At 47.4% G+C, this 72,089-nt stretch overlaps 1 protein-coding gene across 1 annotated transcript; it reads right to left on the reverse strand.

Moving 5' to 3' along the window:
• Positions 1-1,758: 1,758 nt before the first annotated feature.
• LOC141133733 (cornifelin homolog A-like) lies at positions 1,759-25,994 on the reverse strand. Its single transcript, XM_073623259.1, has 4 exons — positions 25,865-25,994; positions 9,736-9,856; positions 8,820-8,989; positions 1,759-2,226 (listed from the first exon to the last, which is right to left on the reverse strand). Exons 2-4 carry the CDS (start codon positions 9,851-9,853, stop codon positions 2,005-2,007), a joined length of 510 nt encoding a protein of 169 aa, XP_073479360.1. The 5' UTR covers positions 9,854-9,856; positions 25,865-25,994; the 3' UTR covers positions 1,759-2,004.
• Between the last annotated feature and the right edge of the window lie 46,095 nt (positions 25,995-72,089).

Here is a 72,089-nt window from a genome sequence, read left to right on the forward strand (position 1 = left end):
CATTTTCTGAGCACAGTTAGCTGCATATGATGGGCACAGTGGCTGCATATGATGGGCACAGTTGGCTGCATATGATGGGCATAGTTGGTTGCATTTTCTGGGCACAGTTAGCTGCATATAATGGGCACAGTGGCTGCATATGATGGGCACAGTTGGCTGCATATGATGGGCACAGTTGGCTGCTTATGATGGGCACAGTAGCTACATATGATGGGCACAGTGGCTGCAATTGATGGCACAGTGGCTGCATATGATGGGCACAGTTAGCTGCATATGATGGGCACAGTTGGCTGCATATGATGGGCATAGTTGGTTGCATTTTCTGGGCACAGTTATCTGCATATGATGGGCACAGTTGGCTGCATATGATGGGCACAGTGGCTGCATATGATGGGCACAGTTAGCTGCATATGATGGGCACAGTTAGCTGCATATGATGGGCACAGTTAGCTGCATATGATGGGCATAGTTGGTTGCATTTTCTGGGCACAGTTATCTGCATATGATGGGCACAGTTGGCTGCATATGATGGGCACAGTGGCTGCATATGATGGGCAGTTAGCTGCATATGATGGGCACAGTGGCTGCATATGATGGGCACAGTTTGCTGCATTTGCTGGGCACAGTTAGCTGCATATGATGGGCACAGTTGGCTACATATGATGGACATAGTTGGCTGCATTTGCTGGACACAGTAAGCTGAATATGATGAGCACAGTTGGCTGCATATGATGAGCACAGTGGCTGCATATGATGGGCATGGTTGGCTGCATATGATGGGCACAGTGGTTGCATTTGATGGGCACAGGGGCTGCAATTGATGGCACAGTGGCTGCATATGATGGGCACAGTTAGCTGCATATGATGGGCACAGTTAGCTGCATGTGATGGGCATAGTTGGTTGCATTTTCTGGGCACAGTTAGCTGCATATGATGGGCACAGTTGGCTGCATATGATGGGCACAGTGGTTGCATTGGATGGGCACAGTGGCTGAAATTGATGGCACCTTGGCTGCATATGATGGGCACAGTGGCTGCATATGATGGGCACAGTTGGCTGCATATGATGGGCACAGTTGGCTGCATATGATGGGCACAGTTAGCTGCATATGATGGTCACAGTTAGCTGCATATGATGGGCACAGTTGGCTGCATATGATGGGAATAGTTAGTTGCATTTTCTAGGCACAGTGGCTGCATATGATGGGCACAGTTGGCTGCATATGATGGGCACAGTTAGTTGCTTTTTCTAGGCACAGTTAGCTGCATATGATGGGCACAGTTGGTTGCATATAATGGGCACAATGGCTGCATATGATGGGCACAGTTAGCTGCATATGATTGGCACAGTGGCTGCATATGATGGGCACAGTGGCTGCATATGATGGGCACAGTTGGCTGCATTTGCTGGGCAAAGTTAGTTGAATATGATGGGCACAGTTGGCTGCATATGATGGGCACAGTGTCTGGTTGCATTTGATGGACACAGTGGCTGCAATTGCATGATTTGGTGATGTATGAAAGAAAACACAAGTGGACTGACGAAGACATTCGCTGTATTGTTCATTGAAGCACAAGACCGTGCATTTTGCACAACGGTTCTCCAACGTCCAGTTTACACAGATTGAACATTCACTCGAACGTTTCACTGATGTTGGAGATATATGGAATGTGAAATTATTCCATTTGCTGGTTTTTAATAACCTCTCACACCAACCTTCCTCTTATCTTTAGTATAAATGAAAATATAATAATACATTTCGAGAAGAAAAGATACTTTAATTGTAGGCTGTTCCCGCTTACACATAGGTCATTTTTATTTCAACCAGAAAAAAATTGAAAACAAGTACTTAAATGTGATTTAAAGATTTGTCTAAAATGATTTTTAATCATATTGATCATGTGTTACATCAAACAGTGACAACCCCCTATCCCCCCGTGTCTGTCTCAGTGTCTTCTCGTTGGGTGGTGGACCTTCTCTGAGAAGGTCAGCTTTGTCCCTCACTAGTGCCCTGTGTTCACATTGTTCACATTTATAATGTTTGTTGGTTGGGGTTGGTATGAGGGGACGGGGTACATGATGGTCTGCCCTGGCATCGTCACTGTGGTGGTCTGAGCTGTCACGATGGAAGTCGGTCGCTTGTATTTCTTGATCTCTCGAGCCATCTGGCACCAGGAACAGCAAAAACACCAATACAACATACAGCAGTCATCGCAGATCGATCCCTGGGGGGAGAGAGAGAGAACACAGGGGGAAAGGAGAGGGGGTGAGAGAGAGAGCACAGGGGGAAAGGAGGGGGGGTGAGAAAGAACACAGGGGAAAGGAGAGGGGTGAGAGAGAGCACAGGGGGAAAGAAGAGGGGGTGAGAGAGAGCACAGGGGGAAAGGAGGGGGGGTGAGAAAGAACACAGGGGGAAAGGAGAGGGGTGAGAGAGAGCACAGGGGGAAAGAAGAGGGGGTGAGAGAGAGCACAGGGGGAAAGGAGGGGGGGTGAGAAAGAACACAGGGGGAAAGGAGAGGGGTGAGAGAGAGCACAGGGGGAAAGAAGAGGGGGTGAGAGAGAGCACAGGGGGAAAGGAGAGGGGGTGAGAGAGAGCACAGGGGGAAAGGAGGGGGGGTGAGAAAGAACACAGGGGAAAGGAGAGGGGTGAGAGAGAGCACAGGGGGAAAGGAGAGGGGGTGAGAAAGAGCACAAGGGGAAAGGAGAAAGGGTAAGAGAGAGCACAGGGGGAAAGGAGGGGGGTGAGAGAGAGCACAGGGGGAAAGGAGGGGGGGTGAGAAAGAGCACAGGGGGGAAAGGAGAAAGGGTGAGAGAGAGCACAGGGGGAAAGGAGGGGGGGTGAGAGAGAGCACAGGGGGAAAGGAGGGGGTGAGAAAGAAAACAGGGGGAAAGGAGGGGGTGAGAAAGAACACAGGGGCAAAGGAGAGGGGGTGAGAAAGAACACAGGGGCAAAGGAGAGGGGGTGAGAAAGAACACAGGGGGAAAGGAGGGGGGTGAGAGAGAGCACAGGGGGAAAGGAGGGGGGGTGAGAGAGAGCACAGGGGGAAAGGAGGGGGATGAGAAAGAACACAGGGGCAAAGGAGAGGGGGTGAGAGAGAGCACAGGGGGAAAGGAGAGGGGGGTGAGAAAGAGCACAGGGGTAAAGGAGAGGGGTGAGAGAGAGCACAGGGGGAAAGGAGGGGGGGTGAGAGAGAGCACAGGGGGAAAGGAGGGGGGGTGAGAAAGAACACAGGGGGAAAAGAGGGGGTGAGAAAGAACACAGGGGCAAAGGAGAGGGAGTGAGAAAGAACACAGGGGGAAAGGAGGGGGGTGAGAGAGAGCACAGGGGGAAAGGAGGGGGGTGAGAAAGAACACGGGGCAAATGAGAGGGGGTGAGAAAGAACACAGGGGGAAAGGAGGGTGGTGCGAGAGAGCACAGGGGGAAAGGAGGGGGGGTGAGAGAGAGCACAGGGGGAAAGGAGGGGGGTGAGAAAGAACACAGGGGCAAAGGAGAGGGGGTGAGAGAGAGCACAGGGGGAAGGGAGAGGGGGTGAGAAAGAGCACAGGGGTAAAGGAGAGGGGGTGAGAGAGAGCACAGGGGGAAAGGAGGGGGGGTGAGAGAGAGCACAGGGGGAAAGGAGGGGGGGTGAGAAAGAACACAGGGGGAAAAGAGGGGGGTGAGAAAGAACACAGGGGCAAAGGAGAGGGAGTGAGAAAGAACACAGGGGGAAAGGAGGGGGGTGAGAGAGAGCACAGGGGGAAAGGAGGGGGGTGAGAAAGAACACAGGGGCAAAGGAGATGGGGTGAGAGAGAGCACAGGGGGAAAGGAGAGGGAGGGGAGAAAGAGCACAGGGGTAAAGGAGAGGGGGTGAGAGAGAGCACAGGGGGAAAGGAGGGGGTGTGAGAAAGAACACAGGGGGAAAGGGGAGGGGGTGAGAGAGAGCACAGGGGGAAAGGAGAGGGGGTGAGAGAGAACACAGGGGGATAGAAGAGGGGGTGAGAGAGAGCACAGGGGTAAAGGAGAAGGGGGTGAGAGAGAGTACAGGGGGAAAGGATAGGGGGAGAGAGAGCACAGGGGGAAAGGAGGGGGGTGAGAAAGAACACAGGGGAAAGGAGAGAGTGACAGAGAGAGAGAGAGAGAGAGTGAGGAAAAAAGAGTTAGGGGTAGAAAAGAGAGAGAGGAGAAAGAGGGGAAAAAGGAGAGTGAGGAGAGGGAGGCGAGAGAGCGGGGTGAGGGGTAGAGGAGAGAGATCAGAGAAAGGAAAGTGAGGGTTAAGAGGAGAGCGAGTGAGGAAAGGAGAGTGAGGGGTCGAGAAGACAAAAAGAGGAGAGAGAAGGGAAAAGGTAGAGTGAGGTGAGAGAGTGGGGTGGGAAGAAGGAAGGAGGGGAGAGTAAGGGGTAGAGGAGAGAGAAGGGAGAAAGGAAAGTGAGGGGAGTGATGGGAGGAGAGGAGAGTAAAGGATAGTGGGGAAACAGGGGAGAGAGAAGAGAGTGAAGGGTAGATGAGAGAGGAAAGAAAGGAGAGTGAGGGGAGAGAGGAGAGAGAAAGGGGAGAAATGGAGAAGAGGAGAGTAAGTGGAGAGAGGAGAGAGCAGTAGGAGAGGAGGGGATAAAAAAGAAAGTGAGGGGAGAGAGGAGAGAGCAGGAGGAGAAGGTGGGGGAGAGAGGAGAGAGAGAGGAGAAATGAGAGAGAGTGTAAAGGAAGGAGGGGGGGAGTGAGGGGAGAGGATAGAGAAAGGAGAGTGAGGGGAGAGAGGAGGGTGAGGGGGAGAGAAGAGAAGAGAGAGAGGGGGGATAGAAAGGAAAGTGAGGGGAGAGAGGAGAGAGCAGGAGGAGAGGAAGGGGGGTATACAGGAGATAGAGGGAGGAGAGAAGAGAGAGAAGAAGAGAGGTAAGGAGGAGAAGAGAGTGAGGGGTAGGGGAGAAAAAGGAGAGAGGGGCGAAGGAGAGTGAGGGGAGAGTGAGAGAAGAGGGGAAAAGGAGAGTGAGGGGAGAGAGGAGAGAGCAGGAGAGGGGGAGGAGAGAAGAGGTAGAGGGGAGAGAAGAGAAAAAAGAGAGAGGGAAGAGAGGAGAGAGAAGGAGGGGAGAAGAGAATAGTACAGAGAAGAGGGTGGATGAGATATAATGAGTAGAGGAGAGGAAGATAAAAGGGTAAAAGAGAGAGAGAGTAGAGGGGGAAGGGGGAGAAGAAAGGAGGCAGAGGAGAGAGAAGAGGGGAAAGAGATGTGGGAGAGAAGAGTTATTAGGTTTCCAGGCCTTCTTCCATTGAAGGACAATACAATATACATGTACCAGTGATAATAAATGAGTCTTTTCCTCCTCTCCCAGAAGGGAGTGTATTTAGAAGAGGCGGAGTCTCTTGCGGAGCATACCATATAGTTTACCATTAGATAAAATCTGGCTTTAGGATGACATTGACATGAACAGAGTATTACGCCTTCTAAGCCCCGGGCACACATATTTCATGAAGAATTATTTCCAGCTGTGTGCCCGGAGCCTCCTGGGCCATACACAGCTGTTATAAAGTGGTTGTAAACCCTTCCATCCACCCTCTCTGCTCTACATCCATTACAAATGCTGAATTATAAAGCTTGTCTGAGAGTTCAGAAAAAAGGGACAGAGAGCTGAAGCTACACCCAGCAAAACAAAGTGAGGAGAACTCTGAGAGCTGATTGGAGGGAAGACACCCCCCCCCTTCACACAGGAACAAAGCTGAGGCTGTCAATCACAGGCTGTGTGCTGGAGGTCCTTCCCCTGTCTCCATTTTTTCTCTTGGTGTCAGGAAACATTGTCAGAAGTGACTCATGCAGATAGCAGAGGAAGGAGGCAGCAGACAGGAATGACACTTAGTGCTCCGGATTGAGACAAGCACACACTACAGAGGTATATGCTTTGTTCATATTTCATGTCTGAGGTTTAGACATGGGCCAAGCGGCCCCCTGTTATGTTCGCAGCAGAACTCCCGAACAGGAGAAATGTTCTAACCAGAACAGCAAACCCCATTGAAGCCTATGTGAGCCAGGAAAAAACAAAATTGCTCATTTTGAAGGATTATTTGCATGTTATTGGCCATAAAATGGGTATGGGGGTCCGGGTACTGCTCCAGGGGACATGTATAAATGCTAATTTTTAAAAAAAAACTATAGTTATAGTTTTCAGGAGCAGTGATTTTAATGATGATTAAAGTACAACAATAAAAATGAAAAATTCCTTTAAATACAGAGCCTGGGGGGTCCCCTTAGTCTACTTGTAAAGTGGCACATCTGTACTGTGTATAGAACCTACTGCAGCAAAAATTACATTTATAAAGAAAAAAAGAGTCATTTTTTGGTGTGGATTTTAAGGGGAACCCCACGCCAAAATAATAAAAAAAATGGCGTGTGGTCCCCCCCCCCCCCCAAAATCCATACTAGACTTTTATCTGGGCATGCCCCCAGATCCCACCCACAACCCCCCCCCCCCATGGTAAAGGGTACATTGTACTACTACACTATTTTTTTATTTTCTAATAAAGGATTTATTAAAAAACGTGTCTCCAGTTTTTTTTTTTACACTTTTTTGGTCAGTAGGTACGGGTACCCATTCACATGGGGGCAGGATCTTGTTAAAGGGGGCTTCCAGAGTCCAATAAGCCCCCCTGTCCACAGACCCTGACAATCACAGCCCAGGGTTGTCGGGAAGAGACCCTTGTTCAACATGGACAAGCTTTGTCTTAAGCACCCACCCCCTGATGTTGAGGGCATGGACCTGGTATGGTTGGGGGGGGGCGCTCTCTCGCCCCCTCTTACCTGACCTGACAGGCTGCATGCCCAGCTAAGGGTCTGGTATGTTGTTTTTTTTTTCATTTTGGCACTATTCCTTCACTCCCTCTTACACTGTAAGGGGCAACCCTGCAGACTTTGATGTAAAGGGGAACTCGAATGTAAAGGGCCCCCTTTACACAATGGTCTGCAGAGTTCCCCTTTACATCAGGGTCTGCAGAGTTCCCCATTGCACTCTAAGGGGCAACCCTGCAGACTCTGCTATAAAGGGGAACTCAGTGGAGTCTGATGTAAAGGGAAGCTCTATGGAGTCTGATGTAAAAGGGAACTCTGTGGAGTCTGATGTAAGGGAGAACTCTGTGGAGTCTGATGTAAAGGGGAACTCTTTGGAGTCTGATGTAAGGAAGAACTTTGTGGACTGTGATGTAAAGGGAGAACTCTGTGGAATCTGATGTAAAGGGGAACTCTGGGGAGTCTGATGTAAAAGGGAACTCTGCGAAGTCTAATGTAAAGGGGAGCTCTGTGGAGTCTGAGGTAAAGCGGAGCTCTGTGGAGTCTGATGTAAAGGGGAACTCTGTGGAGTCTGATGTAAAAGGGAACTCTGTGGAGTCTGATGTAAAGGGGAACTCTGTGGAGTCTTATGTAAAGGGGAATTCTGCAAAGTCTGATGTAAAGGGGAGCTCTGTGGAGTCTGATGTAAAGGGGAACTCTGTGGAGTCTGATGTAAAGGGGAACTCTGTGGAGTCTGATGTAAAAGGGAACTCTGTAGAGTCTGATGTAAAGGGGAACTCTGTAGAGTCTGATGTAAAGGGGAAGTTTGTGGAGTCTGATGCAAAAGGGAACTCTGTGGAGTCTGATGTAAGGGAGAACTCTGTGGAATCTGATGTAAAGGGGAGCTCTGTGGAGTCTGATGTAAAGGGGAGCTCTGTGGAGTCTAATGTAAAGGAGAACACTGTAGAGTCTGATGTAAAAGGGAGCTCTGTAGAGTCTGATGTAAAAAGGGAACTCTGTGGAGTCTGATGTAAAGTTGAACTCTGCGAAGTCTGGTGTAAAGGGGAACTCTGTGGAGTCTGATGTAAAGGGGAACTCTGTGGAGTCTGATGTAAAGGGGAACTCTGTGGAGTCTGATGTAAAGGAGAACTCTGTGGAGTCTGATGTAAGGGAGAACTCTGTGGAGTCTGATGTAAAGGGGAACTCTGTGGGGTCTGATGTAAGGGAGAACTCTGTGGAGTCTAATGTAAGGGAGAGCACTGTGGAGTCTGATGTAAGCTAGAACTCTGTGGAGTCTGATGTAAAAGGGAACTCTGTGGAGTCTGATGTAAAGTTGAACTCTGCAAAGTCTGATGTAAAGGGGAACTCTGTGGAGTCTGATGTAAAGGGGAACTCTGTGGTGTCTGATGTAAAGGAGAACTCTGTGGAGTATGATGTAAGGAAGAACTCTGTGGAGTCTGATGTAAAGGGGAACTCTGTGGGGTCTGATGTAAGGGAGAACTCTGTGAAGTCTAATGTAAGGGAGAACACTGTGGAGTCTGATGTAAAGGAGAACTCTGTGGAGTCTGATGTAAAAGGGAACTCTGTGGAGTCCGATGTAAAGGAGAACTCTGAGAAATCGTATGTAAGGGGGAACTCTGGGGACTGTTGTGTAAGGGGGGAGAGGGGGCTCTGGTGACCAAATACCCCCTTACATCTAAGTTTCCCTTTACACCACAATCCAACTTCTAATTTTATTGAAGTTCCTCTTGAAGGTTGGCTCAGTTAGTCAGTCCTTTTTGTCTGCATGAAATCACATGCAACGGAAACGTTTAATTTTTTTAATACAATATTCTTTGTCCTGAGGTTTATCTGTGTCTTTGAGGCTGTCAGTTGCGGTGCAGTAATTAGGAATATTCTGTGGGTACAAGGACTGTTATATGTGTGCAGTGTATATAGCAACTAGGTACAGATTCTGTTTAATGACTACCCTTTAAGCCCCTCCCACTCTTAGCCAAATTTTGGCTATGCGTAGTAATCGTTTCATCCCAGGGTCTCTCAGGTCTTTCATCATCCTAGTCATACTTCGGCTGCAGCCAGGTACTTACAGGAATTTTGTGCCGCTCCCGGACAGATGCCCGCATTGCCAGAGATATAGGGGGACAAGCTGGAGACCAGCCTGCGCATCCTGTGTCCAGCAGGGGGAGGCACAGACACTCGCCGTGCTCACTGACCGTTGCGCACTGGAAGCAGGGGAAGAGCCAGAAGGCAAAACAACCTGAGAAGAGACAGAAGATACTACATTATATCATGGAAAATACTATCTAAGAGAATGAGATTTTAGTCAGTTGTACACAGGCTGCCTGTAAGCAGGCAGTCAGTGCTGGACTTTCTTATAGGAAAGCCTAGCATGTTTGCAAACTGGTTATTGAGGCCACACATTGTGATAAATATGTATCTGTAAGACGTTCTAGAATTGATCAAATAGGAGCCATCATACTTCCTTTTAAAGAGCCTTTTGTATGCTAAGTCCCGCCCCTGCGGAACCAGAGACAATTGTAGAATTGAGAATTAGGGGAATATTTGCACCACCTGCTCTGCCCAGGACTGGTGCAGCCTTACCCATCTACAGTGCTCCTAGCATGCTCTGCAATCCAGTGCTTACTTGGCCACAAAGAATTATGGGATGGCTGTTATTCTCAAAACTTCACTGGCCCTAGGCAGAGTGGTCAATACCGATGGCAGACATCTGCTATGTGGTTCCAGGATGTTGTGTGAAAAGTTATCCTGAGCTCACCTACTTGCCTGGTGCTCCCCAGGAATGCTTCTTATTGCCAGTCATGCCTAGTTCAGTTTTTAACAGGGAAGTATAAAGAACTTGTTTTTATGATAAGTCCCTCCCCTGCGGAACCAAAGACAATTGTCAAATCGGGAATTAGGGAATGATTTGCATATCCCTGTTTTTGAAAAGCTGTATGAACCCCACAAATGGTGTGTGATTTCTAAGGGGAGGGTGACACTTACATGTGCCCATGTCTTCGCAGCAGTCGCATAGTCCGGAACTCCAGTAGTTTGGTGGGGCTTGTGTTACCATTGTTGTGTGGGAGACCGTCGAAGGTTGCTGTACTGTGATGGGATACATTGTCTGCAAGGGACAACCAATAAAAAAAACTTAGTGACCCCATATGTTTCCACGCCCCCACAAAGGACAACCAATGACAACTTGGCGACCCCCATATGCTATCATTCCCTGCAAGGGACAGCCAATGACAACTTGGTGGCCCCATATACAGTAATAGGGTCATTGTTCAGAAAAGCTCCACCTTTTCTCATTAAAAAGCTGTCCCTGAGCTCCAGTGACTTTGCCTAGGCTGATATGATGTCATCAGTCTGCTGCAGGCTGCAGGAAGCATTTCCTCAGTCTCCCCCAGTGATCAGACTGTACATTGTAACTTTGTAGAAGGAGGAGGGAGCATTTCCTCAGTCTCTCCTCCCCCAGTGATCAGACTGTACCTTGTAACTTTGTAGAAGGAGGAAGGAGCATTTCCTCAGTCTCTCCTCCCCCAGTGATCAGACTGTACATTGTAACTTTGTAGAAGGAGGAAGGAGCATTTCCTCATTCTCTCCTACCCTAGTGACAAGGTGAGCAAGGTTTACACTGACACATTACCCATCATGCTGTTCTTCTATATGTGGGATATATCTGATGACAGGTCCTCCTATAGATGAAATAAATATATGGGAAATGTATAGAGTACAATGTTCCCGGTAAAGATCTGTATTTTTTTTTTTTTTTGCTAAAAAATTACTTAGAACCCCCAAGCATTTTTTTTTTAACAGAAGCCCTAGAGAATAAAATGGCAGTCATTGCAAATTTAAGGTCATACAGTATTTGCACAGCAGTTGTTTGTTAATACAATGTTTTTGGAAAAAATAAAATTGAATGCATTTTAATGCACACAAACACAATATAATACCCAATTGTTTTTGTATATTATAAAAGATGATGTTACGTCGAGTAAATAAATACCAAACATGTCACGTTTAAAAAATGCGCATGCTCGCTCATGGAATGGCGACAAACTACTAAAAAAATCCACTTTCTCCCGAGCGCTGCCTTCCTCTCTCTCCTGAGCCCTGCCTTCCCCACTCTCCCGAGCGCTGACTTCCACTCTGTCCCGAGTGCTGCCTTCCACTCTCTCCCAAGCGCTGCCTTCCACTCTCTCCCGAGCCCTGCCTTCCCCACTCTCCCGAGCCCTGCCTTCCCCACTCTCCCGAGCGCTGCCTTCCTCTCTCTCCCGAGCGCCGCCTTCCACTCTCTCCCGAGTGCTGCCTTCCCCACTCTCCCGAGCGCTGCCTTCCTCTCTCTCCTGAGCGCCGCCTTCCACTCTCTCCCGAGCGCTGCCTTCCTCTCTCTCCCGAGCGCTGCCTTCCACTCTCTCCCAAGTGCTGCCTTCCCCACTCTCCCGAGCGCTGCCTTCCACGCTCTCCCGAGCGCTGCCTTCCACTCTCTCCCGAGCGCTGCCTTCCTCTCTCTCCCGAGCGCTGCCTTCCTCTCTCTCCCGAGCGCTGCCTTCTACTCTCTCCCGAGCCCTGCCTTCCCCACTCTCCCGAGCGCTGCCTTCCTCTCTCTCCTGAGCGCCGCCTTCCACTCTCTCCCGAGTGCTGCCTTCCCCACTCTCCCGAGCGCTGCCTTCCTCTCTCTCCTGAGCGCTGCCTTCCACTCTCTCCCGAGTGCTGCCTTCCCCACTCTCCCGAGCGCTGCCTTTTGCTCTCTCCCGAGACCCTGCCTTTCACACCCTCCCGAGTGCTGCCTTCCTCTCTCTTCCGAGCGCTGCCTTCCACTCTCTCCCAAGCCCTGCCTTCCCCACTCTCCCAAGTGCTGCCTTCCACTCTCTCCCGAGCACTGCCTTCCACTCTCTCCTGAGCCCTGCCTTCCTCTCTCTCCCGAGCCCTGCCTTCCACTCTCTCCTGAGCGCTGCCTTCCTCTCTCTCCCAAGCCCTGCCTTCCCCACTCTCCCGAGTGCTGCCTACCTCTCTCTCCCGAGCCCTGCCTTTCACTCTCTCCCGAGCCCTGCCTTCCCCACTCTCCCGAGTCCTGCCTTCCACTCTCTCCCGAGCCCTACCTTCCCCACTCTCCCGAGTGCTGCCTTCCACTCTCTCCCGAGCCCTGCCTTCCCCACTCTCCTGAGTGCTGCCTTCCTCTCTCTCCCGAGTGCTGCCTTCCTCTCTCTCCTGAGTGCTGCCTTCCTCTCTCTCCCGAGCGCTGCCTTCCACTCTCTCCCGAGCGCTGCCTTCCACTCTCTCCCGAGCCCTGCCTTCCACTCTCTTCCGAGCCCTGCCTTCCCCACTCTCCCGAGCCCTGCCTTCCCCACTCTCCCGAGCGCTGCCTTCCTCTCTTTCCTGAGCCCTACCTTCCACTCTCTCCCGAGCCCTGCCTTCCCCACTCTCCCGAACGCTGCCTTCCACTCTCTCCCGAGCGCTGCCTTCCTCTCTCTCCCGAGCCCTGCCTTCCCCACTCTCCAGAGTGCTGCCTTCCTCTCTCTCCCTAGCCCTGCCTTCCCCACTCTCCCGAGTGCTGCCTTCCTCTCTCTCCCGAGCGCTACCTTCCACTCTCTCCCGAGGGCTGCCTTCCTCTCTCTCCCGAGCGCTACCTTCCTCTCTCTCCCGAGCCCTGCCTTCCTCACTCTTCCGAGTGCTGCCTTCCTCTCTCTCCCGAGCGCTACCTTCCACTCTCTCCCCAGCCCTGCCTTCCACACTCTCCCGAGTGCTGCTTTGCACTCTCTCCCGAGCCCTGCCTTCCACTCTCTCCTGAGCCCTGCCTTCCCCACTCTCCCGAGCGCTGCCTTCCTCTCTCTCCCGAGCGCTGCCTTCCTCTCTCTCCCGAGCGCTGCCTTCCTCTCTCTCCCGAGCCCTGCCTTCCACTCTCTCCCGAGCCCTGCGTTCCTCACTCTCCCGAGTGCTGCCTTCCCCACTGTCCGGAGCCCTGCCTTTCACACCCTCCCGAGCGCTGCCTTCCTCAGTCTCCCGATGCTGCCTTCCGCACACTCCTGAGCCCTGCCTTCCGCGTCCTCCCAAGCGATGCCTTATGCGCCCTCCCAAGCGCTGCCTTCTACGCTCTTTCGAGAGCTGCCTTCCTCACTCTCCCGAGTGTTGCCTTCCGCTCTCTCCCAAACGCTGCCTTTCGCTCTCTCCCAAGCCCTGCCTTCCTCACTCTCCTGAGCCCTGCCTTCCTCTCTCTCCCGATGCTGCCTTCAGCACACTTCTGAGCCCTGCGTTCTGCACACTCCCGAGCCCTGCCTTCCGCGCCCTCCCGAGCACTGCCTTATGCACCCTTCATATTGCTGCCTACTACGCTCTTCTGAGAGCTGCCTTCCGCTCTCTTCCGATGCTGCCGTCCTCACTCTCCCAAACGCTGCCTTCCTCACTCTCCCAAGCGCTGCCTTCCTCACTCTCCTGAGCGCAGCTTCCGCTCTCTCCCGAGCCCTGCCTTCCTCACTCTCCTGAGCACTGCCTTCTGCTCTCTCCCGAGCGCTGCTTTCCGCTCTCTCCCGAGCCCTGGCTTCCTCACTCTCCTGAGTGCTGCCTTCCGCTCTCTCCCGAGCGCTGCCTTTCACTCTCTCCTGAGCCCTGCCTTTCTCACTCTTCCAAGTGCTGCCTTCCGCTCTCTCCCGAGCGCTGCCTTCCGCTCTCTCCCGAGCCCTGCTTTCCTCACTCTCCTGAGTGCTGCCTTCCTCAGTTTCCCGAGCACTGCCTTCCTCATTCTCCCAAGTGCTGTCTTCCGCTCTCTCCCGAGCGCTGCCTTCCGCTCTCTCCCGAGCCCTGCCTTCCGCTCTCTCCCGAGCCCTGTCTTCCTCACTCTCCCAAGCACTGCCTTCCCCACTTTCCTGAGCGCTGCCTCCCTCACTCTCCCGAGTGCTGCCTTCTGCTCTCTCCCGGGCCCTGTCTTCCTCACTCTCCCAAGTGCTGCCTTCCGCTCTCTCCCGAGCGCTGTCTTCCGCTCTCTCCTGAGCCCTGCCTTCCTCACTCTCCTGAGCACTGCCTTCCGCTCTCTCCCAAACGCTGCCTTTCGCTCTCTCCCAAGCCCTGCCTTCCTCACTCTCCTGAGCCCTGCCTTCCTCACTCTCCCGATGCTGCCTTCAGCACACTTCTGAGCCCTGCGTTCTGCACACTCCCGAGCCCTGCCTTCCGCACCCTCCCGAGCACTGCCTTATGCGCCCTCCATATTGCTGCCTACTATGCTCTTCTGAGAGCTGCCTTGTGCTCTCTTCCGATGCTGCCTTCCTCACTCTCCCAAACGCTGCCTTCCTCACTCTCCCAAGCGCTGCCTTCCTCACTCTCCCGAGCGCTGCCTTCCGCTCTCTCCCGAGCCCTGCCTTCCTCACTCTCCTGAGTGCTGCCTTCTGCTCTCTCCCGAGCGTTGCCTTCCGCTCTCTTCCGATGCTGCCTTTCTCACTCTCCCGAGCTCTGCCTTCCGCTCTCTCCCGAGCTCTGCCTTCCTCACTCTCCTGAGCGCTGCCTTCCCCAATCTCCCAAGCGCTGCTTTCCGCTCTCTCCCGAGCCCTGGCTTCCTCACTCTCCTGAGTGCTGCCTTCCGCTCTCTCCCGAGCGCTGCCTTTCACTCTCTCCTGAGCCCTGCCTTCCTCACTCTTCCAAGTGCTGCCTTCCACTCTCTCCCGAGCGCTACCTTCCGATCTCTCCCGAGCCCTGCCTTTCTCACTCTCCCAAGCGCTGCCTTCCCCAGTTTCCCGAGCACTGCCTTCCTCATTCTCCCAAGTGCTGCCTTCCGCTCTCTCCCGAGCGCTGCCTTCCGCTCTCTCCCTAGCCCTGCCTTCCGCTCTCTCCCGAGCGCTGCCTTCCGCTCTCTCCCGAGCACTGCCTTCCTCACTCTCCCAAGCACTGCCTTCCCCACTTTCCCGAGCGATGCCTCCCTCACTCTCCCGAGTGCTGCCTTCTGCTCTCTCCCAAGTGCTGCCTTTCGCTCTCTCCCGAGCCCTGTCTTCTTCACTCTCCCAAGTGCTGCCTTCCGCACTCTCCCGAGCGCTGTCTTCCGCCCTCTCCTGAGCGCTGCCTTCCGCACCTTCCCAAGCCCTGCCTTCCACACCCTCCTGAGTGCTGCCTTCTGCATACTTCCGAGCCCTGCCTTCCACACACTCCCAAGCCCTGCCTTCCGCGCCCTCCTGAGAGCTGCCTACTGTGCCCTCCCGAGCGCTGCCTTAAGCTCTCTCCCTAGTGCTGCCTTCTATGCTCTTCTGAGAGCTGCCTTCTGCTCTCTTCCGAGAGCTGCCTTCCTCACTCTCCCGAGCGCTGCCTTCCACACCCTCCAGAGCCCTGCCTTCTGCTCTCTCCCAAGCCCCCATTCCGCTCTCTCCCAATGAACTGTAGCTCCCCCAGTGCCGGCAGCACTCATGTAGCCCCAGACCATGACACTGCCATCACCATGCTTGACTGTAGGCAAGACACACTTGTCTTTGTACTCCTCACCTGGTTGCCGCCACACACGCTTGACACCATCTGAACCAAATAAGTTTATCTTGGTCTCATCAGACCACAGGACATGGTTCCAGTAATCCATGTCCTTAGTCTGCTTGTCTTCAGCAAAAGTGTTTGCGGGCTTTCTTGTACATCATCTTTAGAAGAGGCTTCCTTCTGGGATGACAGCCATGCAGACCAATTTGATGCAGTGTGCGGCGTATGGTCTGAGCACTGACAGGCTGACCCCCCACCCCTTCAACCTCTGCACAGGGCCGATCCTAGGGTCACAGGTGCCTGGGTGCAGAAATATTTCTGGCACCCCACATGGGCGTGGTCATCTTACTAACTCCTCCCCTTTATTGAAATGGGCACAGTGGCTGTGTTTGATGGTCACAGTGGTAGGTTTTGTTTGGAAAGTGGCAGCATTTGATGGGCACAGTGGCTGCATTTAATGGCACAGTGGCTGCGTTTGATGGGCACAGTGGCAGCGTTTGATGGGCACAGTGGCTGCTTTTGATAGGGCACAGTGGCTGCGTTTGATGGGCAATGTAGCTGCATTTGATGGCACAGTGGCTGCATTTGATGGGCACAGTGGCTGCTTTTATTGGTCACAGTGACTGCTTTTAATGGACACAGTGGCTGCTTTTAGGCAGAGCACAGTGGCTGCGTTTGATGGGCACAGTGGCTAGGTTTGTTGGGCACAGTGGCTGCGTTTGATGGGCACAGTGGCAGCATTTGATGGGCACTGTGGCAGGTTTTAATGGGCACAGTGGCAGCGTTTGATGGGCACAGTGGCAGTGTTTGATGGGCACAGTGGCTGCTTTTAATGAGCACAGTGGCTGCGTTTGATGGGCACAGTAGCTGCATTTGATGGCACAGTGGCTGCTTTTAATGGTCACAGTGGCTGCTTTTCAGCAGGGCACAGTGGCTGCATTTGATAAGCACAGTGGCTAGGTTTGATGGGCACAGTGGCTACTTTTAATGGGCACAGTAGCTGCATTTGTTGGGCACAGTAGCTGCATTTGATGGCACAGTGGCTGCATTTGATGGGCACAGTGGCTGCATATGATGGGCACAGTGGCTGCTTTTAATGGGCACAGTGGCTGCTTTTAATGGGCACAGTGGCTGCTTTTAATGAGCACAGTGGCTGCTTTCAGGTGGGGCACAGTGGCTGAGTTTTATGGGTACAGTAGCTACGTTTGATGGGCACAGTAGCTGCGTTTGATGGGCACAGTGGCAGCATTTGATGGGCACAGTGACAGCGTTTGGGCACTGTGGCAGCTTTTAATGGGAACAGTGGCAGTGTTTGATGGGCACAGTGGCAGCATTTGATGGGCACAGTGGCTGCTTTAAATGGGCACAGTGGCTGGCTATTCTAGCAAGTGAAGTGAGCAACCAAAGCTGTCAGCTTCGGCGCCCCTCTTCTGCAGGCAGATTACAGCGCTGGGACGCGGTGCACCCCATACACCCACCCAGGATCGGCCCTGCCTCTGCAGCAATGCTGGCAGCACTCATATCTCTATTTCCCAAAGACAACCTCTGGATATGACGCTGAGCATGTGCACTCAACTTCTTTGGTGGACCATGGCGAGCCTGTTCTGAGTGGAACCTGTCCTGTTAAACCGCTGTATGGTATGGTATATATATATATATATATATATATATATATATATATATATATATATATATAAAACTATAGATATATAGATATAGATATATCTATATCTATATATTTACAATTATTATAAATCTATCTATCTATCTATCTATCTATCTATCTATCTATCTATCTATCTATCTAAATCCTGAAATATCTTGAAATACTCTGCACTGCTGGAGGACTCTGCTCCTTTCTCTATGACTCTCCTCTCCTGAAATACTCTGCACTGCTGGAGGACTCTGCTCCTTTCTCTATGACTCTCCTCTCCTGAAATACTCTGCACTGCTGGAGGACTCTGCTCCTTTCTCTATGACTCTCCTCTCCTGAAATACTCTGCACTGCTAGAGGACTCTGCTCCTTCCTCTATAACTCTCCTCTCCTGAAATACTCTGCACTGCTGGAGGACTCTGCTCCTTCCTTTATAACTCTCCTCTCCTGAAATACTCTGCACTGATGGAGGACTCTGCTCCTTCCTCTATAACTCTCCTGTCCTGAAATACTCTGCTCTGCTGGAGGACTCTGCTCCTTCCTCTATAACTCTCCTCTCCTGAAATACTCTGCTGGAGGACTCTGCTCCTTCCTCTATAACTCTCCTCTCCTGAAATACTCTGCTGGAGGACTCTGCTCCTTCCTCTATAACCCTCCTCTCCTGAAATACTCTGCACTGCTGGAGGACTCTGCTCCTTCCTCTATAACTCTCCTCTCCTGAAATACTCTGCACTGATGGAGGACTCTGCTCCTTCCTCTATAACTCTCCTCTCCTGAAATACTCTGCACTGCTGGAGGACTCTGCTCCTCCCTCTATAACTCTCCTCTCCTGAAATACTCTGCACTGCTGGAGGACCCCGCTCCTTCCTCTATAACTCTCCTCTCCTGAAATACTCTGCACTGCTGGAGGACTCCGCTCCTTCCTCTATAACTCTCCTCTCCTGAAATACTCTGTACTGCTGGAGGACTCTGCTTCTTCCTCTATAACCCTCCTCTCCTGAAATACTCTGCACTGCTGGAGGACTCTGCTCCTTCCTCTATAACTCTCCTGTCCTGAAATACTCTGTACTGCTGGAGGACTCTGCTTCTTCCTCTATAACCCTCCTCTCCTGAAATACTCTGCACTGCTGGAGGACTCTGCTCCTTCCTCTATATCTCTCCTCTCCTGAAATACTCTGCTCTGCTGGAGGACTCTGCTCCTTCCTCTATAACTCTCCTCTCCTGAAATACTCTGCTCTGCTGGAGGACTCTGCTCCTTCCTCTAGAACTCTCCTCTCCTGAAATACTCTGCACGACTGGAGGACTCTGCTCCTTCCTTTATAACTCTCCTGTCCTGAAATACTCTGCACTGCTGGAGGACTCTGCTCCTTCCTCTATAACTCTCCTCTCCTGAAATACTCTGCTCTGCTGGAGGACTCTGCTCCTTCCTCTAGAACTCTCCTCTCCTGAAATACTCTGCACGACTGGAGGACTCTGCTCCTTCCTTTATAACTCTCCTGTCCTGAAATACTCTGCTCTGCTGGAGGACTCTGCTCCTTCCTCTAGAACTCTCCTCTCCTGAAATACTCTGATCTGCTGGAGGACTCTGCTCCTTCCTCTATAACTCTCCTCTCCTGAAATACTCTGCACTGCTGGAGGACTCTGCTCCTTCCTCTATAACTCTCCTGTCCTGAAATACTCTGCACTGCTGGAGGACTCTGCTCCTTCCTCTATAACCCTCCTCTCCTGAAATACTCTGCACTGCTGGATGACTCTGCTCCTTCCTCCATAACTCTCCTCTCCTGGCAATCCATGGCAATAAAGTAGGTGGCACTAATGTCAGGCTCACAGTTGTCTTTGGTATCTTCTTCTTCTCTGGCTCACTTCCTCTTCTCTTTCTAATCTATAAAATGATCATAGGAGAGATTGCAGTAAAAAAAAAAAAAAAAAAAGGGAACTCATCGTGAACAATCGGTGACTATATTTTCCTTCCTGCGTCACTTCTCGTCAGCTCCACAGACACACAGACATCCAGTATAACCAGTTCTTCTCGCCTACCTGTATACCCCCCATTGACCTGAGCACTGTTTACTTTTCTGCTATGGGACTGTTTATTCAGAAATTATTTTTTCATTGTCAAAGATTAAAGAGTATTTTCTATACGACTAAAAAAACATCTCTGGGATTGTCTCACAACTTTTTTTTTTTTTTTAATGCAATCTTTAGATCAAAAACTAAAAAAAAAAAAAAAAAAAAAAAAAAAAAAAACTTAAAAAACTAAAAAATATATATTTTGTGGTTTTATTATTGTTAGTGTAAGCAAAAAAAAGTACTGTAGAAATTATAATCAATAATTTTGCTATTTAAAAATGACAGTAAATTCATGGTTCTAATTAAGTATGTCAAAAAATTAAATAAAGTTTGTTTTTTGTTTTTTTTTCATTTTAGCCCTTTTTCTTAATGAGACAATACAAAAAAAGTAAACATGAAAAAAGTTTGATTACTAATGTTGAAAAATAGAAAAAAAAACAGGAAAATAATAGGGAGAGGGGAAAGAAGGGGTTGATTAGGGCTTGGAAGGGTAAATCAATTAGAGGTTAAAAGGGAACACAATTTATTAAAAAAAAAATAGCAAAGAAAGAAACTTTTTTTATTTACTTGTCGGATTGCTTCAATTGACATCAACCCTTCCGTCTGCAGAAGACTTTTATGTGAAATAAAAATCTTATGAAGGGTAATTTTTTTGGTCCTCAAAAAGTGTCAGTTTCAATTTGTTATATTGTTATCAACAATAAAGAATCTTGGACTCTTCAGACGGAGGTTCGGCACTGCTGGTTTTGGGTGGATTTTGTCATTTTTGGTGGCCTCTCTCTTGTGGAGGACCACAAGGCTTTGTTGTAGAACTGCCAAAGTCATTCCAACAAGGAAAGTTACCATGACATAGAAGACTGAGGAAAGATCTAGGTGCAGTGCATCATATCTACTTTTTGTTTGATCTGAAGATAAATGAAACATAGTAAATACAAAGGTAACAATGTTACTTTGTATCTCTCTATTTCCTGTCTGATCAATATTTTTAAACAATGTTACTTTGTATCGCTCTATCTCCTGTCTGATCGATGTTTATAAATAGGGTTGCACCAATACCTTTTTAAGACTGAGTGCAAGTATTGATACTTTTTTTTTTAAAGCGGAGCTCCGCCGAAATTTTTTTTTTAAAAGTCAGCAGCTACAAATACTGCAGCTGCTGACTTTTAAAACATGGACACTTACCTGTCCAGGGCGACCGCGGTGTCGGCACCCGAGGCCAAACCGTCTCTCAGTCCTCGGGTGCTGCCACCTCCATCTTCGGTAAGGGAATCAGGAAGTGAAGCCGTGCGGCTTCACTTCCTGGTTCCCTACTGCGCATGCGTGAGTCGCGCAGCGCAATACGGCTGGTCCCTGCTGTCTCTGGGACCCGTGTGTTTCCCAGCAGACAGCGGGGGGGAACAGGAAGTTGCGTAAACAACCGCAGATTCTGCGGCTATCTATGCCGGAAGTGGGTACAGATACTTGTAATATACAGGTATCTGCACCCCCCTCCCCCCTGAAAGGTGCCAGCTGTAACACCGGAGGGGGGGAGGAATCCGATGAGTGGAAGTTCCACATTTGGGTGGAACTCCACTTTAAGTACTTGCTGATACTGATTACCAATAATTTTTTTAATGTCATTTGAGGGTGGCACTAATATGCAGCACTGATGAAGCGCGGTTGTTTTTCATTTTTATTTTATTTTTTCTACAATTTTATTTTTTACAATGTGTGTTTTGTTTTTTTTGGGTTTTTTTTTATTACAATTTATATATTTTTTACAATGCTTTATTTACTTTATTTTTTTTTTGGGGGGGGGGGGGGAGAGTGGATGGTGTCAGTGTTTTTTTTTTATTATTATTATTATTTATTTATTTTTTAATTATTTTTCCAATTTAACTTTTAAATATGTATTTATTACAAATTTTCCTTTTTTTAACCAACCCTGTTTTGAGGGGCTTTGGTGAGATATCAAGGGTTTAAATGACCCTTGACATCATCCCTTTGAGACAGGGAAAGGGATTGAGGACAGAGATTCCCCAGTCCTTTTCTCTGCAGCCTCAGCTGCACTGAAGATGAATGGAGAGGAGACAGTGGCTCCTCCCCATTCATAAACTGAAGCAGAGGAAACACAGGTTATGATGTTTCCGTTATAAATGTAATCACTGACTCTGTTCATTTAGAAAAGGAAGGAGCCAATAAATTACAGATTTACTGGCTCCTTCCTCCGTTCTCCATCCTGACAGATCTGGGGCAGAGGGGGACCGGAGGAAGACATGGAGGGGGACCTTAGGAGCATGGAGGAAGATACGGAGGGGGACTGGAGGAGGACATGGGGACAGTCAGGGGCGATCGGTGCAGCGGTGGGGGGAGTTACGAGCACCGATCCCCCTGTATAGATTTAAATAAAGCAGCTGATAGCCACGGGAGGGAGAGGAGGAGAAGCGGCTGTCAGCTGCTTTATTTAAATCTATACAGGGGGATCAGTGCTTATAACTCCCCCAAGGCTGTACCGATCACCCCTGACTGTCCAGGTATCAGGTCAAGCATTGGAGCATTTGCACAAGTACAAGTACTTGTGCAAATGATCGGTATCGACACCCATACCAATACTAGTATCAGTATCGGTGCAACCATATTTATAAACAATGTTACTTTGTATCTCTCTATCTCCTGTCTGATCAATGTTTATAAACAATGTTACTTTGTATCTCTCTATTTCCTGTCTGATCAATATTTATAAACAATGTTACTTTGTATCTCTCTATTTCCTCTCTGATCAATATTTATAAACAATGTTACTTTGCATCTCTCTATCTCCTGTCTGATCAATGTTTATAAACAATGTTACTTTGTATCTCTCTATTTCCTGTCTGATCAATATTTATAAACAATGTTACTTTGTATCTCTCTATTTCCTGTCTGATCAATATTTATAAACAATGTTACTTTGTATCTCTCTATTTCCTGTCTGATCAATATTTATAAACAATGTTACTTTGTATCTCTCTATCTCCCGTCTGATCAATGTTTATAAACAATGTTACTTTGTATCTCCTGTGTAAATAACAGTTATAAACAATGTTACAATGGGAGGGGCTGTCTGGGTGTTTAACATAGCTTCCTAAAAACATCTCTTCACCAGAGCTCTCAGCCTTAATGTAAGGAGTGGGCTGGCTCTTGGGAGGAGTTATGCAAATATCTAAATGTCTTGATGGGTGGATGTCAGTCTGGAGGAAAGGGCCTTCCTAAGCATTCCATTTTGGGAGACAACATTTCAGGTTTAGCAACAATGCCTCATCCCTGAGGACAATATTCCATCTTAGGAAATAATGCTCAATCCACAAGGACAATATTCTATCCCAGGGAACAATGCTCCATCTCAGAGAACAACACTCTATCCTAGGGGGCAATAATTAATCGCAGGGAGCTTATTCCCAGTGCAGTAATCCATGTTTGGGGGTAATACTCAATCTTATGGGGTAATGCTCCTCCATAAAGGGCAATATTCAATACCTGTGGACAGCGCTCTTCCCCAGGAGATAATATTCAACCCCAGGGAACAATGCTCTTTCTAAGAGGCCGATCATCAACCCCAAGAGGTTTGATATGGATGTTGCAATACAGAGCAAATGTAAAAATTTGTAAAACAAAATCAGAATCAAACAATATTCCATCCCAGGGAACAATGTTCTACTACAGATGGCAACATTCCACCCTATGGCAGAATACTCATAGAGGGCAAATATACATTTCAGAGAACCTATTTCCAGGGCAGTGATCAAACTTTGGGGGTAATGCTCAATCTCATTGAGTACTGCTCTACCCAGAGGGCAATATTCCACCCCAGGGGGACACTGCTCCATCTCAGTGGTAATAATGCATCCCAGAAGGCAATATTCCATCTCAGGAGAAAACATTTTATGATTGGTAACAATACCTCATCAAAAGGGACAATATTCTGTCCCAGGGAACAATGCTTCATTTCAGAGAGCAATATTTCATCTCAGAGGACAACATTTTAAGCTTGGGGAACAATACCTCATCCCAGGGAGCAATGCTATATCCTAGAGGGCAATATTCCATTTCAAGGGACAATGTTCCATTCCAGAGGGCAATATTCCATCCTAGGGAACAATGCTCCATTTCAGCGGACAATATTCCACCCAGGAGACAATGCTCCATTTCAGCTGACAATATTCCACCCAGGAGACAATGCTCCATTTCAGCGGACAATATTCCACCCAGGAGACAATGCTCCATTTCAGAGGACAATGTTCCACCCAGGAAGACAATGCTCATTTTCAAAAGGATAATATTCCATCCCAGGAAACAATGCTCTACCTCAGATGGAAATTTTCCATTCCTGGGGTAAAGCTCCCTCTCAAAGGACAATGCTCTTAGGCTATGTTTCCACTAGTGCGTCCCCAAAGTCGCGCGATTTTGCCGCGATTTTTTACCGCGACTTTTTACCGCGATTTGAAGCAATGCCTGTATCTATGGACCTCAAGTCGCATCAAAGTGGGACCAAAGTAGTGCAGGGACTACTTTGAAGTCGCTGCGACTTGAAGTCGCACAGATATGAACGGTACTCATTGGAAATCATGGGAAACAATTTGTCATGCGACTTTTCAGTCCCAAGTCGCATGAAAAGTCGCACTAGTGGAAACAGAGCCTTAGAGGACAATTCCCTAGCCTAGAGGACAATATCCCAACTTATGGGGCAATACTCTGCCACAGAGGGCAATTATACATTTCAGAAATTCTTTTTCCAGGACTGTTATCAAACTTTGGGGGTAATGCTCAATCTCATTGTGTAGTGCTCTACCCCAGAGGAAAAAATTCCATAGTAGGGGACAAAGCTCCATTTCAGGGGGCAATATTCCATCCCGGGAGGCAATGCTCAATTTCAGAGACCAATATTCGATCCCAGGAAACAAGGCTCCATTTCAGAGGGCAATTTTCCATCCCAGAGAACAATGCTCCATACCAGAGGGCAATATTCCATCCCTGGGTGTAAAGCGCCTTCCCAAAGGACAATACTCCATCCTAAAGGACAATATTCCACCTTCTGGGACAATGCTCTGTCATAGAGGACATTTATAAATTTCAGAGAACCGATTTACAGGGCAGTAATCAAACGTTGGGGGTAATGCTCAATCTCTTTAAGTAGTGCACTGCCCAAGAGGGCAATATTCCACCCCAGGGGATACTGCTCCATCTTAGGTGTTAATAATCCACCCAGGAGGCAATATGGACTCAGGAGAAAACATTTCATGCTTGGGAACAATACCTCATCACAGGGACAATATTTTATCCCATGGGATAATGCTCCATCCCAAAGGACAATATTCTATTACAGGGGACAATGCTCCATCTCAGTATTTAATAATTTATCCCAGAAAGCAATATTCCAACTCAGAGAACAACATTTCAAGCTTGGGAACAATACCTCATCCGTGGGGACAATATTCCATCCCAGGAAGCTATGCTATATGCCAAAGGGCAATAACCCATTCCAGGGGATAATTCTGCATCCCAAGGCACAATATTCTATTCCAGATAATAATTATCCATTCCAGAGGACAATATTCCACCCCTTGAGACTAAAATCTATCCTAGGGGACAATAACCCATCTCAGATAACCTATTCTTAGGGTAGTAATCCCACTTCTTTAGGGGTAATGTTCAATCTCATTGAGTAATGCTCCACCCTAAAGGGCAATATGGTGTCCCCAGGAACAATGCTTCATCTCAGGAGACAACATTTCGAGTTTGGCGACAATGCCTCATCCCAGGGGACAATATTCCATCCCAGGGAACAATGCTCCATCTCAGAGGACAACGCTCTATCCTAGGGGGCAATAATTCATCACCGAGAGCTTTGAAGATAATTCAATACCTGTGGAGAATTCTCTACCCCAGGAGATAATATTTAACCCCAGGGAACAATGCTTTTTCTAAATGGTTGATCATTAGACATGTGCACTGCCAAAAAATGTGTTTGTTTTCATTTCATTCGTTTATTTATTTATTTTTTGTTTTTTGGGTCATTCGTTATGATCACAATTCGTAAATTCGTACATTCGTAAATTTGTACATTCGCACATTCGTACATTCGTAAATTAGAAAATTTGTATATTTGTAAATTCGTACATTTGTAAATTACAAAATTCGGAAATTTGGAAATTCGAAAATCAGAAAACCTGAAAATTCAAAAATCTGAAATAGTAACAAACTATTAAAATATAGGTATTGTAATTTCCTTTAAAATTTGGCTGTTAGTGATCATAACAAATACAAATTTATCCATTTGGATACGAATGACGTATCCAAATGGATAAATTTGTATTTGTTATGATCACTAACAGCCAAATTTTAAAGGAAATTACAATACCTATATTTTAATAGTTAGTAATAGTTAAGTTATTATTAGTTAATTATTTCAGATTTATGAATTTACGAAGTTACAAATTTACAAATGCACTAATTATGAATTTACTAATTTACGAATGTATGAATTTACGAATGTACAAATTTACGAATGTGCAAATGTATGAATTTACAAATTTTCAAATATTCGAATTTACGAATAGTTGGAAAAATTTGTTAAACGGGTTTTCGTTAATTCGGAGATTTCCAAATTAACAAATTTGTCGAAATTTGTTCAAAAACTAATTCGGAACGGAACGAATTGTACATGCCTATTGATCATCAATCCCAAGAGGCAATATTCCATCCTAGGGGACATTACTCTATTCCGGTGGTCAACAGTCTATGCGAAGAAGCAATACTTCATCCCAGGGGACAACGCTTTATGCCTGGGGACAATGATCCACATCGGCACAGTTGTCTCAAATACACATACAATTTTAAAAAATTGCAGTAAAAAGGGATAGAAAAATTTAGAAGAGCGGAATGAAGAATAAGGATATCACTGTCCTCAGTAACTGGTTCTAACATTGCCAGATCATCACTCACCTCTGTCTTTGCCGCTGTCCTCGCTGTTACTGAACGTCACCTGCAGGAGTCAAATCTTCTGTGAACCTCACCCAACCAGTTCTGCCCAATATATACAGAATATATCTTTACACTCAATCTGAGAGCCTCCCCGGGAACACCCCTAACCTGTGTATAGACTTTACATTTTAAAAAATCTTTTTCCTTTGTCATATTCGGATAAGGGCCAACCAGATGTCACCACATAACCGCAATTGATGCGTTTTATTATTCGATTTCTATTATTCCGATATAGACACCGACTGTGAAAGACCACTACTCTTGTTCTGTATGCCTCGTGTAACTCTCAGTATTTGTTCTTGCTCATTTTATTCCAAAAGCATTATATTCACAATCTAATCATTACAAACATACCTTGGTTTCCCGAAAGTAAGACCTAGCGTGATTGTCGGTGATGGCTGCAATATAAGCCCTACCCCCCCAAATAAGCCTTACCCTGTTCCCCCCAAAATAAGCCCTACCCTGAAAATAAGACCTACAAGGACTTTAACTAGGGCTTATTTGGGGTGTAGGGCTTATATTGCAGCCATCACCGACAATCACACTAGGTCTTATTTTCGGGGAAACAGGGTAGGTGTGCACAGCCTGTTTCATTAGAGCGTGCACCCCAAAGCTCAAACACTCACGCCTTTCTCTGCAGCCTCAGCTACCCTGGACAGGGAATGAATGGAAAGTGCTCTGTGCTGAGCGGCTTCCTGTTAACTCACAAATGGAAGCATAGTAAACCCAGTTTACTATGCTTAAGTTATGATTGAACACAGTAATGTGTTCGCCAGTGGTGTCTATTAGGGGCGCACGGGCGCTGCCCCCCCCCCCCCCCATCCATGTGTCCGGCCCCCTGATCTACATACAGGGCGCTGGACTATGGATTCCAGTGGAGGAGGGTTTTTTTTTTTTTTTTTGAAGTATGTGATTAGAGCCAGAGGCTCTAATAGGCTTAAAAAAAGAGTGGACTTGGGGCGTAGAGCACTGCGCTCCAAGCCCATCCAGTTGTTTGACAATAGCGAATGAATATTTGTGATTTTCACACTAAACCTCCTCCCCGCCAATCAGGATGCGGGTCGTGAGACCCGTTTCCCGATTGGCCAAAATGTCAGGTGATCCTGACGCCTAGCACCTAGAAGGGGGAGAGAGGAGATGCACGGCAGAAGGTGACATTCTGGAGGAGAAGACACAGGAGCCGTTGCCCGCAGCCCACTGCCCGCCACCTAGATGGGGTCCACCGTGCTGAAGGAGAGGACACCAGAGCTGCTGTCTGCCACCCGCCACCTAGGTGGGGTGCGCAGTGCTGGAGGAGAGGACACCGGAGCCGCTGCTCTCCACCCGCCACCTAGGTAGGGTCCACCATGCTGGTGGAGAGGACACCGGAGCCGCTGCCTGCCACCCGCCACCTAGATGAGGTCCATCCGTTGTGCTGGAAGAGAGGACACTGGAGCCACTGCCTGCCACCCGCCACCTAGATGTGGTCCGTCTGTTGTGCTGGAAGAGAGGACACCGGAGCCAATGCCTGCCACCCGCCACCTAGATGAGGTCCGTCCGTTGTGCTGGAGGAGAGGACACCGGAGCCGCTGCCTGCCACCCGCCATCCAGATGAGGTCCGTCCATTGTGATGGAGGAGAGGACATCGGAGCTGCTGCCTGCCATCCGCCACCTAGATGAGGTCCGTCCATTGTGCTGAAGGAGAGGACACCCGGAGCTGCTGGCCGCCACCTAGATGGGGTCCATCCGTTGTGCTGGAGGAGAGTACACCGGAGCCGCTGCCTGCCACCCGCCACCTAGATGAGGTCCGTCCATTGTGCTGGAGGAGAGGACACCGGAGCTGCTGCCTGCCACCCGCCACCTAGATGAGGTCCGTCCATTGTGCTGGAGGAGAGGACACCGGAGCCGCTGCCTGCCACCCGCCACCTAGATGAGGTCCGTCCCTTGTGCTGGAGGAGAGGACACCGGAGCTGCTGCCTGCCATCCGCCACCTAGATGAGGTCTGTAAATTGTGTTAAAGGAGAGTGTCACGGAACGTCCCACACTCCACTTGAGTGCTTTCCGTCAGTATACCACTTCCTTGTAGTCTGGATACAGATATCAGATATTTCAACCGCTCATAAGCACAAAACAAGGCGACACTTGCTTAGATGCTAACATGGACTATATCTTTATTTGAGATCTCACACAAATTTATACAGCAGGATGACTCAAAGCTAACCTAATTAACATGAGCTAATTATCCAATCCTCTATACAGTCTAGGTGACTGAGACATGACCTTTTGCCACAATGGGTGAAAAGACTCTTAGAGCCACACTAGACTTATTTACAATATACACATTATAGCAGACAACAGACAGGTAGCTGGAATTGATGACATTAGCATTTAACAGTAGGAGTCCCAACGGTATGAATCAGTCACTATTCCAATATGGCATATAAAGGGTTCCCAGAGTCTTGTGTCTTGGGGGGACATGGAGCTGAATCCAAAGTAACACCAACCCCAGGGTCCCCAGGCATACAGCTCACAGAGAGCACCATTCCCCCAAATGCCAGGGCTCATAATCGGTGGGCAAGAGGCTTGCATTCAGTCCCCTCCAATAGCCTTTGTCCCGGGTGAGTCTGTCACAGAGAGGATACCTGGAGCCGCTGCCCGCCACCCGCCACCTAGATGGGGTCCGTCCGTTGTGCTGGAGGAGAGTACACCGGAACCACTGCCTGCCACCCGGCACCTAGATGAGGTCCGTCTATTGTGCTGCAGGAGAGGACACCGGAGCCGCTGGCCGCCACCTAGATGCGCTCTGCCTTGCTGGAGGACAGGACACCGGAGCCGCTGCCCACCATCCGCCACCTAGATGGGGTCCGCCTGCTGAAGGAGAGGACACAGGAGCCGTTGCCCACCACCCACCACCTAGATGGGGGCCCGCCCTGCTGGAGGAGGGGACACCAGAGCCGCTGGCCGTCATCTAGATGCGGTCCGCCGTGCTGGAGGAGAGGACACCAAAGCCGATGACCACCAGCTGCCACCTAGATGGGGTCCGCCGTCCTGGAGGAGAGGACACAGGGAGCCGCTGCCTGCCAGCCGCCACCTAGATGAGGTCCGTCTATTGTGCTGGAGGAGAGGACACCGGAGCCACTGGCCGCCACCTGGATGCGCTCTGCCTTGCTGGAGGACAGGACACCAGAGCCGCTGCCCACCATCCGCCACCTAGATGGGGTCCGCCTGCTAAAGGAGAGGACACAGGAGTCGCTGCCCACCACCCACCACCTAGATGGGGGTCCGCCCTGCTGGAGGAGGGGACACCTGAGCCGCTGGCCGCCACCTAGATGCGGTCCGCCGTGCTGGAGGAGAGGACACCCGGAGCCACTGCCTGCCACCCGCCACCTAGATGGGGTCTGCCATGCTGAAGCAGAGGACACCAAAGCCGCTGACCGCCAGCTGCCACCTAGATGGGGTCCGCCGTCCTGGAGGAGAGGACACCGGAGCCGCTGCCTGCCAGCTGCCACCTCGATGGGGTCCGCCGTGCTGGAGGAGTGGACACCGGAGCTGCTGTCTGCCACCTAGATGCGGTCCCCTGTGCTGGAGTAGAGGACACCCGGAGCCGCTGACCGCCATCCGCCACCTAGATGGGGTCTGCCATGCTGGAGGAGAGGACACCGAAGCCGCCGCCTGCCAGCTGCCACCTAGATAGGGTCCGCCGTGCTGGAGGAGGGGACACCGGAGCCGCTGCCCGCCACCTAGATGCGGTCAGCGGTGCTGGAAGAGAGACACCGGAGCCACTTCTCGCCACCTAGATGCGGTCCACCGTGCTGGAGGAGAGGACACCCGGAGCCGCTGTCCGCCACCCGCCACCTAGATGGGGTCCGTTGTGCTGGAGGAGAGGACACGGAGCCACTGACTGCCACCTAGATGAGTTCTGCCTTGCTGGAGGAGAGAACACGGGAGCCATTGCCCACCACCCGCCACCTAGATGGAGTCCGCCATGCTGGAGAAGAGGACACCAAAGCCGCTGCCTGCCAGCCACCACCTAGATGGGGTCTGCCGTGCTGTAGGAGAGGACACCGGAGCCACTGCCCACCACCCACCACCTAGATGGGGTCCGCCGTGTTGGAGGAGAGGACACCGGAGCCGCTGCCCACCACCTGGATGCGGTCCACCGTGCTGGAGGAGAGGACACTGGAGCCGCCGCCCGCCACCCGCCACCTAGATGGGATCTGCCATGCTGGAGGAGAGGACACCGGAGCCACTGCCTACTACCTGCCACCTAGATGGGGTATGCCATGCTGGAGGAGAGGACACCCGGAGCCTCTGACCGCCACCCGCCACCTAGATGGGGTCTGCCATGCTGGAGGAGAGGACACCGAAGCTGCTGCCCGCCAGCTGCCACCTAGATGGGGTCCGCCGTGCTGGAGGAGGGGACACCGGAGCCGCTTCCCGCCACCTAAATGCAGTCCACCGTGCTGGAGGAGAGGACACCCGGAGCCGCTGTCCGCCACCCGCCACCTAGATGGGGTCCGTTGTGCTAGAGGAGAGGACACAGGAGCCGCTTTCCGCCACCTAGATGCGGTCCACTGTGCTGAAGGAGAAGACACCGGAGCCGCTGCCCGCCATCCACCACCTAGATGGGATCTGCCATGCTGGAGGAGAGGACACCGGAGCCACTGCCTACTTCCTGCCACCTAGATGGGGTCCGCCGTGCTGGAGGAGAGGACAGCCGGAGCCGCTGACCACCACCCGCCACCTAGATGGGGTCTGCCATGCTGGAGGAGAGGACACCGAAGCCGCTGCCCGCCAGCTGCCACCTAGATGGGGTCCGCCGTGCTGGAGGAGAGGACACCGGAGCTACTGACCACCACCGCCACCTAGATGGGATCCACCGTGCTGGAGGAGGGGACACCGGAGCCGCTTCCCGCAACCTAGATGCGGTCCACCGTGCTGGAGGAGAGGACACCCGGAGCCGCTGCCCGCCACCCGCCACCCGCCACCTAGATGGGGTCTGTTGTGCTGGAGGAGAGGACACCGGAGACGCTGACCGCCACCTAGATGAGTTCTGCCTTGCTGGAGGAGAGAAGACAGGAGCCGCTGCCCACCCACGCCACCTAGATGGGGTCCGCCATGCTGGAGGAGAGGACACCAAAGCCGCTGCCTGCCAACCGCCACCTAGATGGGGTCCGCCATGCTGGAGGAGAGGACACCAAAGCCGCTGCCCGCCACCCCTCACCTAGATGGGATCTGCCATGCTGGAGGAGAGGACAGCGGAGCCACTGCCCACTACCTGCCACCTAGATGGGGACCGCCGTGCTGGAGGAGAGGACAACGGAGCCACTGCCTACTACCTGCCACCTAGATGGGGTCCACCGTGCTGGAAAAGAGGATACTGGAGTTGCTGCCTGCAGCCCACCACTCGCCACCTAGCTGGGGATAAGTGCCGGACCAACTATCAGACAGCGAGTGAGCAAGCGGGGGGCTGTGGTTGTTTGCCACCCCCCCCAAAAAAAAAAAAACACCAGCCGCCACTGATGTTCACTGTGTTCATGTTAGAAAAGGAAGGGACCTTGTAAATGATACATTGATTAAACCTTTCCCCACTCTTCATCCTGAAACATCCCCCGCAGCAGCCGGGGAGAGGAGGGAAGCCAGAAGCTTTGCAGTGGAGGCACAACACGTGGGGTGGGGAGCCCGGGCAGTAGGGGGCATCGGCACTGCACAGGGTGATTAGGGTGAGCCCAGGCACACCTGTCACAACCACTGCGCACACCTATGATTAAAAAGCATTTAAAATACAGGATTTCCAAGGCTTTATGGTGTTGTACTGGGAGCAGCTCTATGGGCACACTTTATAAATATTTTAAAAGAAATACTTTCTTCGATTTCTGAGAAGTCTCCTTGTCTTGTAGGACTTCCTGACATTATCTGTGTGTTGAGCTGACTCAGAATTTTCATTGTTTTTGTTGAGTGTCACCAAGAGAAGCAATTCACAGATCCCGGTCCAGGCAGATCCGTGGAAAACATTGTATAGGGTCAACTAGTACATTATCTATATGTCAGAATAAACCCAAATCATCACTTGGGGGGGGGGGGTCTATCTACATAAAAAGAATCTGTACAGCCTTTCATCGAGTGAAAGTGAATGTTGACTCATTCTGTGCGAATATGGAAAAGAAAAAGGACTTTCATTGGCTGATTTCTAAAGAAATTGTGCAGTCGTGCGACGCTGTACCCAAACAAATTTGACGTCCTCTTTTCCCTACAAATAGAAATTTCTTTTGATGGTGTTTGATCACCTCTGCAGTTTTTATTTTTTGCGCTATAAACAAAAATAGAACAACGATTTTGAAAACAAAAGCAATATTTTTTTACTTTTTGCTATAATAAATATCCCCCAAAAATATATATAAAAAAATAATTTCTTTATTCTTCTTCTACATATTTTTGGTAAAAAAAAATCGCAATAAGCGTAGATTAATTGGTTTGAGCAAAAGTTATAGCGTCTACAAAATAGGGGATAGATTTATGGCATTTTTATTATTAATTCTTTTTTATTAGTAATGGAGGCGATCTGTGATTTTTCAAAGATAGTTACCACCGCTCAAGGCTGTTCGGGTTCAAATCTCCCGTCCTCCACTGTGTAAGAAAGTGAGAGCTCCAGGTGCTGGCAATTGCTGTTCCAATTGTATGCGTGCAGGAGAAAAATCTGGACAGCCGCACTCCGGAATAGGCAGATAAATAAAATCTTCTTTATTCAATAACGTGGCATAAAATCAGTACATGGCACTGTTGGAGCAATACAGCTTGACCGCTAACGCGTTTCACGCTCTTGCAGAGCGCTTACTCATAGCTGGTTTACACAAAAGTGATAACCACTTTTATACATGGTACATGTCTATCACATGACCCAGCATTAACAAGGTAACACTGAGCAGCTGACAATTAAGCTGCATGAGGTCTTAGCGCTGGTTTAGCCGAGTTAATGACATGCAGTGGAATCACATTTAATGCAGAAAAGTGCAGATGACCTGTTGTTTATTACATCTGATGGAAAGGCAGATCTAAGTATCTGGCTTTCATATTTCAACGATAATTTGTTAAACTTAAAATTCACAGGTAATTTACAAATCAAATCCATTGACTTCTTGGATGTAAAACTGGTGGGTGCGGAAGGCATAATTCAATCCAGTCTTTATAGAAAACCCCTTAGTGGAAACACTTTACTTAGGGCTGACTCCGCACATCCCAGTCACACAATCAGAGGGATACCATATGGACAGTTTATGAGATTGAAACGTCTATGTAGTTCCCCAGGAGTCTTTGAAGCTGAGGCCAATGATATGGCACACTGATTCAGAGCTCGAGGATACAAAGCATTTCACACAGTGAAATCCATCCCCAGATCCTCACTCTTAAAGAAAAAGTCACATAAGAAAATCATATGTAAAGAGGATAAGTCCCCCAAGGTTCCGGTCTTTTCAACATCGTATAGTTCGGAATTTAATAAAATCAAGAAAATCATAACTAAGCATCTTCCTGTTCTATACAACGATCCAGTTTACAATAACATTCTCTCTAAAGGGATCAAAGTAGTTTCCTGCAGAGCTCCTACTTTAGGACGTTCTCTCTCTCCCAGCCTGTTCTTGACTAACCGAACCAGGTCCAATTGGTTCAGTTTCACTGGCAACTTTAAGTGTGGAATTAAAACCTGTAATTACTGCAGTTATATTAAAACAGGCAAACATATAAAATCATGCAGTAATAAGAAAGAGTTCCAGATCCCAGCCTTTATAAATTGTAACACCAAGTTTGTCATATATGTCATCACATGCACGATCTGTCAGGTACAATACATCGGTCGCACAACACGGCGCCTCAGGGACCGGCTGTACGACCACCTGCTTGACATTGAAAAAGAAAACCTAACTAATGTATCATAACATTGAATTTTCACACACCATAAAGACACCTCTAGTTTGGTTATTCAAGGTATTGACAGGATTATGACACCAGTAAGAGGAGGCGATAAATTCCAAATACTGTGCAAGCGTGAAGTCCTCTGGATTTTCTCATTGGACACTAGGATCCCGCGGGGGTTAAATTTTGAATGGGACGTGTCCCATTTTTATGAATGAGAATACTCCGTATGAACTCTAATGCCGCGTACACACGGTCGGACTTTTCGTCTACAAAAGTCCGACAGCCCGTCCGACAGACTTTCGACGGACTTTTGGCGGACTTGCGGCAGACTTTCTAATGAACGGACTTGCCTACATAAGATCGCACAAAAGTCAGACGGATTCGTACGTACACTGGACTAAAATAAGGACGTTGATAGCCAGTAGCCAATAGCTGCCCTAGCGTGGGTTTTTGTCCGTCAGACTAGCATACAGACGAGCGGATTTCTGGGTCCGGCGGAGTTACGACGTAAAGATTTGAAGCAAGTTCCAAATCTAAAGTCCGTCAGATTTGCGGCTGGTAAAGTCCGCTGAAAGTCCGGGGAAGCCCACACACGATCGGATTGTCAGCCATATTTTGTCCGTCGGCGTCCGTCGGACTTTTGTAGACGAAAATTTTGACCGTGTGTACGCGGCATAACAGTTTGTTGGTTTTCTTTTACATTCCTTCAAGTCACTCACTTACTTGTTAATATATGTAGATGTTCCGGAAACCACACACATATTTATACTGAGACAGAACAATTCTCTATGAACTTGCCTTGACAAATCCGTTTCTTTTCTTTCCATTTCTTTCTTTATAATGAATCCAACAAGCCATTGTTTTCAGCGGTAGCCATATAAATGTCAGAACTCTAGTTATATAGAGGAGGTAAAGATGACATACGAGTATGATACACCGTCATCTCCACGACCTACACCAAAAATCATTTTTGAGAGTTCCAGCCTGTTTAGGTGTAGAATATTTCATATATTTATTTATTTACTTATGTTTCAATTTTATTCTTATTGTTATTACTACACTTTATAACAGGAATAGCAGCAATGTAAATCTAGAAGTTGAGTTTTATCCATCTCTACGTTATACACTTTTGTCTAATTTTAAAAGATGGTTTATCATGTAACAATTTTTATTGTGTGACAAAGTATCCAATAGCCTTGATCTTGAGCTCAAGGAAGGAGGAGAAAAGATGAGCGCATCTGACGTTATGTGAAACTATTCAAATGTGTATATACATGAACTAGATTTGTGAGAGTATTGATACATGCTATGTTCATGTTTTTGTTTTTAGATTTTGTGATTGATGATTGAAGACCATACACGCTTAGACCGAGTGTATGACATCTATGTATACTTTGGCTGTCAGAGGTCTTAGTGTAGTCGGTTGGGTTTTACTGAGACAATGCGGATATTCACTGCAGTCTTTATTCCTCATCACATCAGCCTTCTGAACTTTGTTCAGTTTTTACACACACTTTATATAGCACTTGCCTCTCGCTTTTCACACTTAGTTCATCGCACTGGAATATTGTTTTATTTTACACATGTCAAATCTTCTATTTTTATTTTACACTTCTTTATTTATTTACCACATTTTATTTTTTTATACTTTCTTGTAAAGTATTTCACAATATAGCGCATCATGATTATATGCATATATATGTTGACAGTGAGTTGAACCATTGTTTCACACTACATCGATATGTACCGAATACTTATACGTCGGCATCCAATTGTATATCTGTCATGCCCAACAAATGATATTTATGTATCTCATACACACACAGGTGTCCGTTTATGAAGCAGTGAAATCTATTCACTGCTTCGTTCTCCGGCATTCACAGTGAAGATCTTTCTCCTCTGTGTGCCAGTTTATGAAGCTTTGTAGATCGCTTCACCTTTGGAGGAGTGAAGAGATCTACAAATGCTTCAAATAGTGGAGAACGTCCCCTGATACTGGAATCTCGAGAGACTTTACGAGATTACAGTACCAGATGTCAGTTTATCAAGCAGTGATAAATTATCACCGCTCAACGGCGTGGATTAATGTTAATAAAATAACGAGTCCCCCTACATTATACACATATGTATACACACACACACTATATATATACATGTATATACACACACATGATATATATATACATATACACATTATATGTATATATGTATAAATATGTATACACATAAATATGACAGGGGGACATGCTTACAGTGTTGGGGGGTCTGAACGAGGCATAAGGAAGTTAAAAAACTTCCTCCTTCCCCCTCAGATCCCCCCAGATTTCCTCTTCACTCCCCGATTCACCACCTCTGAGCTGGTGAACCTGGGAGTGTGAATTCTGACTCAGATCGCCAGTGAAGCGGTGAGATCACCGCTTCATAAACTGGCCGTTACTGTGTCATTCATGGGGATTCTCCATGTGTAGAGATAATCGGCGGGAGAACAAGTTCAAACATGTTCTCCCCCGATTATCACTGTTTCATAAACTGTTTATGGACTGTGATCAGCGGTGATCCTCGGGATCACCGCTGATCACTGCTTCATAAACGGACACCTAATTCACATCGGGTTCACTTTTCCAGAAGAATAATCTTCTCTAGACTTTTTCTGGGTTTAGGTCACTCACAATTCATACACACATATATATATATTTTTTCATAGAGCATTCTTCACCATTTTACTTTTGTCACGATTTCATTCCAATAATTATCAACTTACATGGGCCATTCATTCTTCATTTTTACCTTTTATACTTCACATTTCTGCATTAAATGTGATTCCACTGCATGTCATTAACTCGGCTAAACCAGCGCTAAGACCTCATGCAGCTTAATTGTCAGCTGCTCAGTGTTACCTTGTTAATGCTGGGTCATGTGATAGACATGTACTATGTATAAAAGTGGTCATCACATTTGTGTAAACCAGCTATGAGTAAGCGCTCTGCAAGAGCGTGAAACGCGTTAGCGGTCAAGCTGTATTGCTCCAACAGTGTCATGTACTGATTTTATGCCACGTTATTGAATAAAGAAGATTTTATTTAGCTGCCTATTCCGGAGTGCGGCTGTCCAGATTTTTCTCCTGCACGCATAAGATCTGTGATTTTTATCGTGACCGCGACATTATGGTGGACACATCGGACACTTTTGACACCATTTTGGGACCATTGTCATGTATACAGCGATCAGTGCTATAAAAATGCACTGATTACTGTGTAAATGACACTGGCAGGGAAGGGGTTAAACACTAGGGGACGAGGAAGGGGTTAAGTGTGTTCTAACTGCAGGGGGGAGGGACTTCCACTGACATGACAGCGATCACCGCTCCCGATGACAGGGAGCAGTAGATCTCTGTCATGTCACAAGGCAGAACAGGAAAATGCCTTGTTTACATAGGCATCTCCCCATTCTGCCACTCTGTGACATGATCGCGGGACACCGGAGGACATAGAGTCCACGGGAACCGCGGGCGGGGTCACACTGTACGCAGCGGGCGCGCGCGCCCACTAGCCCTGCAAATTAAAGGGGATGTACAGGTACTCCCATTTGCCAGCCGCTGCCATTATGCCGACGTATATCGGCGTGCGGCGGTCGGCAAGTGGTTAAGAACATTCAACCATAGTTGTTGATAGGCTAAGAACATTCGATCAACAGAGAACATAATACAGTGAGGGGGAAAAAAGGATTTGATCCCCTGCTGATTTTGTACGTTTGCCCTGCTGACAAAGAAACGTTCAGTCTATAATTTTAATGGTCAGTTTATTTTAACAGTGAAAGACAGAAGAACAACAAAAATATCCAGAAAAACGCATTAAAAAAAAGTTATAAATTGATTTGCATTTTAATGAATGAAATAAGTATTTGATCCCCTATCGATCGGCAAGATTTCTGGCTCCCAGGTTTCTTCTATACAGGTAACGAGCTGAGATTGGGAGCATTCTCTTCCTAGATTGTAAGCTCTAAGGAGCAGGGCCCTCTGATTCCTACTGTATCAAATTGTATTGTATTTGTACTGTCTACCCTCAAGTTGTAAAGCGCTACGTAAACTGTTGGCGCTATATAAATACTGTATAATAATAATAATAATAATAATAAAGGGAGTGCTCCTAATCTCAGCTTGTTATCTGTATAAAAGACACCTGTCCACAGAAGCAATCAATCAATTGGATTCCAATCTCTCCACCATGGCCAAGACCAGAGAGCTGTCCAAGCATGTCAGGGACAAGATTGTAGACATACACAAGGCTGGAATGGGCTACAAGACCATCGCCAAGCAGCTTGGTGGGAGGGTGACAACAGTTGGTGCAATTATTCGCAAATGGAAGAAACACAAAACAACGGTTAATCTCCATCAGTCTGGGGTTCCATGCAAAGTCTCACCTCGCGGAGTTTCAATGATCATGAGAACGGTGAGGAATCATCTCCTCCTTATGGTTGGACTGGATGGACTTGTGTCTTTTTTCAGCCTGACTTACTATGTAACTATGAAGCTATGTAGCTCAGAACTACACGGGAGAATCTTGTCAATGATCTCAAGGCAGCTGGGACCATAGTCACCAAGAAAACAATTGGTAACATACTATGCCGTGAAGGACTGAAATCCTGCAGCGCCTGCAAGGTCCCCCTGCTCAAGAAAGCTCCTGTACAGGTCCGTCTGAAGTTTGCTAATGAACATCTGAATGATTCAGAGGAGAACTGGATGAAAGTGTTGTGGTCAGATGAGATCAAAATCAAGCTCTTTGGCATCAACTCAACTTGCCATGTTTGGAGGAATGCTCCCTACGCCGTTTCGACAAACCTGCCGTCTTCCAGGGGAACTGGAAGATGGCAGGTTTGTTGAAACGGCGTAGGGAGGAGCGGCGTGCTGACATCACCACCATCCATCGCTGATCCTGGAAGCAACGGGCAGCAGTCTGGAGCCGGCCGGTTTTTGGTTTTAATGTGAATTTGACACTACTACTCTGTAAGTGTGTTTCTTTATCTTTTAATAAAACTGTAAAATTGTGTTACGCTATGGATGCTTCTCTTATATATTTTTCCATGGGGAACGAGCGTTTTTCCATCATCTAGAGGACCCCTTGGGAGGTGATACTTTTGGGATCCGCTCCCAGCAGAGACCCCAGGCTGGGGGAGACAGCCACACACTCATACGATCTCCCTAACAAGAAATCACTTGATCTGGTAAGGGGCAGTTTGTCTTAAGGTGGAGGAACTTTCCTGTCATCACGCTCCTCAGGGTGAAAAAATCGCATGTCTCACACCGCCCGGATGACTGTTATATTCCTCCTCTGAAAGACTTTTTCACTAGTGAACTTTTTATTCTATGAACTTCTCTTGCTCCATTAATTTTTGAATTGAACTGCTCATGTTCAGTGTTTTTTTTTTTTTTTTCATTTTATTTGACTCATGATGATCATTTAATTTTAATTTTAATTTTTCTTTCACTGTTTATTTATGGTATATGGGTGCACAACTTGTAGATACCAAGGTGATCTTTTTTTGTATTCACTTTTAAGTGGCAGTGCAGCTATTTTTTTGTATATAGTGTTTAGTAAGTGGATGTGTCTCACATTTATGGTTGCAGCTACACAAACAACCCTTTTTTTTTTTCACAATATATACCACATATCTTCATAGATTGGATTTTGGGATAGCGCAGTAATTTTTCCTGTTTGAAATTCTCCTGGACCGGTTTATGCTCGTAATCCAAGGTTCCACCGTATATGTCTTTGTAGCAAAAGATACAGTGTAACAATTCTAGAGTGTGAATGTTCCACTGGTTACATTTCATTTCTAATTCTAGCATTCTCTAGAATTGTTACATTGTATATTTTGTCATTCCAAAGGTCAGTTTGAAGCCCCCGTCCCAGTACTTCTAGCCATTTCTTCCAGATCCTTACAAGTGTATGCATGCTGTCCAGTGGCGGCCAATCCATAGAGGACGTATGGGCACTGCCCCCCCTATCCATGCATCTGGCCTCCTGATCTACATATCAAGGCGCTGGACTATGGATTCCACTAGAGGAGGGGGGTGTTTTTTGAAGCACATGATTCGAGCCAGAGGCTCTAATAGGCTTCAAAAAAGGGTGGGCTTGGGGAGCAGAGCACTGCACTCCGAGCCCACCCAGTTGTGTGACGATAGCGAATACATTTTTGCTATTTTTTCACACAAAAGTTTCTCCCCGCCAATCAGTAGGCAGGTCGAGAGACCTGCTTCCCGATTGGCCAAAGTGTCAGGCGATCCTATTGGATGCCTAGCGCTTAGGTGGAAGAGAGAGGAGACACATGGCGGAGGAAGCTGCTGGAGGAGCGGACACTGGAGCCGCTGCCCGCACCCTGCCGCACGCACAGCGGGTGGATCGTGCTGGAGGACACCACAGTCCGCCACCTAGATCAGGTAAGTGCCGGACCACTGGCTGCCCGGGGTTGCGGGAGTAGTAGTGCCATGCCGCCAGCCACCTGGGGGGGTGGTAGTGCTGTGCCGCTGGTTGCCCAGGGGGGTGGTTGTTTGCCGCCCCCCCTAAAAGAAAAACCCACCAGCCGCCATTGATGCTGCTCCTTTTGGAATATGTTACTCTTCTAATACCATAAGCAGGGGTGGACTGACAACTCATGGGGCCCCCGGGCAATAGGAGATTATGGGGCCCCCGGGCAATAGGAGAAGATTATGGGGCCCCCGGGCCATAGGAGATTATGGGGCCCCCAGGCAATAGGAGATTATGGGGCCCCCAGGCAATAGGAGATTATGGGGCCCCCAGGCAATAGATTATGGGGCCACACAGTATACACATACAGTATACACACACAGACACACAATATACACACACAGTTTACACACACAGAATTACACACACTAAAAAGGTACTGGAGAAGCGGGGCAGTTATATTCTTGGGATTTTTTTAAAAAACACAGATTTTTACATACTGTCCCTGGTTTTATTGAGGCTAGCAACCCTGATGGGGCACCTTAGTGGCATGGGGCCCTCGGGCAGTGCCCGAGTGCCCGAATGGTCAGGCCATAAGTACTCGTTTACACTTGCTTCAAAATGTGGCATTGGAAACACTTTTTTAAAGCACTTTGAATACCAATCAAAGCTCCTGTCACTAAAAAAAAAGGTCACCTTACAGTCCTGGTCACACCTTGTGTGTGCTTTGCTTCAAAAATTATATCCCATGTCACTTTCTTGGTGCTTCAAAGCCTCTGCAAAGCCTCCATAGAAGTCTATGACAACATTCACCAACAGCACCTGCAGCTTTTGAGAGGCTTTTTCTCAGAGTTAGCTTTGCTTTGTTTTGGAGGTATTGCAGGTATGAGATATCCCAGGATGCACTGGGAAACCAACAAGTGAACCAGAAAGACATCATTAGCAGTCACTTCCGGTTCATGTGTATATATTCTAGAGATGTCCACTGCAGACGTCCCATCTGGTGAGCAGGGTGGAGCAGCAGGAAGGTGAGCGGGGTCCAGACTGGAGCGGAGAAACTAGCAGATAGCACATGTGTTGTGCAACATGGGAACGCTATAGTAGAAGGTGAATGGAGCTGGAGAATGAGGACTAAGCAGGGGATCAGCAGTGCTGGGGGACCAGAGCAGGAGAAACTAGCAGATGTCGCACGTGGTGAGCAATGTAGGAGCAAGATGAGCAGGTACCAGAAAGAGAGGAGGATCAGCAAACCAGAGGATCAGCAGAGCTAAGGGTTACTTCTGAGTGGGGGATCAGCAGAGCTGGGGATACTAGTGAGTGGGGGATCAGCAGAGCTGATGGACCAGAGTGGGAGAAACTAGCAGATGTCACACATGATTTGCAGCGTGGGAGCAATATAGCAGGGAGGTAAACAGGAGGATCAAAAAACCAGAGGATTAGCAGAGCCAAGGTTTACTTCTGAGTGGGGGATCAGCAGAGCTGAGGTACTACTATGTGGGGCATCAGCAGAGCTGAGGGTAATACTGAGCAGAGATATGCTGAATGAGGTTACTAATATGCTGGGGATCTGCTGAATGGGATACTAATGAGATGAGAATCTGCCTAATGAGGGATAATAATGAGCTGGGGATCTGCTGGGCAGGGGTACTAATGAGCTGGGGATCTGCTGAATGAGAGTACTAATGAGCTGGGGATCTGCTGAGCAGGGGTACCAATAAGCTAGGGATCTGCTGAACAGTAGGGATTGACCGAATACCCCCCTGTTCGGTTCGTAGCAGAACATGAGAACAGGCAAAAAATTTGTTTGAACACGCAAACCCTGTTAAAGTCTATGGGACACGAACGTGAAAAATCAAAAGTGCTAATTTTAAAGGTTAATATGCAAGGTATTGTCATAAAAAGTGTTTGGGGACCCGGGTCCTGCCCCAGGGGACATGGATCAATGCAAAAAAAGTTTTTAAAACGGCTGGAGCAGGGATTTTAATAGTGCTTAAAGTGAAACAATAAAAGTGAAATATTCCTTTAAATTTCATACCTGGGGGGTGTCTATAGTATGCCTGTAAAGTGGCGCATGTTTCCCGTGTTTACAACAGTCTGACAGCAAAAATGACATTTCTAAAGGAAAAAAAACTCATTTAAAAGTACTAGCGGTAGCGCCGGCAGCTATAATGAATTGTCGAGTCTCTGCAATACTCATAAAAGTCATTGAAAAAAATGGCCTGGGGTTCCCCTACAGTGTATTACCAGGCCCTCTGGGTCTGGTATGAATATTAAGGGGAACCCCAAACCAAAATTTAAAAAAAAAAAATGCGTGGGGGTCCCCCCAAATTACATACCAGGCCCTTCAGGTCTGGTGTGGATTTTAAGGGGAACCCCGAGCCAAAATTAAAACAAAAAATGGCGTGGGGGTCCCCCTAAAAATCCATACCAGACCCTTATCTGAGCACGTAACCTGAACAGTACCAGGCCACATGCCCTCAACATGGGGAGGATGTCCCCATGTTGATGGGGACAAGGGCCTCATCCCCACAACTCTTGCCGGTGGTTGTGGGGGGTATGCGGGTGGGGGGCTTATTGGAATCTGGAAGCCCCCTTTAACAAGGGAACCCCCAGATCCCTGCCCCCCCGTGTGATATGGTAATAGGGTACAAAAGTACCCCTACCATTTCACAAAAAAAGTGTCAAAAATGTTAAAAAAGACAAGAGACGGTTTTTGACAATTCCTTTATTAATGTCTTCTTCTTTCCCTGCTTCTTCTTCCATCTTCTTCTGGTCTTCATTCGGTTTTCTTCCTCCATCTTGTCTTCCCCCGCTTCTTCCTCTTCTTCCTCCGATCCTTTGCTTCTTCCTTCGGTCTTCTCGGCCTACCCGGTTACATAACGGGTGTCCCTGCCCCCATGACACCACGGGGAAAGCCATAGGGAAGTCCCCGTAAAGTCCCCGTGCGTCAGAGGGGGCGGGGTCACCGTGTGGCCCTGCCCTCAGTTATATAAGAACTGGCAGAAGAACAGAAGCGTCACACAGCGGGAACCTCCCATGGATGCGGATCGTCCGGAGAACGAAGCGGGGAAGAAGACGCCGGAGGAAGATGCGGACGAGAAGACCGAAGGAAGAAGCAGAGGATCGGAGGAAGAAGCGGGGGAAGAACAAGATGGAGGAAGAAAACCGAATGAAGACCAGAAGAAGATGGAAGAAGAAGCAGGGAAAGAAGAAGACAATAATAAAGGAATTGTCAAAAACCGTCTCTTGTCTTCTTTAACATTTTTGACACTTTTTTTGTGAAATGGTAGGGGTACATTTGTACCCCATTACCATTTCACACAGGGGGGGCTGGGATCTGGGGGTCCCCATGTTCAAGGGGGCTTCCAGATTCCGATAAGTCACCTGCCCGCAGACCCCCACAACCACTGGGCAAGGGTTGTGGAGATGAGTCCCTTGTCCCCATCAACATGGGGACATCCTCCCCATGTTGAGGGCATGTGGCCTCGTACGGTTCAGGAGGGGGGGGGCGCTCTCTCATCCCCTCCTCTTTTCCTGTGGCCTGCCAGGTTGCATGCTTGGATAAGGGTCTGGTATGGATTTTTAGGGGGACCCCCACGCCATTTTTTTTAAAATGTTGGCGTGGGGTTCCCCTTAATATCCATACCAGACCTAAAGGGCCTGGTATGGAATTTGGGGGGACCCCCACGCATTTTTTTTTTAAATTTTGGTTCGGGGTTCCCCTTAATATTCATACCAGACCCAAAGGGCCTGGTAATGCACTGTGGGGGAATCCCAGGCTGTTTCTTTCAATGACTTTTATGAGTATTGCAGAGACCCAACAATTCATTATAGCTGCCGGCGCTACCGCTAGTACTTTTAAATGACTTTCTTTTCCTTTAGAAATGTCATTTTGCTCTAGGACTGTTGTAAACACAGGAAACACGCGCCCCTTTACAGGCATACTATAGACACCCCCGGGCATGATATTTAAAGGAATATTTCATTTTTATTGTTTCACTTTAAGCATTATTAAAATCACTGCTCCCGAAAAAACTGCTGTTTTTAAAACTTTTTTTTGCATTGATCCATGTCCCCTGGGCAGGACCCGGGTCCCCAAACCCTTTTTATGACAATAGGTTGTATAATAACTTTTAAAATTAGCACTTTTGATTTCTCCCATAGACTTTTAAAGGGAGTTCCGCGGCTTTTGAATTTGCCGCAAACACACCAAATTGTTCACTATTCGGCAAACGGGCTAACAGCAAATGTTTGAGTCGAACTCATGTTCGACCCGAACAGACAGCCCATCCCTACTGAACAGGGGTAAAAATGAGCTGGGGTTCTACTAGGCTCCTTTAAAACAAAAAGAAAATCAACACACACAGGGCATTTGCTAAGATTTATCCACTCGCAGGCCGCCCGCCGCCATTGTACGTCGGCTGTTTGAAGTGGAATACCATTGTTTTGGCAGCAGCTAGCTGCTATAACCCCGGTATCTTCTTCAACAGCGGGCGGTCTGCTTTCAGATAAAAGTGGTCTCTGTGGTGGATTCGCCGCAATCTCACTTTTATCGAGGGCTGTAGAGACCACCACCCCCCCTCCCGCCACGCTCCGGTCGTCTCTGCCGCTTACCGAAGCCGCCGGTATCGGCGGAGACGATCGCGTCCTCGCCCTTGACAGGCCTGGAGCCGAGTGAGGGAAAGATGGCCCCCACTTGGCTCCATAACATTGGATGGCGGAAGCCACCTCAAACGTCACTTCTGCCCAATGGTCTTAAAGGGGTTTTTTTTTTTTGTAAAAAAAAAATACATTTTTTATTTTTTATTTATTTTTATTTTTTATTGCATTTTAGTGTAAATATGAAATCTGAGGTCTTTTTGACCCCAGATCTCACATTAAAGAGGTCCTGCCATGCATTTTTTCTATTACAAGGGATGTTTACATTCCTTGTAATAGGAATAAAAGTGACCCTTTTTTTTTTTTTTTTCAGGACAGTGTAAAAATAAAAAGTAAAATAAATAAGAAAAAAAAATGTAAGCACCCCGTCAAACCGAGCTCGCGCGCAGAAGCGAGCGCATACGTAAGTTGTGCCCGCATATTAAAACGGTGTTCAAACCACACATGTGAGGTATCGCCATGATCGTTAAGGGTCAAAGTTTATCACCATTCCACGAGCGAGTGCAATTTTGAAGCGTGGGTATCAATTCAAATCTTGGGTATCAATTTACTCGGCGTAACCTTATCTTTCACAATATAAAAGAAAATTGGGCTAACTTTACTGTTGTCTTATTTTTTAATTAAAAAAAAGTGTATTTTTTCCACAAAAAAAAACCCGCTTGTAAGACCGCTGCACAAATACGGTGTGACATAAAGTATTGCAACGACCGCCATTTTATTCTCTAGGGTTTGTGAAAAAAATATATAATGTTTGGGGGGGGGGGGGGACTAAGTAATTTTCCAGCAAAAAAAAAATTTTAATTATTTTAACTTGTAAACACCAAGTCTGAAAAATACTTGTAGTAGTTAATAAAGCTTCAAAAAAGCACCACAAAAGCATTAAAAACGCATAAAAAAAAGCATGTTAATGTGGTAGGTGCTTTACTGTGTGTAAACAAACCCTAAAGTTGATTTCCTAAATCTATTCCTTTATTAATGGAGCTAAGGAGGATTTTCATCAACTTACTTGCTACAAAAAATGGGTCTATTTATTTTAAAAAATGCAGGACAAATGTCACAAGACGTAATTCATTTTTCACTAAACTTTGTCTAATATTTGTATTTCCAATGATCCTCAGCTCCATCTAGTGGCTGGAATGAGTTTTATCCCTGATTGAGGTATTTAAGAAAGAAACACCACGTTATGGCCACTAGATGGAGCTGACAATCATAGAAAATACACATATTAGACAAAATATGGGGAAAAATGTGTTACTTTTGTGACATTCATCCAGTGTTTTGTTTTATAAATACACCCCAAGCTGGTCTAACAATTACTAAATTTATTGTACTGTGTGACATGAAGAGATCCCAAAACACATCATTTAGAATCAAACATAATTCCAGCTTAAAATCTCAAAATGTATCTGAACTATAAAGCTAATATACATGCATTCCATCTATTAAAGTGTAGGAATGAGCTGATGGTTCCATACAGTGGTGGCTGATGCTCCAGCCGGGGGGTGGGGGGGCAAACAAACTGCCCGAACCCCCCCCCCCACCGCGGGTGGTACTCACATGGTCGGGCTCTCAAACTGCGCCAATGCAGAGCACTGTGAGATCCCTCTGGGCGGCCATCTCCCGAGTCCTGGATCTTCCTGTACATCCTTCCCTCTGGCCCGGCCATTTCGATCGATTCTCCTCTCGGCTATTCGCGCTCCTCCCACTTCCTGGTTGGTCAGGAGGAGAAGCAGGAGGACAATAGCGAATATTAATTCGCTATTGTCTCACAACTGGGTGGGCTTAGGGCGCAGAGCACTGCACTCCCGAGCCTACCCTTTTTGTAAACCAATTAGAGCCTCAGGCTCTAATCATGTGCTTCAAAAAAAGCAAAAAAATTGGATTGGAATCCATGCATCCGGCCCCCTGCATGTAGATTAGGGGGCCGGACGCATAGATGGGGGGGGGGGGGGTGTGGTGGCTCACCTGAGCCCTGCATGACGGGTCACCACTGGTTTCAAAAGAAGCTAGGTTCAGACCAAACTTTGGCTTCTTGGGCATTCAAACGAGGGTCCGATCTACTGCACTTTTGTCCCCCTGTTCCCGGCGGGAACTCTGCATCATATAGATCCAAACTGTGGTCCTCCAGTTGTTCAGGAACTACAATTCCCATCATGCCTAGTCATGTCTGTGAATGTCAGAGTTTTACAATGCCTCATGGGATGTGTAGTTCTGCAACAGCTTAAGTTGCAACGGCCATAGTTTGGAGATCCATGATATAGATGAAGCTCCCCATGACACTCTGGAGGCATGGTGGCACCTTCAGAGGCAGGCGTGGGCCAGCGTTTCACCCCAGTGCTGAGTCCATGGCTAAAATCGGGGCCCAAGAGAGAACATTGGGTGCCAGTCACTTTTTTTTTTTTTAAAGATTTATAGTAGAACAGACAAGGAGGTGAAGGGTCCCAGATACCAAGCAGATAGACTTGCAGACTTTCCAGATCCATGTGCAACTTCACAGTGTCAGAACCCTTAAGCCAACCTGGTGACACTGTAGGCAGTAACATAGCTGGTTCCCAGACTTTGCTCTGTCTTGCTGGTTCAGTGCCCTTTACTCTGTCCCCTAGGCTTTAGTGCATCCTCCAAGTGAATCACCACCCCCTGCAGGTAACCAGCCTTCTTTCTGGATTTCTCCAGCAAGGTCCTCATCTGAGTCTCATCCTTGGCTGAGCTTCCTCCATTGCCAAGTAGGACAGCTCCAGGCCCACTTCAGGCCTATTTTGCTTCTAGAGCGCATGACAGGCCCCACACAGGCTATGGGCCTTACAGATAGCTCAGACCAGCACACCTTCCCAGGCCTCAGCCTGGGGGAAGAGAGAGACCACAAGGCCTGGCCCCACTATTTATATACTCCAGTGCACCAGTGGCCATGAACCTCCTACTGGACTGAATGAAGTAAACTCAGTCCTGCAATGAAATCTCATAATATTGCTAGTATCAGTGACACCTACTAGGAGCAGTGAGAAATCACAACCCCACTGAGCTTAGGGAAAGTGAAAAACTATACAATCAATCTGGGCTGACTACCACCCAGCCAAAAACTACATTTAGGATAGCAGACCCCGTTTTTTAACAAGGGAGCTACATATAGAAGCAATATTTCTACGGCTTCTGTATATAACAGCTCCCTACTGTCACTGGTTCCTAAGGAAGTCGGGGGGGCTTGCACCTCTGACGTCTCTAGGAACCACTGATGTCACCAGGGACAGCACAGAGCCACAAGACCAGGTGACAAGCATTGCAGAGGAGGTGACTTTGCTGCCATAGTGTGTGCATGACAAAGTTCAGGGGATGGGGAGCACTGTGTCCCCATGTCATTTATTGATTGGAAGTGTGGTGTCCCCATGTCATTTATTGATTGGAAGTGTGGTGTCCACATGTCATTTATTGATTGGAAGTGTGGTGTCCACATGTCATTTATTGATTGGAAGTGTGGTGTCCACATGTCATTTATTGATTGGAAGTGTGGTGTCCACATGTCATTTATTGATTGGAAGTGTGGTGTCCACATGTCATTTATTGATTGGAAGTGTGGTGTCCACATGTCATTTATTGATTGGAAGTGTGGTGTCCTCATGTCATTTATTGATTGGAAGTGTGGTGTCCTCATTTCATTTATTCATTGGAAGTGTGGTGTCCACATGTCATTTATTCATTGGAAGTGTGGTGTCCACATGTCATTTATTGATTGGAAGTGTGGTGTCCACATGTCATTTATTGATTGGAAGTGTGGTGTCCACATGTCATTTATTGATTGGAAGTGTGGTGTCCACATGTCATTTATTGATTGGAAGTGTGGTGTCCTCATGTCATTTATTGATTGGAAGTGTGGTGTCCTCATGTCATTTATTGATTGGAAGTGTGGTGTCCATATGCCATTTATTGATTGGAAGTGTGGTGTCCTCATGTCATTTATTGATTGGAAGTGTGGTGTCCTCATGTCATTTATTCATTGGAAGTGTGGTGTCCACATGTCATTTATTCATTGGAAGTGTGGTGTCCACATGTCATTTATTGATTGGAAGTGTGGTGTCCTCATGTCATTTATTGATTGGAAGTGTGGTGTCCACATGTCATTTATTGATTGGAAGTGTGGTGTCCCCATGTCACTTATTGATTGGAAGTGTGGTGACCCCATGTCATTTATTGATTGGAAGTGTGGTGTCCTCATGTCATTTACTGATTGGAAGTGTGGTGACCCCATGTCATTTATTGATTGTAAGTGTGGTGACCCCATGTCATTTATTGATTGGAAGTGTGGTGTCCACATGTCATTTATTGATTGGAAGTGTGGTGTCCCCATGTCATTTATTGATTGTAAGTGTGGTGTCCATATGCCATTTATTGATTGGAAGTGTGGTGTCCCCATGTCACTTATTGATTGGAAGTGTGGTGACCCCATGTCATTTATTGATTGGAAGTGTGGTGTCCCCATGTCATTTATTGATTGGAAGTGTGGTGTCTTCATGCCATTTATTGATCGGAAGTGTGGTGTCCCCATGTCATTTATTAATTGGAAGTTTGGTGTCCCCATGCCATTTATTGATTAGAAGTGTGGTGTCCTCATGTTATTTATTGATTGGAAGTGTGGTGTCTTCATGCCATTTATTGATCGGAAGTGTGGTGTCCCCATGTCATTTATTAATTGGAAGTTTGGTGTCCCCATGCCAATTATTGATTGGAAGTGTGGTGTCCCCATGCCAATTATTGATTGGAAGTGTAGTGTCCCCATGCCATGTATTGATTGGAAGTGTAGTGTCCCCATGCCATTTATTGATTGGAAGGGTGGTGTCCTCGTGTCATTTATTGATTGGAAGTGTGGTGTCCCCATGTCATTTATTAATTGGAAGTTTGGTGTCCCCATGCCATTTATTGATTAGAAGTGTGGTGTCCTCATGTTATTTATTGATTAGAAGTGTGGTGTCCCCATGCCAATTATTGATTGGAAGTGTGGTGTCCCCATGCCATTTATTGATTGAAAGTGTGGTGTCCTCGTGTCATTTATTGATTGGAAGTTTGGTGTCCCCATGTCATTTATTGATTAGAAGTGTGGTGTCCTCATGTTATTTATTGATTAGAAGTGTGGTGTCCCCATGCCAATTATTGATTGGAAGTGTGGTGTCCCCATGCCATTTATTGATTGAAAGTGTGGTGTCCTCATGTCATTTATTGATTAGAAGTGTGGTGTCCCCATGACAATTATTGATTAGAAGTGTGGTGTCCCCATGCCAATTATTGATTGGAAGTTTGGTGTCCCCATGCCATTTATTGATTGAAAGTGTGGTGTCCTCATGTCATTTATTGATTAGAAGTGTGGTGTCCCCATGCCAATTATTGATTGGAAGTGTGGTGTCCCCATGCCAATTATTGATTGGAAGTGTAGTGTCCCCATGCCATGTATTGATTGGAAGTGTAGTGTCCCCATGCCATTTATTGATTGGAAGGGTGGTGTCCTCGTGTCATTTATTGATTGGAAGTGTGGTGTCCCCATGCCATTTATTGATTGGAAGTGTGGTGTTCCCATGCCAATTATTGATTGGAATTGTGGCGTTCCCATGCCAATTATTGATTGGAGGTGTGTGGTGTTCCCATGCCAATTATTGATTGGAAGTGTGGTGTCTTCATGCCATTTATTGATTGGAAGTGTGGTGTCCTCATGTCATTTATTGATTAGAAGTGTGGTGTCCTCATGTTATTTATTGATTAGAAGTGTGGTGTCCCCATGCCAATTATTGATTGGAAGTGTGGTGTCCCCATGCCATTTATTGATTGAAAGTGTGGTGTCCTCATGTCATTTATTGATTAGAAGTGTGGTGTCCCCATGCCAATTATTGATTAGAAGTGTGGTGTCCCCATGCCAATTATTGATTGGAAGTTTGGTGTCCCCATGCCATTTATTGATTGAAAGTGTGGTGTCCTCATGCCATTTATTGATTGAAAGTGTGGTGTCCTCGTGTCATTTATTGATTGGAAGTGTGGTGTCCCCATGCCAATTATTGATTGGAAGTGTGGTGTCTTCATGCCATTTATTGATTGGAAGTGTGGTGTCCCCATGTCATTTATTGATTGGAAGTTTGGTGTCCCCATGCCATTTACTGATTGAAAGTGTGGTGTCCTCATGTCATTTATTGATTGGAAGTGTTGTGTCCTCATGTCATTTATTGATTGGAAGTGTGATGTCCCCTTGTCATTTGCTGATTGGGGATCATGGCGTCTCCATGTCAAATATTGATTGGTGTCACTGTGTCATTTATTGATTGGAATCATGGTACCCTCCCCCCGTGTCATTTATTGATTGGGGTCATGGTGTCCTCATGTCAGTGGTGGAACTACCAGGGTAACAAAAATTGCATTTGTGACTGGGCCCTGAAATTCTGCCACTTTGGAGGGGGGGGGGCAGACAGCAGGGAGGTGGACAGCTGCAAAACATGTGAAGAGGTCCTGTTGCGGGACCATAATGGATGGTGACAAATACAGGACAATCTTAGAATAAAAACCTGTTAGAGTCTGCAAAATCTTGAGACTGGGGCAGAGGTTCACCTTCCAGCAGGACAACGACCCTAAACATACAGCCAGAGCTACAATGGAATGGTTTAGATCAAAGTATATTCATGTATTAGAATGTCCCAGTCAAAGTTCAGACCTGAATCCAATTGAGAATCTCTGGAAAGACTTGAAAATTGCTGTTCACAGATGCTCTCTGCAGCTGTAATTGCAGGGAAAGGTGGTTCTACAAAGTATTGACTTAGGGGGGTGCCATACAAATGCACACCACACTTTTCACAGATTTTTTTGTAAAAAATATTATCAAAAACCATTTATTATTTTCCTTCCACTTCACAATTATGTGCCATTTTGTGTTGGTCTATCATATAAATCCCAATAAAATACATTTATGTGTTTGGTTGTAACATGACAAAATTTCTAGTGGTATGAAAACTTTTCCAAGGCACCGTATATCAATAAACCTTTTTCTTTACAAGCTCTGATGAAGAGGGACCAACGAGTCCCCCACAAGCAATTGGCTACTTCTAAAACTTTTTATTAAATCAAATAAAGACCCATTGGATCTACAAATTGACCAGTGGTGCTCTCATATTTCTTCTATATTTATAAATGGCACTCCCCCATTGAGCCCACCTGCTCCTAGAGAGTTGCCTTGGTTGGTCAACTAAATTGAGAACTAGTCTTTAGACTGGGGTCCAGCCCTTCACCAATAACTCATTTCTATGTGCAGGAACAACTCACTGTCCCAACCTGAGTGACCACCCTCCTGTCCTTCTCAGTGTCTTCTCGTTGGGTGGTGGACCTCCACTGAGAAGGTTGGTTTCATCTCTCCACTAGTAGTGCCCCGTGTTCACATTGTTCACATTCACAGTGTCTGTTGGTTGGGGTTGGTATGAGGGGACGGGGTACATGATGGTCTCCTCTGGTATCGTCACCGTGGTGGTCTGAGCCATTACAATGGAAGCCGGTTGTTTGTATCTCTTGATCTCTTGAGCCATCTGGCACCAGGAACAGAATAAACACCAATACAACATGGAGCAGTCATTGCAGATTGACCCCTGGGGGGGAAGAGAGTAGAGGGGGTAAGGAGAGAGTGGGCGGGAGGGGAAATAAGAGAGGGGTGGGGGAGAAAGGGAGAGGGAGGGGAGAGAACAGAGAGGTGGGGGGTGGATAAAATTAAGGGGAAGGGGAGAAAGGGAGAGATCAGATTAAGAGAGAAGAGAGAGTGGAGGGGGGATTGAGAGGAGAGAGAGGGGAATACAAAGCATGGCAGGGGAGAAGAGAGGGGAAGAGGGTGTAGAGAGAGTAGTGAGTGGAGGGGGAAAAGGGGAGAGGAGAGAGAGAAGAAATAGTGTGAGGGAAGAAAGAGGGGGTAGAAAAAGCAGATAGACAGTAGACAGGAAGAGGAGAGAGAAATCTGGGGTACAGGAAGAAAAGAAGGGGGAGGGCAAAGGAGGGTGGAGGAGGAAAGAAAAGGGGGGATAGGAGAAAATGGAAGACAGATAGAGAGGGGGAGGGAGAAAGAAAGAGAATGGGGGAGAGGTGAGAGAGAAGAGAAAGGGTGGGAGAGGAGAGAGAGATACAAAGCAAAGGGAGGGGTAGAGAGTGGAGCAAGAAAGGAGAGAGAAAAGATAGGAGAAATAATATGATTGAGGAGAGAAAGAGACATAGAAAAAGTACACAGAGGGAGTGAAGAGAGTGATGTGGGGTACAGGAGAGAAAGAAGGAGAGAAGAAGGAGATGAGAGGAAGAAGGAGAGGGGAAGAGAAGAGAAAGAATGGAAGAAGAGGAGACAAAGACGGAGAGGAGAGAAGAAGGAGAGGAGAGAAGAAGGTGAGGAGAGAAAGAAGGAGAGGAGAGTAAGAAGGAGAGGATACGAGAGAAAGATCGAGAGGATATAAAGAAGGAGAGGAGAAAATAGAAAGATGAGAGGAGAGAATGAAGAAGAGGAGAGAAAGAGGGGGAGGAGAGAAAAAAAAAAAGAGGAGATGAGAGAAAGAAGGAGAGGAGAGAAGAGAAAGGAGAGGCAAGAAGAGAAAGAAGGAGAGGAGAGAAAGAAGGAAAGGAGAACAGAGAAAGAAGGAGAGGCGATAAAGGAGGAGAGGAGAAGAGAGAAATAAGGAGAGGAGACAAAGAAGGAGAGGAGATGTGAGCAAGAAGGAGAGAAGAGAAAGAAGGCGAGGAGAGGAGAGAATGAAGGAGAGGATCGAAAGAATGAGAGGAGAGAAAGAAAGGAGAGGAGAGGAGAAGGAGAGAAAGAGAGGAGAGAAAGAATGAGAGGGGAACAGAGGAGAGGAGAGGAAGGGAGAGGAGACAGAAGAGAGAAATAAGGAGAGGAGAGGAGCGAGTGAAGGGGAGGAGGAGAAAATGAAGAAGAGGAGAAGAGATGGGAGGAGAGAATGAAGAAGAGGAGAGAAGAAAGAGAAAAGAGAAAAGGAGAGACGAAAGAGAAGGAGAGGATAGAAGAAGGAGAGAAGAAGAAAGGAGAGGAGAGAGAGAGAGGAGAGGAGAGAAATAAGGAGAGGAGAGGTCAGTCTCCAGGCCTTGAGCAGAAATTCTTTCATTGAAGTAGAATAATAAATGAGTTATTTGTTTCATTCCAGAAAGGGGTGTAGGTAGAAGAGGCGGAATCTGATATTCTGTTTTGGATTTATGATGATTTTTAGCTTTCTTTTCCAGGTAAATAATACTATTGGAGGATGAAACTTTCTTCTTCACTGAGAAGGAATCATACCTGGGGTATTGCCCAAGTACCAGCTGTATCCCATATACCCAATACCACTTTACTTATTTAAATAAATCAGACTAGACAAAATTCTGGGTTTAAAAGGCCATATCAGCCCTTTTATTACAATCACCAACCATAAAAATAACTTTATTTCATAATATAACTGTTAATAAACAGAAAAAACATACCCTAACGTCTCAGCCTGAATGTAACTGCCTGTTTCTATGTCTTAGGATTTTTGAAGGTTCCCTTGACTGGCCAACTAGCTGTATCTGGTACCAATTGTTTGGTAACTTCTTCAGCCGATACAGCCAACTGCCCCAACATGTCTTACTTCCGCCCTTATTAGGGCAGGAACACCCATACCAGAGATGGGCCCAACCCATCGTTCACCAAAGAACGTAACCATCTCCGCCTTCAAAAACTCTATAACCTCTGACACAGATGCCCAGTGTGAAACCTTACACCTGGGCGGCCGCCACACCCAAATGGCACGCTGAATACCTTCCTGCAGACCCAAAAACCAAAAGTCAATCCCCACCGCATTTAAATGAACCCCGTTCCCTTTCAGGAACAGCCAATGGTCCTTTTCCAAGTCCCAGTGGCGAATAGCCAAGCCAAAAAACTTTGACACTTCTTTGTTAACTTTGATTCTAGCTTTGTTAACCCGCTCCACCGACAGCGCCAAATGCCAGGAAGTCCTGGCCACCATGTTGGACCACACAATTATAGATTTAGGGAACAGGGACCGCAAGTGCAAAAAATCTAATTTGATGTCCCTGCACAATTTTCGTGAGGCGTAAAGCCCCAGGTCATTGCCCCCTGCATGCAACAGGAGCACGTCTGGGGGCCTGTCAAGTCGAGAATAGTGATGTACCTCTGGTAAGACCCTGCACCATTCCATCCCCGGGACCCCGATCCATCTGATCCTGACCTATCCCCTGTAAAGACCTAACTGTCGACCCTCAGGCCTAACCGCAGCCCTTTTAGCCCCCCAAAAAACATTTGAATGGCCAAGGATCCACACTAAACATTCTGAACCTGAAAAACAAACATAAGAATAAAACCAACACATACCACCACACACATAGGACACATCACAAACATAGACAGGCAATCATGTCAACCCCGCCCTAAGTCATGCACAGGCCGGCACCCCACCACAGAAGGACCCGAACCAAAACTGCAACAGATGGGGCTGCACATATAACCTGAAGTGCTGCGACTCGTAGCGCCCAATCTTGCTCACCAACCTGTCCTCCAAGCCCAAGCGAGCCGCCTCAGACCTGAAACGAATGAGAGGAGTAGTCCTGCTGAGAGAAAGCCAGGAGACTCTTTTTAAAAACAGACCCAAATTGGAACTTGGACAAAGCGGACCCATCCAGTTGTTTAAGGAAAGGCCCAGGACCCAACCCCCTAAACGCTACCCACTCCCGTACAGCCCATACTGGGCACGCCAGAGAGCCTGGAACACCCCCCAAGTCCACCCACATCCCTTTACCACGCTGGTATGTTTTGGACCTGCTAATGAAAATTGAAACCCCAGCACCGCGCTGCACCACATCAGCACGTCCAAGCCCCCACCTCCCCGTTTAGATCTGGATACCAGCTCGCTAACCCTAAATGCTCCAAAAAAGGCTAATTCAAAGGCCATCTTAAAAAAGGCAGCTTCGTAAGCCGAAGAGCAAACAACCCCCAGACTTCACAAGATGGCCAACAACCATCTTTGTCACAAGAGCTGTTATGGGCCCAAGGTGAAGATGTCGCCTCTGCTATGACTTTCCCTGAATGGACAGCCCTGAGTTCTGGGAAGACGTCACCCTGCTTGGAGCCACACAGCACTGTAAATGAGACTTTGTCAAAAGTTGTTAATTCACTGCAGACACCGGCTGGGTCTATGGTGAGCAAGTCATTGGATTCATGTGTGCCTCCTGGTATGGGGAAAAATAGATCCTTACCGAAACTTGCACGTTTGTCTGGGGCCTACCACAGCAGCAGAGGAATGGTCCTGAGCTGTCTATCCTGAGTGAAGAAGCTGGACAACCGAGAAGATCCCAGGGGAGGACCCATCATGGAAGGATCATGCAGAGTGCTGGTCTGGAGAGGGGCCTGGTGACTTGGTTGGAGGACGTATCCTGAAGTAGTCTTACTGCATAGTACTGCCGGGTTGGCTTAAAGGTTCAAGTACTGTGTCTGACATTCATCGCAAACCAATACATCCTGTGGCAGAGGATCGTACGGGTTTTATTTCAAACAAGTCTGTGGCAGAGACTTTTGTTCATGCTGCGTACTGGCTGCTAGACAATTGAGAGAGGTCTATCCAGGCGGGCAAGGATTGAATCCCACAAGGGGAGCGCATTCAACTACAAGTGTTCAATTACTAGGAATGTTCTGAAGAATACTAAGGAAAGGTATTTGAGCTTCCCTACAGCTTTCCTTCTGCCTCTTTCCTGCTACTTCCTTTATTTGTTCATTAAAGCATTGGAAAACCTACTCAAGTGTTTGGTGCTTATATCGTCCAGAGGTAAATTCAACGGAACCCTAGACCCGGTGCCTGTGAAACAGAGGTATCGAGAGTGAAGGTAACAGGCCCGCTTTAAACCAGCAGCTCCACCGAGAGTTATTGCTACACTAATATTTCCAGGAATCGGAGCCTGAAGATGATTATGTGAACAATCGGGGGAATTCGATGATCACAGCCAGGGGCGGATCCAGAGGGGGGGGGCAACGGGGCAATTGCCCCCTATGTATTTTCTGGCAGTGCCCCTCCTGAGACTAGACTCTGGATCCGCCCCTAATCACAGCACATCCCATCGCTGACACATCCTCCTTTATCTTGGGGCTGACCCATCTCAGGATCCTCCATTGACCCACACACTGCACTTCAATTCCAGATAGTTTCCCGCACACAGAGGACTTCTTCTACAGGAAAGTCCACCGTATTTTACTGAGCAAGCAAATAGATTCCAACATACACTGCAAACCCTTCAATATCTATGATTTATTGATCCCTAATGTTACAAATCTCCGATCCCTACTGACACCTCTCTGTGTATGCAGGGCCTGATATCAGTATTTGCCGAGCATTGATCACCATTATGATTGTATATTATTATATATTTTACTCAGTGTGTCATCATAATTGTATTTTCCTTCTCTCTCTCGGTTCATATTTCTAGCTGAGTGGTCGGCAGTTCTCGGCAGGCGGTTGGCTGTCATTGGCCGGGACGGTCAGAGTCTGGCACGTGGTAGTAGGAGGTGAATACGCTGACACAGCATAGAGCGGTGACATCTGTCAATCATAGAGTGCCATTGTCTGTAGGTCACCTCTATACCGCCGTCTGAGCGGAGCCCGAGACCCACATCACTAATCTATCTCCTGTTATTACAGAGGAGGAGGACTCTGCTCCTTCCTCCATAACTCTCCTCTCCTGAAATACTCTGCACTGCTGGAGGACTCTGCTCCTTCCTCTATAACTCTCCTCTCCTGAAATACTCTGATCTGCTGGAGGACTCTGCTCCTTCCTCTAGAACTCTCCTCTACTGATATACTCTGATCTGCTGGAGGACTCTGCTCCTTCCTCTATAACTCTCCTCTCCTGAAATACTCTGCTCTGCTGGAGGACTCTGCTCCTTCCTCTAGAACTCTCCTCTACTGATATACTCTGATCTGCTGGAGGACTCTGCTCCTTCCTCTATAACTCTCCTCTCCTGAAATACTCTGCTCTGCTGGAGGACTCTGCTCCTTCCTCTAGAACTCTCCTCTCCTGATATACTCTGATCTGCTGGAGGACTCTGCTCCTTCCTCTATAACTCTCCTCTCCTGAAATACTCTGCTCTGCTGGAGGACTCTGCTCCTTCCTCTATAACTCTCCTCTCCTGAAATACTCTGCACTGCTGGAGGACTCTGCTCCTTCCTCCATAACTCTCCTCTCCTGAAATACTCTGCACTGCTGGAGGACTCTGCTCCTTCCTCTATAACTCTCATCTCCTAAAATACTCTGCACTGCTGGAGGACTCTGCTCCTTCCTCTATAACTCTCATCTCCTAAAATACTCTGCACTGCTGGAGGACTCTGCTCCTTCCTCCATAACTCTCATCTCCTGAAATACTCTGCACTGCTGGAGGACTCTGCTCCTTCCTTTATAACTCTCCTCTCCTGAAATACTCTGATCTGCTGGAGGACTCTGCTCCTTCCTCTAGAACTCTCCTCTCCTGATATACTCTGATCTGCTGGAGGACTCTGCTCCTTCCTCTATAACTCTCCTCTCCTGAAATACTCTGCTCTGCTGGAGGACTCTGCTCCTTCCTCTATAACCCTCCTCTCCTGAAATACTCTGATCTGCTGGAGGACTCTGCTCCTTCCTCTAGAACTCTCCTCTCCTGATATACTCTGATCTGCTGGAGGACTCTGCTCCTTCCTCTATAACTCTCCTCTCCTGAAATACTCTGCTCTGCTGGAGGACTCTGCTCCTTCCTCTATAACTCTCCTCTCCTGAAATACTCTGCACTGCTGGAGGACTCTGCTCCTTCCTCCATAACTCTCCTCTCCTGAAATACTCTGCACTGCTGGAGGACTCTGCTCCTTCCTCTATAACTCTCATCTCCTAAAATACTCTGCACTGCTGGAGGACTCTGCTCCTTCCTCTATAACTCTCATCTCCTAAAATACTCTGCACTGCTGGAGGACTCTGCTCCTTCCTCCATAACTCTCATCTCCTAAAATACTCTGCACTGCTGGAGGACTCTGCTCCTTCCTCTATAACCCTCCTCTCCTGAAATACTCTGCACTGCTGGAGGACTCTGCTCCTTCCTCTATAACTCTCCTCTCCTGAAATACTCTGCACTGCTGGAGGACTCTGCTCCTTCCTCTATAACTCTCATCTCCTAAAATACTCTGCACTGCTGGAGGACTCTGCTCCTTCCTCTATAACTCTCCTCTCCTGAAATACTCTGCACTGCTGGAGGACTCTGCTCCTTCCTCTATAACTCTCATCTCCTAAAATACTCTGCACTGCTGGAGGACTCTGCTCCTTCCTCCATTACTCTCATCTCCTAAAATACTCTGCACTGCTGGAGGACTCTGCTCCTTCCTCTATAACTCTCATCTCCTAAAATACTCTGCACTGCTGGAGGACTCTGCTCCTTCCTCTAGAACTCTCCTCTCCTGATATACTCTGATCTGCTGGAGGACTCTGCTCCTTCCTCTAGAACTCTCCTCTCCTGATATACTCTGATCTGCTGGAGGACTCTGCTCCTTCCCTCATAATTCTCCTCTCCTGAAATACTCTGCACTGCTGGAGGACTCTGCTCCTTCCTCCATAACGCTCCTTTCCTGAAATACTCTGCACTGCTGGGGGACTCTGCTCCTTCCTCTATAACTCTCCTCTCCTGAAATACTCTGCACTGCTGGAGGACTCTGCTCCTTCCTCTATAACTCTCCTCTCCTGAAATACTCTGCACTGCTGGAGAGCTCTGCTCCTTCCTCTATAACTCTCCTCTCCTGAAATACTCTGCACTGCTGGAGGACTCTGCTCCTTCCTCTATAACTCTCCTCTCCTGAAATACTCTGCACTGCTGGAGGACTCTGCCCCTTCCTCTATAACTCTCCTCTCCTGAAATACTCTGCACTGCTGGAGGACTCTGCCCCTTCCTCTATAACTCTCCTCTCCTGAAATACTCTGCACTGCTGGAGGACTCTGCTCCTTCCTCTATAACTCTCCTCTCCTGAAATACTCTGCACTGCTGGAGGACTCTGCCCCTTCCTCTATGACTCTCCTCTCCTGAAATACTCTGCTCTGCTGGAGGACTCTGCTCCTTCCTCTATAACTCTCCTCTCCTGAAATACTCTGCACTGCTGGAGGACTCTGCTCCTTCCTCTATAACTCCCCTCTCCTGAAATACTCTGCACTGCTGGAGAGCTCTGCTCCTTCCTTTATAACTCTCCCCTCCTGAAATACTCTGCTCTGCTAGAGGACTCTGCTCCTTCCTCTATAACTCTCCTCTCCTGAAATACTCTGCACTGCTGGAGGACTCTGCTCCTTCCTCTATAACTCTCCTCTCCTGAAATACTCTGCACTGCTGGAGGACTCTGCTCCTTCCTCTATAACTCTCCTCTCCTGAAATACTCTGCACTGCTGGAGGACTCTGCTCCTTCCTCTATAACTCTCCTCTCCTGAAATACTCTGCACGACTGGAGGACTCTGCTCCTTCCTCTATAACTCTCATCTCCTGAAATACTCTGCACTGCTGGAGGACTTTGCTCCTTCCTCTATAACTCTCCTCTCCTGAAATACTCTGCACTGCTGGAGAGCTCTGCTCCTTCCTTTATAACTCTCCTCTCCTGAAATACTCTGCACTGCTGAGTCCACTAGTCACCAGCCCCACACTTACCCCCATCTAGGTCACGGTCAGCACATCCTCCTGACAGCGGTCGGCTTCTCCTGGTTTTTAACTAGCAATTACTTGGTGTGGGGGCAGGGGGAGGGGGGACAAGGCCATCAGAAGAGGGGGAGCGTGTAGAGTGAAATTTAAAGGATTAAAGATTGTAGCACCCTCTAGTGTGTTGGATAGGATGTACATAGTTATTGTAGGAAAATGGGGCTTGACTGAGAGAGTCAGGCTTGGGTTGAATCTGGGTCAGGGATGAGTGACTCGGGGAGGATGGATGACTCAGCAGGCAGCATCTCTGGTGGCTCCTCCCTGCTTTCTGGAACCTTGGAGAAGCTTCTAGATGCAGAAGGGTGGAGTCTAGGAGGAGCTGCTTGGAGTATTGATGAGGTCCCCAGCTAGAGTTGCCACCTCATCCCTTTAAAACTGAACACATATTAAATACACAGGTTATGTGGCTGATTGAGGTGGTAATCAAACTCACTTGTTGCCTTATCTGCATTTAGTCTCAGAACCCGTGTAATTCATATGTGTTCGAGTTTAAAGGGATGAGGTGGCAACCCTATCCCCAGCCAATCGCCAGCAAAGTGGGCTGGCAGGGGGCAGTCACCTCATAAATACTCTTGGGTCCTGCCAGCAGGGGCAGTCAGGTGGAAGATGGAGTGCTGAGGGGGCTGTTGGAGGCCCTCACAGGGTGCCCCTTACTCTGGGGGGGGTGGGGGGTTGACCTCGGGCCTGGGGCTTGTGTGCTGGAGGGACCCTCTACAACACAAGGAGGAATCCTTCCTGGAGACACGGGAGCAAGGAGAGGACAGCGGGAGAGAGTCAGCATGTCCAGGAGGTCTCCTGAGAAGTCGGTTGGGTGCCCTGGGGAGTGAGCTGTCTGGGAGGACTGTAGAGAAGTTAGCCAGGAGGGGCTATCGAAAGGGGGAAGCTGCGGCCAGGCGGGCTGGCAGTGCCTGATGAGGTGGTGGTGGGATCAGTAGCCAATGAGATGTATGCTGGACACTGGACTTTTGCTACACAACCAAAGGGGCCCGGGGTCTCTGCCTGTAATGGGCTAGGGGTCCCTGCCTGTAATGGGCTTGGGGTCCCTGCCTGTAATGGGCTTGGGGTCCCTGCCTGTAATGGGCTCAGGGTCCCTGCCTGTAATGGGCTCGGGGTCCCTGCCTGTAATGGGCTCAGGGGTCCCTGCCTGTAATGGGCTCGTGGGCCCTGCCTGTAATGGGCTCGGGGGGCCCTGCCTGTAATGGGTTTGGGGTCCCTGCCTGTAATGGGCTCGTGGTCCCTGCCTGTAATGGGCTCGTGGGCCCTGCCTGTAATGGGCTTGGGGCTCCCTGCCTGTAATGGGCTTGGGGGTCCCTGCCTGTAATGGGCTTGGGGGTCCCTGCCTGTAATGGGCTCGGGGGTCCCTGCCTGTAATGGGCTCGGGGGTCCCTGCCTGTAATGGGCTCGGGGTCCCTGCCTGTAATGGGCAAGTGCTGTGTCAGATTAACTATCAGTGTGCCAGTTGGAGTTCTGCAAGCAAGCTAGAAGAGAGGAGTGTATACAGACTGTATATAGGAAAGTTGTCCCTGAAGATGATTAAAGTCAAGGGGTTCTCTTATAATACCCCCTACACCCCATTCAAGTTCAATACACTCAATTAATAAAACAAACAAAAAACAACGTATTGGACAATTTTCTAACTCTGGGAGACTGTGAGAATTCAGTGTGTAGGGGGCGCATGCGCGAGGCTTAACATGGAGGACGCTTCCTCTTAGAGCTCCGCACTCCCCGCCGCAGACTCGAGACCCTACACCGCTCTCGGACTGTCTAGACGCTCCAGCTATCAAGCGATCCTCTCCCGCAAATCCCGAGATACAATCGGGATGATTTTAACGGGACACAGGGGCAAAAACAAGTCCAAACCGATTAAGGAGGCCTTGGCCCGCGCCTCGTCCAAGATGGCGGCGAAGGCTCTCGCCGCACAGCACGCTCCATCTCCAGCCGGATCTGACCGAGCGGACAGTGAGGAGGATGAGGACACACATCCAGCATACAGCGGTTCCCCCACTCCCTCACAACCAGGTATGTCACAGCCTGACTTTTTGAAACACATGGAAAAGATGCTTAATAAGGCCCTGAAAGTCACCTCCAACCAAATCACTAACAGACTGTCACGTGAGATAAGGGAACTAGGACAGCGCACTGCAGATTTGGAAACAAGGGTAGATGACATAGAGCTTACTCTCCAAGAGCATGCCCAGGAACAGGCAGCCCTCCGCGAAGAAAATGCGACATTACTGTCACGTCTGGAAGACGCAGAAAACCGTTCGCGTAGGTCCAACTTACACCTTAGGGGTATTCCTGAGGTGGTTGAGGACATACAATCTTTCGCCACAGCTCTCTTCCAAGAACTCTGCCCTTCTATTCCTATCGAACGTCTAGAATTCGATAGAATTCAGAGAGCGCTTACTCGTTGCCAGCAAGACGGCCCTCCACGAGATATAATAATTAAAATACACTTTTTCCGCACAAAGGAACAACTCCTCACTGCTGCTCGTAACAAGGACGCTCTCCAGTTCCAAAACCATAATTACCAGCTTTTCTCTGACCTGGCACCCCTTACTATAGCTAAGCGACGAGCTATGAAACCACAACTACAAATCCTGATACAGCATCAAATAAAATACACCTGGCGTTTCCCTTTCTCCCTTCAATTTACATACCAGGGGCAGCAACACTCCTCCACCACTCCAGAATCGCTGCAACGCCTCCTCGAAACGCTTCATCTGTCCCCTCCTCAACACCAATCTGAGACTGCTCTACCGCGCACCCCAGCACGCTCATCATACCACCCTTATACCACCACACCGAAGCAGAATCAGCAAGGCCCATCCTCGATTCGCAAAGGAACTCCATCTCGCCAAGCAAACCTGTTTGATCCAAAGTCTCATACATCACGTTGATTGATTTTTAGACTAATCTCGGATCATCTTTCACACCACAAGTGAACCTCTGGTCATATTGTTACTAAAATACTGACCGGAAACAGATGTGGTTTTACCTTACTACAAATGTACAGGTGATGTTATACCTGTGAGAACCCTTGCCAATTTGAGACGCTCTGAATACGTCCCCCTTACTTTTATATACTCTTTATTATTTTTCATATTTTTGCCCCCTCACCCCCCTTTTTTTTTTTTTTTTTTTTTTCAAAATCCTTGAGATATATCCTTTTTGATATACCCCACTCAATTTTGGTTCTCCCCCCCCCCTCTCCTCTTTTGGTTTGCACATGCTATTCCCAGTACTCTTAGGCACTGGTGTTATTAACCTTTAAATGTTGTGTTATATTTTGTTTATTATTTATTTTTCCTTATCTTTTAGATAGGATTTAGGAGGTGATAGCTACTGAAACTTAGAGAATTGAAAGAATATTAATAAGAGGACTTCCTCTACATCTCTGCAAAAGTACTGGTAATCTTCAGTTTAACTGTGTCATCTCTCCCTCTCTTTCCACTCTCACTCTCCTCACCTCTTCCCTTTCCCTGCTTCCCTTCCCTTTTTATTTTTCCTCCCTCCCCTTCCTGCTTGTCCGCCCTCTCTTACCCCCCCCCCTTTTTTTTTTTTTTTCTTTTTTCTCCCCCCACCCTTTCCCCGCCCTCCCCTCATGTCTCTGCCTTTTTACCAGAATTGCGACACTGAGTTCTCCCACTAAATGGGTATGTTACCTAAATGTTATATTTTTTCTTTTTTATATATACCGGTAATTCTCTAACACGAGCTGTTTGGACTGTTTGAGATTTATGTTGTTTATATTTTTTCCCCAGTCTGCGGTGGGGAACTGTCACTGCTCCCCCCTACAAGATGCACGTGCTTCCATCCCAGCCGGCTGGTTTGGGGGTACGGACATCTACCTGTTGGACTGAGAAGTCCAACACACCAAGTGTTCTGACACTTACCTTCTCCTTCTACAAAACCTTCTCTCTGCTTCTTATTTTCTCTCTCTCTTCTTTTTTTCTTCACTTTTTTCTTCACCTCTCCTTTCCTGATAGTTTCTCACTGGGTCGGGGGAATCGCACGAACCATACATATCTTCCCAGTAGTCGTTCTCCCAAATTGCTTAAATGGCCCCTCTGAACATACTTTCCCTTAACGTAAAGGGACTTAACTCTCCTAACAAAAGGGTTAAGGCCTTCCGCACTTTCGCATCCCTGAAGGCTAGTATTATAGCTCTACAAGAAACTCACTTTTCTAATCAGGCAACACCTAAATACTTTAGCTCCAAATACCCCCAAGTGTTTACTGCATCTGCAGCTACTAAGCAACGGGGTGTCCTTGTTGCGTTCCACCACACTCTTCCGTTTATCTTAACTAATGAAATCAAAGACCCTGAAGGCCGTTATATTATTTTAGTTGGGCATGTACAAGATGTGACAACTACTGTTGTCTCTTATTATGCCCCTAATACTAATCCCAACCCCTTTTTTTCTCACCTCCTACAAATTATACGAGCACACTGTAAAGGTACCCTTTTCTTATGTGGCGACTCAAATCAAATACTTCACCCACACCTAGACAAATCTCCTTACGCCCCAGAACAGTATTCCTCTTCTCTATCATTTCGAAAACTTTTTCAACAAGCCTCTCTACTAGATACTTGGAGAGAATGCAATCCTACTAAGAAAAACTATACCTTCTACTCCTACCCACATAAATCCTTCTCAAGGATTGACCATATTTTTATACCAGTTTCATCCTCCCCAACCCTGCTCCATTCAAACATACATCCAATCACTTGGTCAGACCACTGCGCAGTAGTAACAACAGTCTCCTCCCTGATCCCCCAATCTAAAGACCGTACATGGTGCATTAATGAGGCGCATTTGACCAATCAATCCTATTGTTTTGACATACAACTAGCCCTTAAAGAATACATACAACATAATGCCACACCTGATATCTCGCCTATCCTGTTATGGGAAGCCCACAAGCCCGTGATTAGAGGGACCTGTATATCTACATCCACTCATCTCAAAAGAGATAAAAAACTTAAAACACAACAACTAGAAGCTGAATATCATCGTCTCTTCCTCCAATTCCAATCCACCCCAACTGAACCCCATAGGATCTTACTTGAAAAAACGAAAACTGAACTGGATTTAATTTTAGCAGAATCAGCAGATAAAACCATTCGAAGATTTAACCATACAATCTACACAAAAGCCAACAAACCTGATTCCTTCCTGGCACTAAGACTCCGTCGATCGGAAAGGGCGCATAATCCTATCAGACTCAAACTGGCCAAAGATAACTTCACGAGTAATCCTGTTAAAGTTCTTGCAGAATTCCGTAAGAAGTTAGCTGAATTATATTCCCCGACACGCTCATTCTCGGCAACACAAGCTGAGTCACTATTTCAAAATATCACCCTACCAAACCTATCAGAGGCCCACAGAGAGTCTATGGAATGCCCCATTACATCTGAGGAAGTCCTTCTTGCCATAAAATCTCTTAAACCCCATAAAAGACCAGGCCCCGATGGTTTATCTAGCTCTTATTTTAAAAAATTTGCCCCCACTTTAGCCCCCCTTCTTACTAATACTTTTAACTCTCTCCTTAAACAACATTCCTTTGGTCGAGATACGTTGACAGCCATCATTTCCATGATACCCAAGCCTAACACAGACAACGCCTTATGGTCCAATTATAGACCCATATCCTTACTTAACTTGGATATAAAAATATTAGCCAAGATTATGGCATTACGCCTCAATCCAATTATAGGTAGCCTAATCCACAAAGACCAAGTTGGCTTCATACCAAAACGTCAAGCCAGTGACAACATTCGACGCGTCATCCTGCTCCAACACCTAGCCCGAACACGCCAGATCCCCATGCACCTACTCTCTCTTGATATTCGTAAGGCGTTCGACACATTCTCATGGCCCTATATTAACTATGTACTCCAGAGATGGGGATTTGGTCCAAATTTTTTGCAATGGGTTAACTCCCTATATCACCAACCACAAGCTTATGTCAAATACTCAGGATACCGTTCGGACTGTTTCCAAATCTTACGAGGTACTAGACAAGGATGCCCCCTCTCTCCACTTATATTCGCACTGGCGATAGAACCGCTTGCAGCCCTCATAAGGGCAAACCCAAACATCAAAGGCCTTGACATAGCCTCTACATCACATAAGCTATGCTTCTTTGCAGATGACGCGCTGCTATTTGTCACATCACCTAGAACTACACTCCCCAACCTACTTCATCTCCTTGACAAATTTGCCCGAATATCAGGCCTGGAAGTTAATCAGTCTAAATCAAGGGCTCTCAACGTATCCTTACCACAACCTGAATTGGTACATATAAAGGAATTCTTCCCTTTCACTTGGGCCCCAGCTTCAATTCCTTATCTTGGTATTAAACTAACTAGTGACCCAGACCATCTTTTTAAAACCAACTATCTCCCCATGTTAAAACACCTAACAGCCTTATTGGAAACGTGGCGCCCAATATGTACCTCTTGGCTAGGCCGGATAGCGGCTGTAAAGATGTCCCTACTTCCAAAACTGCTTTACCTATATAGAGTCCTTCCGATCCCAATCCCCCCATATTACCATCGAATCATTCAAACGCGAGTATCCAAATACATATGGGGCCCAATTAGACCCAGAGTTTCTAAAACGGTACTGCTCCGAAGTAAAACCAAGGGTGGGTTGGGTCTGCCTAATTTCATGGGATATTATCACGCCGCCCAGCTGGCCCAGACTACATTATTTCATGCACAGAATGAGATACCACTCTGGGTCAGTTTGGAAGCTATTGACCTATGTCCGCTTAAAATATCTAACCTACTATGGTTGCCCCCCACAACTCGTGGCCCAATTAGTAACCCCATAACGGGACATTCTCTTAAGCTATGGGACAAACTCCGAGGTCCCTTTAAACTACAATCCCCACACTCCCCACTACTTTCTTTTCTAGACCATCCGAATTTTTACCCAGCCCAAATCAGTCCGAACTCATTTCAAATCTGGCGCAGGGCAGGATTATGTCGCATACGCGATTTTGTTTCAGGATCAGATATAAAGAGGTTTGCCTCGCTACAAAACCTAACTGATATTCCCAACACAGAATTCTTTCGATACCTACAGATATCCCATTTTATCCGAACAACGATTGGTACACATACGTCACTAGACGACTTATCTCTTTTTGAAGGAATTTGCAACTCTGACCCTCACGCCCCTGGACTAATATCTCTTATTTATGCTCACCTGACCTCTCCCCCAAACAACCTTCCTCCATATACTGCACAGTGGTCTGCGGATCTTGCATTAGACCTTGATACAGAGGACTGGTCTGACATTTGGTCCAATACGAAAATATCCTCTCAAAACGTAATTGCACAAGAGGCAAATTATAAAGTACTTATGAGATGGTATCTGGTTCCTGCCAGGATTGCCAAATTTCTCCCTAATTACCCAGCCAATTGCTTCCGTGGCTGTAACGAGCAAGGTACCCATGCACATATATGGTGGTCATGCTCAATAGCACAGGAATTTTGGGCTGCGATCTTCCAAATAGCCTCTATCTTATTTCAACATCCAATTGAACCCAATCCAGCTATAGCGTTGCTGAATCTAATCCCCTCGGACTTTACCAGATCTCAGACCCGCCTCCTTCTTCAGCTCACAACAGCAGCTAAACAGATGATAGCCAGGGCCTGGAAAACCCCGAAACTCTCCTTAGCTGAGGCTAAAAATAGGGTTACCCAGGCTATGATCCATAGTAAAATAGAAGCCACGATACTTGATAGGATTCCTCAACATCTGAAAATTTGGAATCCCTGGACCGAACATTTTCTACCCCCAGACTTTGATAAAAACCTCCTTAACCCCTAGTGACCCAATATCACATTAGATAGACCTGATGGCGAACCAGATTTTCGTGCGCTCCCCCCGACCCCCCCCTCTCCCTCTCCCTACCCTTCTCTAACCTTTCTCTATTTTCCCTACCCTTCTTTTCTCTCTGATCTCCCTTTCTTTACTCTCTCTTTCTTCTTGCGCTCTTATTACAGGTAACTTTACTGTAGATTATATAAAGTCTACCAACACTGATCCTTCATATGTTCGCAGATTTACTATCCATATGTAAATGTTATCACTTTACTCTTGACATTGCTCTTATCTTTTTTAATATTTCTTGATATAAACCCTGTTTTGTTATATAGACGTAAAAGGAAACCGTTATATTCTGTTCTCACTTAACTCTGTGAAAAATTTGTCACTGGACCGTACCGCATATTTTATCCCTGAAAATTGTTCTAACACAATCCCCACTGGGGTATTCATGTACAATGACAAACCCAATTATGTGACATTTGTATTGCCTGTTAAACCTTATGTCTTACTCTCAATAAAAAAGTTTGAAAAGAGAATTCAGTGTGTCTGGCTGTGCAGGGTGGGGGGTCCCATTCTACTTGCATGTCCTTAGGGGGGTGCACTACATAGCTCCTAACAAGAGCCTCAAGGTCTAATCAATCAGTCTTCATTTTTAGAAGGTGTCATCTGCTTTGCTACCACTAGATGGTGGTGGTGCTTTCATTTTCCAGCATTTAACCAACTTCCTCTCTGGAGCATTTTTTTTTTTTCATTTTCTGCACACCCTAAAATTTTTATTTTATTTCGAAATCTGATTTTGTCTTGAAAACACAGAGGCTCTGTGGTTATAAAAGGATGGCAGATGCATTCTTTTTTTTTTTTTTTTTATGGGTGACAAGTGTGCAATTAATTTTTTTGAATTAATCATTGTATTTATTTTAATATTTACACTATATTACCAAAAGTATTGGGACACCTGCCTATACACACATGAATTTTAATGGCATCCCAGTCTTAGTCCGTAAGGTTCAATATTGAGTTGGCCCACCCTTTGTAGCTATAACAGCTTCAACTCTTCTGGGAAGGCTGTCCACAAGGTTTAGGAGAGTGTCTATGGGAATGTTTGACCATTCTTCCAGAAGCGCATTTGTGAGGTCAGGTACTGATGTTGGACAAGAAGGCCTGGCTCGCAAGTCTCCCCTCAAAAGCTGTTCTATCAGGTTGAGGTCAAGTCTCTGTGCAGGCCAGTCAAGTTCCTTCACCCCAAACTCGCTCATCCATGTCTTTATGGACCTTGCTTTGTGCACTGGTACAAATCATTTGGTGGAGGGCCAATTATGGCTCAGAGGATTTAGTACATGCCCCACACTATATAAGGCCGCCTGCACGGCGGCCCTGTGTAGTGTGTGTTCCGGCGTGCTGAGAGATAGAGAGAGAGACAGAGAGAGAGAGACAGAGAGACAGACAGTGTCATTTCATTTGAGTTAGATAGATTAGGCAGGACAATCAGTGAGTTAGCTGCACTTACAGTGTATTGTGTATATATATGCATCCCAGGTGTTGCATATATATATATATACACTGTATTCAGTTTAGCTAGATCCGTTCCTGTTATCTTCCTACTGACAGGCAGGCTTGTCTTCTTACAGTATATACAGCTACCTGAAGAAAATTGCTGGTGTTTTTTTGATCCTATTATTACCACAGTCAGGCAGCTAGACTATTTACAGTTAGTGTAGTGCGTCCTCCTCACAGTGTTCAGCTAAACCTACAAGTTATTTTTTTGCGAGCTCTGCACAGTGTTCACCTAAAGCTACCTGTAGAAGGTTGGTGGTGTTTTCCTGATCCTATCACTACCGCAGGCAGCTAAATAAGCTTCAAGTTAGTTTTTTGCGAGCTCTGCACAGTGTTCAGCTAAAGCTACCTGTAGAAGGTTGGTGGTGTTCTCATACTACAGGCAGGCAGTTGATTTTGCTAGCTGCAGTATCAGTACATATATATATATATATATATATATATATATATCCCAGCTTAGTGCAGCTACAGGCCATTAGTATGTCTGGAAGGCCAACAAGGAAAGGCAGACAGTCACAAGCCAATAAGAGAGGGCAAGCAGGCTCTGTGTCTAGTGCTGGTCGTGGAGACGGTGCATCCTCATCAGCACGTGGCCGTGGGACACGCTTGGCCTTTTTTTCGGCAGCTGGCCATGTTGAGCCGCAACATGCGGAAGACTTGGTCGAGTGGATGACCAAGCCGTCCTCATCCTCCTCATCCTCTCTCACCCATGCTCAGGGTACTTTGTCTGGCAAAGCAGCGGCCTCTTCCCTCGGCTCAATGTCATCAGTGACTCCTTCCCTAGCCCCACTATGTCCTCCTGAGGAGTCCCTCTGTTTGACCACAGTGTTGGGTACATGCTCCAGGAGGATGCCCAGCATTTGGAAGGCTCTGATGATGATACTGAGCTAGATGCAGGCAGTAATGTGAGCACGGACAGAGGGGGTGCCCAAGAAGGACAGCAATCTGACAGTCATGCTCCCCCTGCTGCAGCATACTGCCATGTTTGCTCCAGTGATGAGGAGGGGGGGGATGATGAGGTCACTGACTCAACGTGGGTGCCTGATAGGAGAGAGGAGGAGGAGGAGGCGGCACATCACCAACAAGGCAGGATGCCCTCCAGGGGCCAGCCTAAGGGCAGCACACTGACTGCATCACACCCCAAAGCTCCGCATGTGCAGGGCGCTGTAGTCTCTGCGCGTTTTTCAAAAAGTTCTTTGTGTGGGCCTTTTCTGAGATGAGTGCATCAGGTCGCACCGCTGCTATTTGCAACATATGTCTCAAGCGTATCTCACGTGGCCAAAACATCTCCCGCTTGGGTACCACATGCTTGACCAGACATATGTTGACCTGCCATGCAGTTCGTTGGCAAGTGTATCTAAAAGACCCACACCAAAGAACAAAGAGGACCTCTCTTTGCTCCTCATCAGCTGAGATTTCCAACCCCACTAGACCTTCAGTCTTCTCTGAGACCTGCACTGAGAGGAATGAAGGTGTAGAATTAGGTGTGTCAAAGCCAAGAACTTGTGGGCAATCTGCTTTCGGTACACTGACGTCAGATTGTACCAGGCAAATTTCCCTGCCCCAGCTGCTGCACCGCCGAAAGAAGTTGCAATGCCAAGCTGCTGCTAATAAAGCAAACAGAATATTGGCATGCATTAAAAGGGGGATCAACTCCAGAGATAAAACGATAATTCTCCCGCTCTACAAGACTCTGGTCCGGCCGCACCTGGAGTATGCTGTCCAGTTCTGGGCACCAGTCCTCAGGAGGGATGTACTGGAAATGGAGCGAGTACAAAGAAGGGCAACAAAGCTAATAAAGGGTCTGGAGGATCTTAGTTATGAGGAAAGGTTGCGAGCACTGAACTTATTCTCTCTGGAGAAGAGACGCTTGAGAGGGGATATGATTTCAATTTACAAATACTGTACTGGTGACCCCACAATAGGGATAAAACTTTTTCGCAGAAGAGAGTTTAATAAGACTTGTGGCCACTCATTACAATTAGAAGAAAAGAGGTTTAACCTTAAACTACGTAGAGGGTTCTTTACTGTAAGAGCGGCAAGGATGTGGAATTCCCTTC

The sequence above is a fragment of the Aquarana catesbeiana genome, linkage group LG03 (genome assembly GCF_042186555.1).
Source record: "Aquarana catesbeiana isolate 2022-GZ linkage group LG03, ASM4218655v1, whole genome shotgun sequence".
In the NCBI taxonomy this organism is placed as follows: Eukaryota; Metazoa; Chordata; class Amphibia; order Anura; family Ranidae; genus Aquarana; species Aquarana catesbeiana.

What these genes read in the sequence shown, in the direction of transcription:
- LOC141133733 (XM_073623259.1), bottom strand. Translation starts at nt 9,853, where the DNA reads ATGTATCCCATCACAGTACAGCAACCTTCGACGGTCTCCCACACAACA. An exon ending in CTGCGAAGACATGGGCACAT is followed by an intron (nt 8,990 to 9,735) that starts GTAAGTGTCACC and finishes GTCTCTTCTCAG; the next exon opens with GTTGTTTTGCCTTCTGGCTC. An exon ending in GGGAGCGGCACAAAATTCCT is followed by an intron (nt 2,227 to 8,819) that starts GTAAGTACCTGG and finishes CTCTCCCCCCAG; the next exon opens with GGATCGATCTGCGATGACTG.